At 47.9% G+C, this 53810-nt stretch overlaps 4 protein-coding genes across 7 annotated transcripts; 2 read left to right on the forward strand and 2 right to left on the reverse strand.

The window, feature by feature from the left end:
* Positions 1 to 2812: 2812 nt before the first annotated feature.
* On the reverse strand, positions 2813 to 12109 carry SLC25A38 (solute carrier family 25 member 38). The gene is given in 8 exon segments (XM_057431467.1): positions 2813 to 5351; positions 6667 to 6833; positions 7427 to 7595; positions 8018 to 8197; positions 9027 to 9111; positions 9722 to 9843; positions 11989 to 12060; positions 12062 to 12109. Coding segments are annotated over 8 exon segments (966 nt in total). The 3' UTR covers positions 2813 to 5228.
* Positions 12110 to 18077: 5968 nt separating this feature from the next.
* LOC130611069 (C-C chemokine receptor type 8-like) lies at positions 18078 to 45443 on the reverse strand. 3 transcript variants are annotated; one of them, XM_057431458.1, is made up of 4 exons: positions 45255 to 45443; positions 40545 to 40635; positions 20749 to 20808; positions 18078 to 19292 (listed from the first exon to the last, which is right to left on the reverse strand). In XM_057431458.1, exons 2-4 carry the CDS (start codon positions 40545 to 40547, stop codon positions 18222 to 18224), a joined length of 1134 nt encoding a protein of 377 aa, XP_057287441.1. In that variant the 5' UTR covers positions 40548 to 40635; positions 45255 to 45443; the 3' UTR covers positions 18078 to 18221. The 3 variants fall into 3 exon arrangements, with proteins under 3 accessions (XP_057287441.1, XP_057287440.1, XP_057287442.1); XM_057431457.1 differs by having other exon boundaries at positions 40545 to 40682; XM_057431459.1 differs by lacking the exons at positions 40545 to 40635; positions 45255 to 45443 and adding an exon at positions 22326 to 22455.
* On the forward strand, positions 24989 to 35339 carry LOC130611072 (CX3C chemokine receptor 1-like). The gene is made up of 3 exons (XM_057431463.1): positions 24989 to 25118; positions 26338 to 26409; positions 33868 to 35339. The coding sequence occupies exon 3, from the start codon at positions 33882 to 33884 to the stop codon at positions 34944 to 34946; it is 1065 nt and encodes a 354-aa protein (XP_057287446.1). The 5' UTR covers positions 24989 to 25118; positions 26338 to 26409; positions 33868 to 33881; the 3' UTR covers positions 34947 to 35339.
* Positions 43273 to 49312, forward strand: LOC130611070 (C-C chemokine receptor type 4-like). Of its 2 annotated transcripts, none has more exons than XM_057431460.1 (3): positions 43273 to 43404; positions 46168 to 46398; positions 48090 to 49312. In XM_057431460.1, the coding sequence occupies exon 3, from the start codon at positions 48107 to 48109 to the stop codon at positions 49181 to 49183; it is 1077 nt and encodes a 358-aa protein (XP_057287443.1). In that variant the 5' UTR covers positions 43273 to 43404; positions 46168 to 46398; positions 48090 to 48106; the 3' UTR covers positions 49184 to 49312. The 2 variants fall into 2 exon arrangements, with proteins under 2 accessions (XP_057287443.1, XP_057287444.1); XM_057431461.1 differs by lacking the exon at positions 43273 to 43404 and adding an exon at positions 45520 to 45570.
* The last annotated feature ends 4498 nt before the right edge of the window (positions 49313 to 53810 follow it).

The following is a 53810-nucleotide window of genomic DNA, read 5'->3' on the forward strand; positions in this document are numbered from 1 at the left end:
TAGCGAGAGCTGACACGACGGGGCTATGTCCAATATATCTCCTAACAGATATGATGTGACTATTAGCTTGTGGGGAGAAGAGGGGAGGTGGTGGTGTTACCGTACTGTGTGCAGTAGATTTAGTCTGGAGAGCTCCCCTGTGTCACCAAAAGCCATCTGCATTCAAAGTGTATCTGAACAAATTGATGGAAGTTCAGTAACAAATATCGCACTAAATATGTTATCAAAGCAGCTGCTTGAGCAGGGAGGTTGGACTAGGTGACCCCATGGTCCTTTCCAGCATCAACCATTCTGAGTGCTGCTGGTAAGCATTCCACACTCCTCTGGATATATCTAATACTTCACTTATTTCTTCTTGCTAGTTTTGGACCTTTCTGGCAGACCATGAGCTCCAGAGCCCATGAGAGGGCTTGGAAAAGTCATGCTAAAGCTTGACACTAAAATATTTCACATTGTTTTCTTAAGCAACCTGAAAGTTTGGGTTATTTTCACCTGTGTGCTGAGATACTTTAAAATAAACCTCTCTCACTAATGGACATGTTATTCAGATGGAAATGTATCTACCCGATCATGTATTTTAGACCACGTCCCTCCTGTCACTATTCACTTCTTATCCTACAAAGCCAGAATTGCCTAACACCTGATACAGAAGTTGTGGAGGTCTCATTTAACCTCTTGCTGGGCTTTTTTTTTGTTATTTTTACTTAAAAAAATCCTTAATGCACTACGCTAAAATCTCCCAAAGCATTTTATAGTGATCGAATTGGAAATGGAGACAGTGCAAAGTGGAAAATCGGCTCGGTACTTTGAGCCCAGAAGCAATGCCAGAAGGGATTCAGGAGCTCCACATTGAGTCTCTAGAAGTGTGTGAGATAAGGAATAATTTTTGTGCAGTTGTGGTGTCAGTGATTATGGCACATAATAGATTAAAAAAGCAAGTATTGCTTTGGCCTGGTTTTTCTATGTAAAGAGGATCCTTATTTCAGTGTTTTATTACAAGGACAGTGCCTTTAAACTGTTTTTTTCCCTCTCTTTCCCACCCTCTACTACCCAAGAGGATTAAGGAGCTTGTCCGCTATCTCTTCTCATAGCTAGGGCAGCTCTCAGCAGCACAAGCAGCAATGTTTTCTACACTGGAGGTGGTTCTCCAAGGCAGCAGGAGAGCTCTGGGGAGCCCTGCGTGCAGGACTGGGCGCTATCACCAGCATAACATGGTATCAAGTACCTGCACAAGCAATTCAGGTCCAGCTGGCCCAAGGCTGCACACCAGGACTGTCTGGTAGGACTGTTACACACAGATAACTCCATACTAGAATGTATCACTTAGGCAATATCTGAAAAGAGAAGGGGTTACAGATGCACATCTCAGTATCAATAACAGCAGTGCTTTCCTTTGCACAACCTGCTAATGAATCCCAGGACCACACTGTGGCAGCAAGAGGAGAGCCCAGCATCACCTTGCAGCAGAGGGTTATGCCCCAGGCACAATGTCCTGTCCCCTGCTGAGATCAGACTGCCTGAGTAGCAAAGACCTGGTTAGCAGGAGATTAAAAACAGTCCCCCCACAGAGTGCTCAAACCCCACTGTCCTAAAGGTGGGTATTTTACCAGCTAGTATGGGGCTTCTGTTTCCAACAGCCTTTACACACAGCAGGCAGGAGGAGGAAGCTGTGAAAAAGACAAGATTCCGCATTGTTATGTGTTCTTTCCATTTAAGCTGATTTAGGTTGCACTAGCACAGCCAGTGTATATTATAACTCACAGAAAAAGAGAATATGTGTTGCCATGTACATGCTCTGAACTCATCCAATAGTTCTGTTCTCTTGGGAGACTTCTTTTCCTTTTCTGTTCTCTTGGGAGACTCTATTCCATCCCACCCCTTGTGGGTTGATTGGTTTTGAGGGCTGGGGTTTTCAATGAAATGCTGCAGAGGTGACATGGTTCATTTTGGCAACCAGTTTTTAATAGAAATATATAATACACCTTCTCACATAAATATTTTATATAGACACATAAACACTCACAATACTCAAACCTATGCCATGTTCCAAAGCTCCAGTTCTGTTTAAACAGTTCAGGGGGAATACTCACACAGGAAGAATGGAAATGTGAAGTTTCTAAACCATAAATAACCAGATTATTTCTCTTGTGACCTTACAATTCAAATACTGACTGCCTCAATATGTTAACCAGCTGTGCTCTTACACCACAGCTGCACAGGGCAAGCAAAGCCAAAGCATGTTCACTAATACGTACCTGAGGTCATTCTGAGGAATATGATTGCATCCTGCCACATATAGAAGGCATCACACCACCTTCCCTGGCATCAAGCTAAAATGGCTTTGGAAGTGATTACCTGATCGGATCATTAGTGTTGAATTGCTGTCATGATGCAGGTATGTGATTAAACACCTGTATCTGGATCTTTTAGTTGATTTACTTTGCATTTAGGCTGTACAGTGGCCATTTGTTGTTGATTAGAAGCACACAACCTCAGGGGTAATCTATCTAAGCTTCAAGTCCACACATTTGTCTTTCTTGACTTCCTACAGCTATTAAGAAACACAATAAATCACTTCAGAAACAAAATGGTTTTGAAGAGGGCAAAAGGGTGAAGGATGCTAAGGATCAGAGCTGAGAAAGTCTTGTGCCTGCCTATGTGATACAGCTTTCAGGAGTCAGTGAAACAGCACTTCAGGCTTTCCCTTCCCCCATGTATGAGAGACCTGACAAAGGAAGTAATAAATAAAACTCACACCACAAAACTCACTCTCCCCAGCTCACATGCGCAGAAGTTTTTGGAATTGCAAAGGCTGGTGCAGTTTAGATTCTCTGTTTCTTAAACTCAAAGGAGCCCAGGCTAATTCACAAGTCAAAAAGCCTGCACTTTTCACTCTGCCGCAACAACAAAGAGCCTCCTCATTCTCCACAAAGAAAAGGAATGGAAGAACTTTCCCAAAACAAAAGCTAACGCTGCTTTAGACCTAAAAAAATAGCATCAGTGGACTTAAAAACACTGCCACATGGGAATAAATTCTCTAGTTCTTCCTTTGTAACTGGACCAGGCAGGAGTACGGGGCATAAAAGCCACTGAAGTGTCCCTGCATTTCAGGTTTCTGATGAGGACGTTACTTAATTCAAGATTTACCACCTGGCTCAGGATAACTACCAGCAGGGTGTGCAGTTACCACTGTCTCATGTACTCTCACAAGTTCAAGTCACTAAGGGTAGGAGGGGAAGCAAAAGAAAGGAACAGTTCTTCATACTTAGGATTTGGCCAATTATGTGCCCACGTGCCTGACAGTGAGAAGCAGCAGAGGGAATCTGACAGCTTGTCAGTCACAACAGGGAATGATCTCATGCAGTGCTCTATTAACAGGTAGATATGCACACACAGGACCCTTCACCACCATTCTTGGAGACTCCTGAACTGTGTAGCACCACGGTCCCCTCACAGACAGGCTGAGGCTGAAAACAGGCAGCACTTCCCAAGCCTCCAGCCTGCCACCTTACACTTTACTCACACTTAACTTTCACGTCAGTCATCAAACCTTCTTGAAGTAGGAGTCTGGTAAAGAACATCTTTTACAACCCAAATCCCCTCTACTCTTGTGCTCAGGAGGTTGCCAGGGCAGGCAGTGATTGTGCAAATTCCTCTCTGAACTACAAACAGGTAGGTAGTACTGGTTGTTTGTACAGCTACAGTGCCATGTCTTTATGTTCAGAGACATCTGCTCTGTTTCTAAAGTGATTTGTAATATCCCTAGATATTTAAGAAGAGCCAAAGCTATGTTCTCTGCAAGGCACACTACAGAAGAAGATGCACACTTCCATGCCCAGCTTGGCAATGCCAACAGAGCTGCAACAATTCCAACCCAGCCAGCCAGCAGAGGCACAAGTGAAGAGGGGAGCAGGCTGTACCCAAGTTTGGACAGCACACGCTCTGAGGTCTGCCTTAACACAGTAGGAATGAGGAAGAAGGCACAGTGGATGAAAAGAAATGTATTTATCTAAGCTTAAACTCGGGAATTCTGAACTGTGGGCATCCTGCTAAGAGAAAACAATAAGTCAGGAAACTGCGAAGGGTCTGTGTGGAGCCCAAAGAGAATTCAAGTTCCCTACCAAACACTCATGTTTCAAACTTCTTCAAACAGAAAAGACCAGCCTTTTCTTTCCAAACCCAAACATATTCCACATGCAATCAGCAGCAGATTTTAAGGGAAATCTAAAGTGTCAGTATCTATATCTACTTCCTTTATACATTTATGCACTATGAGCTATGACCCTAAAAGCTACACCTAAGGACCAGCTCACACTTAGGGTGTTGATCAGGGATTAACAAATGGATAGTAGGAAGCAAATAAATCTCTAGTACAACTGGATAAAAAATGTAATACTTGAGCATTCCTGATATTGTGAGACCAGCAGGAAAAACGTTTCTCAGGGAAGAAGTACAACTTTGGTAGCAATCAATTTTAAAGTGCCTTATGCTTCTTAATTCCTGTGCAAACACTGCTGTAGAGGCAGAAGCACATTTCAAGAATGTTAAGACGCTTAATTACATGATAACACATGACACAGCAAGGAGGTACCAGTTACCTTCTCTGCTACCATGCACAGCACAAAGTGATGACAGAAACAATGTTCCTGGCTTTCCTTCAGCACTGCATTTCTCTTCCACCCACTCCTGTGATATACACAGTAAGAGACATCCAGTTTCCCACCGTGGTCTGCAACGCTCCCCTGCGAGAACAAAGCATATGAGGAAGGAGGATCTACAGAACAAACCATAGCAGGAAGGAGGATCTACATCACACAGTGGGTCATTGTCGTCTTCCGGGCCAGACCAGCGAGGATCAGGCTGGCAGGTTCTTCAACCACTGTTTTCGCCTCAAATGCTTTTGGCTCAGCAATGTCTCACTGAATAAAGGTGGTGAACACAGCTATTTGTAAAAGGGGCTTCCTAGCATAGTTATCAGGCTGTAGAAACCCTGCCATTGCCCATGGCAGTCTGCAAGTGAAGTCCTTCTGGAATGGACTGATCTAGTGACACAAAGATCCAACCCTTCCTTTCCTCTAGTTGCCAAAAGGCCTAATCCCCTGTATCAGGACTTTCTTCCTCCTGGCTGAGCAAAGCTTATTCCTCTGTGGAACTGGGAAGTTCCTAGTGCCAGTTGACCACAGCAAGCAGCAGCAGGAGTGAAGCTGGTCACTTCTTGTGCAAGAAAGTCAAGATTTCAAGCCCATTTTTTCCATCATCTGTTCATACACCGTCCATGCCATTGCTGCCATGAGAGTGCGTCTGAGGGCACGGGGTACACCGCCTCGGAAAAAGCCTGCCAACCCAAAGTCCTGCAACGGGAGAGAAACACACAGCAATCCATCACAACCTGCCTCTAGTGTTTTCATTTTTCACTGTGTATTACACAGAACAGCACACGACAGGTTTCAGCTCAGACACAGAATCGTTTCTGAAAGACTCAGTAGCATTGAATGGTGAGGAAGAACCTGTAGCACTGTACAACTGCAGAGCCTACCCAAGAAAGCAGGAAGAGCAGTGAGTGAAGAAGGGAATGCCAGGATGGAGACAATGGATGGGGAAAACCACACTCAAGCCCAACGAAGAGAAGCTGAGAGTGCAACAGTTTCAAAACACTTCAGGAAAATGAATTCTTTGGTTTACCTGCTCTGATAAAAGCTGAGATCTGCGAGTACTGAAGTGAAAAAACATTCTGATGAGAGAAAAATGTAGCATGCACAAAAAAAAACATGCACAAATAGATTTCAGTTAAGGAGTAGAATTCAATACAGAAGCAGAGGAAACCTGTCAAAGCCTTGCCCTTCTGAGGGCACGAAGGGAAAGGTGGGCTTTGACTCTATCTCCATCCCATTCCTGAATATTGATCTCTTTTAGTGTCCAAAGGGCAAAGAATTGTTTTGTACCTGGCTTGTATCTGAAACCAGCCCTTCACAATGAAGAAACCCTTTGCCCCAGTGTGGTAACTACAGATGTGCCTACACCGATAAACCAAGCACAGCTGCTTCAAGCATACATACTAAGCTACGCTGAAATGAAGTTACAATGAAATAAGCCAAGAGCTTTCCATCACTACCAGTGTAAGAATCAGTATGTAGCAGACAGGACTGAAGTGAAATCATTCACCAGCCTGAAAACATGAAGCAGGTCTGTGTGGAGAGATGCTTACTGGAATACGCCCACCTTTGTGCTCCAGTACTCTGAGCCTGCTCTCCAATTGCAATTTTTTGTGAAAACAGACAGTGGGCTGAGGAATGATAAAATAATCAGGGAGCAAATTCACTGCGTTGTAATAAATTCAAGAGGAGCACATCATCACAATGGCCCCTCTAGTTACCAGGAAATGCAAGGAATGGGCTGAAGTTTCTGACTGCTTTCAGAGCATCAACTGGAGTACCTTCCACTTAAGACTGAACAGGTCTGCACATAAACAAAAGATTCAGCCTCAGACTCCCACAGCATGACCCACTTCAGGTTCTTAAGCTGACAGTGATTAGCCTGACTGCAAGAGCGTATCAGTCACATTTGTTCACCTCCTTTAAAAGGCAACAGCTTTCTTACAATAGCTGTGCCTCGTGAAAGGAGATCACCAGTGAGGCTGAGGGGCACATGAGAAGGGCTTCACCTCACCTTGTAGATGAAGGCAATGGCCTGGCTTGTCCTGCGGTACTTCTGTGGGGATAGCTGCATGTGTGTTTTGATGACATCAGCAGGCTGCGTTGCCAGCGAGGCCAAGATCCCCGCAAAGATCCCACAGCCAAAATTCAGCAAGGGCATGAGCACTGGATCCAGCTCGTCTGCAACAGAGCAAAGGGAATGCACTCAGACACGAAACAGGCCAGGAACACTCATGCTGCGTGACAAAGTGAAAAGCTACCAAATGATTAAAATCAGCGTCAGAGTCTAAGGGAAGTTAAAATCCATGCAGGGTAGAGAAGCCTTTCAAGGGGAAAAGGGGCTACGAGTGTAAAGTTAGCACTATTAAAAAGCCTCACTTGCTGGGGAGCTGAATTTCAGTTACTCAGAAAAGGAAAGATTGTGCAGGTGTTGCCCCAGCCAATTCTAACATCACAGAAGCTCTGGTTTAGTCGAAACTGATCAGTATACAAGATAACCAGCACTCAAGACATCCTCCCTTTCAACTGTTCCCTAACCCACCTGATGCACCAGTCTGCATAAAGACAATCAATCAATTTAGGGCCAATTTCCATTTTCGAGTTATAGGTCTAGAGTTCTCCAAAATGTGAATGTCCCACCTAAAACCCTACAAGAGACTAATTACAACCGCTGAGGTAGAGGGCAACAAGCAGAGCATGCAAGCAGGCAACTGCAGGGCAAGATGGTGAGAAGATAAACATTTTCCATTGCAGCCTCCAGTGCTCAGCCTTACCCTGAGGTGTGAGGTTTTTGGTCTGTGTGTAGAACATCAGGTAGATGCCAGAGAAGGGAGCATCCCGCAGTAGCGTGGCAGTGAGCCCGCTGAACATGCCACGAACCCCTTCCGTCTGATAGATGCTCTTCAGAGCTCCATATACACTCCCATAGCCAAATTTTCCACTCTGCAAGGGGAGACAGTCAGTCACTCACACAGGACAAGGAGCCCTATACACAGCCTGAGACCATAGCAGCCAAAAAACCCTGTAGTATGCACCCTGTAGTATGCCCAAGATAGCAGCATAGAGGACAGCCCAAGGCCAAAAGCAGGTTTCACCTACCTTTAAAACAACCCTTCAGGAAGGTAAAATATGAAAAACGCTACACAAACATTCTATACAACTGGAACTTAAAAATCTCAGGGTGAATCCTGTTTCATCTTAACAACTCTTGCCTAAATATCGGTGTATGGCATTTCCTGCACAATGGGATAGCGCAGATGAAATCAGGACTACATCCCTGGCTGTAGCCAAGAGGCAGGAACCTTCTCCAGATAGAGGAATTTCTGTCTCATCGCAAGGAAGGTGTGTGACAAAGTCATACTCACCTCATATCGGGTCTTCACTACAGTCACCGGCAACATGCAAACCCCAGAAACTGCACGTGCAGTGACACCCAGAAGGACAGACTCCAGGGCTGTGGGTGACCGGTCCACTAGAAACTTTTGCTTCATCATGTACAAGGTGCTGAAGTAAATCCCAACCCCAGGAATACATCTTGCAAAGGACTTCAGAGGAAACAGACGCAGGTAAAGAAAGAAAAAGCATACATAAGACAAAATGTACTACAGAACATTGTAAAGACTGTTAAACTTGACAGGAAGCTTGGCAGAAAATGAAAAATCACCGAAGCGAACATGCTGAGGAAAGAAGACAAAGTACAAATCATTTACCCATGGCAGGGGGTTGGAACTGGATGATCTTAAGGTCCTTTCCAACCCAAACCAGTCTGGGATTCTATGATGTATGGCACTGAAAGCCAATTGATTCAGTTTTCTAGGAACAAAATATTCCAAAACAAAATATTAAGTTGGTGCAGTTGCTACCCCACATTTGCAAAAGTATCAAAGTGTTCAGCTGCTGGGGACTCCAAAACCACAAGGACCACCATGACCAAATCCATGGAATTCACAACATTAATTGCTTAAAATAGGATGTAATCTAACACACACATGGTTTCACTCACAACTGTACAAGAGCTGGCTATTTAAATCCTGGCAGCCATAGTTAGTAATAAAAGAGGGTGATGGGTTCAAACTGAAACAGGGGAAGCTCAGGTTAGCTCTAAGGAAGAAGTTCTTTACTGTGAGGGTGCCGAGGCGCTGGCACAGGGTGCCCAGAGAAATGGTGAATGCCCCATCCCTGGCAGTGCTCACGGCAAGGCTGAACAGAGCCTTGGGTGACATGGTCTAGTGTGAGATGTCCCTGCCCATGGCAGGGGGTTGGAACTGGATGATCTTAAGGTCTTTTCCAACCCAAACTATTCTAGGATCCTATGAAGCAATAGGTTTATTTATCTACTTATTTTTAGAAGTCAGAATTAAAACAGCCACTTACTGGAGAGACTCCTTTCCAGAGCCCCAGAAGACTCTCAGTACGAACAACCCTGAAGAGCAGTGTTACCATCCCAGCACGGCTGGACCTGAAAGGAAGACAAGAACTGCAGAGGTGACCTGCTTCTGCACTGTGGCAGATGTACTCCACAGCCACTCCCTTTCACTCGTACCTCTGTGCACTACCCCAGCACCTCTGAGGTGCTCTTTCTCAATTCAGCCTACTTTTTGTATTCCTTCCAGGGCTGCTCCATCCCTTTCTGCTATTTGTAATACATGTCTCTGTCATTAGCACTTTCATTTGCTCACTCCCTTTGTTAGCAGCAGTAGATGTAGTCATACTTGACTACACCAAGCAAACGGGAGTAGCTGCACACCTGGAAATGTTATGTGACAACAGTAGAGGATTTTTCAGGCAGCCATTCCAGCAAACACTGGTCTCTCCAGTGAGAATAGACAAACGTTGAGGTTGCATGATATCAAGTGCAACCTCATGTTATAAAATGCTCACAAGAGCACCCATTTTCTCTCTTCTGGAGCAAATTATCAATCCTTTATGTTATAAAAATATAGCTCCTATTTCAGAAAGACTCTCAGTATCCAAGTTAAAGCCCTATGAACTTCAAACCCCAGACGAGGGTGGAAGCCTATGGTGGAGCACCCCACAGCCCCTGTGCACACACATCCCCGCTTTCTTACCCATTCACAGCAGGCTGCAGAGTTTGCAGGCGAGTTTTCAGCAGGTCCAGGGGTTGGAAGAGGAGTGTGGAGCAAGTCCCACTGATGGAGCCACACACAAAGGCCTTTAAGACTGGATGCATCTGGAAGAGGAAGAAAAGGAGTATTTAATTAAGAATGGCACCAGAAGAAACAGAGCAGCTGGTATTATGCATGTTAAAGGAAAAGAAGACGAGTAAATCCCAGATGCTAAGGACATGGCACAGGAAACTTTTTCAGAGCCTAAGTTTTATTTTTGGTGTTTGGTCTCTCTGCTTTCCCTGGGAGATTGTTCCACAATGTCCTTGCAATTCGGTGGTTGGAAAGAATTTTCTGAATGTCACAAAATCATAGAATCATCCAGGTTGGGAAAAGCCCTTTAAGCTCACCCAGTCCAACCATTCCCCAGCACTGCTAAGGCCACCACTAACCCATGGCACTGAGGCCTCATCTCCACGCTGTGTGAACACTTGCAGGGACGGTGACTGCAGCCCTGCCCTGGGCAGCCTGGTCCAATGCCTGAGCACCCTCTGGGGAAGGAATTGTTCCTCAGCTCCATCTAAACCTGCCCTGGTGCAGCTTGAGGCCGTTTCCTCTTGTCCCGTCCCTTGTTCCTTGGGAGCAGAGACCGACCCCACCTCACTACAACCTCCTCTCAGGCAGTTGTAGGCAGCGATCAGGTCCCCCCCAGTCCACACTGAACCCCCCAGGTCCCTCAGCCGTTCCCCATCACACTTGTGCTCCAGGCCCTGCACCAGCTCCATTGCCCTTCTCTGGCCCCCCCTCCAGCACCTCAATATCTCTCTTGTAGTGAGGGGCCCAGAGATGAACACAGGATTTGAGGTGCAGCCTCACCAGTGTGCAGTGCAGGGGCACAATCACTGCCCTGGCCCTGCTGGCTATTCACCTCTTTTATACACACTGTCAAGTTCAAAACTATTTTAAGTGCCCCTACATCTCTCAGAACACAACCCACTGTAAATATTTCTTCATCTGACCAACCTTTTCTTTGGGCTGAGGTGCCACAGGGGGGTTAGCCAGTGGGAAAGCAATGCTGGGGGCCTGCGGAGTGGGGATCAAGTGATCTTTGATTGGTATTTCAGGATCTCCACATAGATTTCTTTATATTTTCAGTCAAATCTCCATCTGCAACCTCAGGAACAGCAACAGCAGCAATCTCCCAGCCACCATTTGCTAACCATTTGCCATGTAAAAGGAAGTGGGTGCCTCCTTCCCACCACCATAGACTCCCTGTGTCTCAGCCCTAATCCCATCCAGCTCTGTTCGGCACTCTGCTGGCAGTGCCTCCAACCCTTCCCAGTGAACACCAAGGCCACACAGTGCCACGGACACTAGCGGGGCTCTCCCTTAAACCTGTCCCAGACACACCCACACACAGCGTGGCCTGCTTAGCTAAGGCACGGTTTTCCCATCCACACTCACTGCCACCTCCTGGCACTTCAAACCCCACAGAGAATCACAGAACGGTTTGTGTTGAAAAGGACCTTAAGGTCATCCAATTCCAACCCCTGCCACGGACACAAATGCCTCACACCAGACCAGGTTGCTCCAAGCCCCTGTGTCCAACCTGGCCTTGAACACTGCCAGGGATGGGGCAGCCACAGCTTCTCTGGGCACCCTGTGCCAGCGCCTCAGCACCCTCACAGGGAAGAACTTCCTCCTTGCATCCAACCTACACCTCCCCTGTTTAAGAATGGTTTGGGTTGGAAGGGACCTTCAAAGTTCATCCAGTTCCAACCCCCTGCAATGAGCAGGGACACCTCCAACCAGATCAGGTTGCCCAGAACCACATCCAGCCTGGCCTGGGATGTCTCCAGGGATGGTTCATCCACCGCCTCTCTGGGCAACCTGTGCCAGTGTTTTACCACCCTCATTGTACAGAATTCCTTCCTCACATCCAGCCTCAATCTCCCTCTTTTAGTTTAAAACCATCACCCCTCGTCCTGTCGCAACAGGCCCCGCTAAAAACTCTCCCCATCTTTCTTACAGGCCCGCTTAAAGACTGACATTAACGCTGCTTGGTTAATGACGAACGCCAGAACCGGGGCTTGCCGCACGGCGCTTTCCGAGGAGCACGCTGACGGCCGCCTTCAACCACGGACAGTCGGACGCGGATGAAACCCCTTTCCGGCCCCACATTGGGCCCACAAGGCCCGCTCCTCTCACACCCCCTCGCTGAGGGGAGCCCGGGGGCACCGGCCCGTTACCGACACCACCTCCACCCGTACCTCAGCCTCTCGCCGCGGCATCCCAGCGCCGCCCCGCAGCCATTGAGCGCGCCGGGACGCACTGACGCAAGCAGCGCCGCTGGCCAATCCGAGCAGCCAACCCGGGGGGCGGGAAGCGCATGCGCCTGAGCTTAACCCTTCGCGCCCCCTACCCCCGCCGCAGGCCGATGCCGCCTGAGGGGTCGCCGCCATGCAGCCGGGCCTGTGAGGGGGCACCGCGGCCATTCGCCTCACCGCGCACCGCTGGGCCGGGCTCTTGTCACATCTCTAGCTGTTGTCACGTTCTTTGGCTGTTCAGATACCCAGCGGGCTCTGTGAGGCGCAGGCAGCGGGAACGGGGTGGTGTATAACGGCGTGGCCTCCGTGTCTTCCCTCAGCCGCCTCGCTGTGGAGATCCCAGTTCATAAACCCGAGCGCGTCCCTGGCGCTGCCTTACCCCCGCGGTGTCCGCTTGGTCTTCCACCTCCTGGGCCTGCAGCAGAGGGGTGAGCTTCCAGAGCATCGAGTCACAGGGTCATGGAATAGATGGGGTTGGAAGGGACCTTCACGGCAGTGAGGCACTTGTAGACTGGCATCAGCCCTCAGCCCACGGGCCTGAGCTCCATTCCTTATCAGAGGAGCAGAAGGAGGCTGGGAGGAGCGCACAGCAGCTTCCAGGAGCTGCTTTTCTGGGAACCAGCTTGCTGTGCCCTGGCTGAGTGCGGGCCTGCATATCCCAACACACTCCAGCTGCTGTGGGCTCTTGTTAGAAACGAAGTCGTGAGCACAGCAACAGCCACATGCATGGACCACTTAAGAAAGAGAATATACTTCTCTGAGAAAATAACACACAGGCCAGCAAAAGCTCTCCATTAGGGACCCCCTCTTGCCTTCTGCAGGCTCCTCTCTCATTACGCAGTTCCCTCCTCCAGGCAGTGACTGTGTTATGTTTCATGAACTGACTGCTGATAACGCATGGAGAAGAGGATCAGCCCAACTCCATCCCTCCTGGTGCTTCTTTCCCTAGCTCTCACATTTGGCCACCACCAGTGATAACCTGTCTCACCATGGTCTGTACCATGGGCTGCATGAGGATCTCTGCTCTGCACCGCCTGCCTCCTTCTGCACTGACCGTGGTGTCTGCATGGGCTGTCTCTCTGTCCTCGTTATTCATTCCTCTCTCCTAGCTGCTGTTACACAGTGGATTTTACCCTTTCTGAACGTGTTAGCACAGAGGTGCTACAGATACCGCTGTGGCCACTGATGAGTCCATCTTGGAGTCATCTGGAACTGGCTACTTCCAACATGTGGGCAGCTTCTGGCATCTTCTCATAGAAGCCACCCCTGCAGCACCCTTGCTATCAAATCCTGCCGCACAAACCCAATACATAATCACTGATAGGGAAACTGGCAGGGAGATATCTAGTTTTGGAAAAGCTCCTTTGGCTGGTGTCCTTTGGCATGTTTCTGCTGTGCTGGGTGGGACTGGTTAGGTGCCTGAGCACTGAAGGATATGCTTTGTTCTCAGGACTAATTCTGACTTTAACCATGGCAGTTTACATTTGCCTTCAAAAAGGCACAGTAAAAACACATTTAAATGATTGTGTAAAGGAGTGGTCTTAAGGACTCTAATAAGGCTGACAGACCCACGTGATGTGTTTGAAATGTTTCTGTATGGAGGTGAGATTTTGTGTGGAGCTGAGCGTGGTGTGGCTGGATCTTCTCCCTGTATGTCTTTGGCTGGAGAGACAATGGACACTTCTGTTGTTTTCCAAAGCAAAGCAGGGACTGTCACAGTAGCAAACAGTGCACATCCCACAAATGAGCTCTTCCAGCATGAAACCCTGACAGTACCAGCAGCCTCCGGGTTCTTGGCTTGCTGTGGACCTGGAAGAGTTTTGCTCCCTTAAATTAAGCACTGATGCTGCTTCACTGACCTATGGAAAGCACATTGGACCCATACGGATAGTCCTGACCAGCCATAAGATGAGAGCAGTGTTGGGTCAGGATGAGGCCCCAGCAGGTGCACTCGTCAGCAGAGGCTGTGGTAACCCAAATCATGCTGCTGCTGTTCCGAGGAGGGGATTTCTGTGACCTGGCTCTGTGCATTTGGGCACTTCAGCCAAGTCAGCAGGAATGCAGACCGATGCAGCAGCACACAGATACGCAGCAGCACGCATGTGCATCAAAGCTGGTGTAGCACAGCAGGAGCTTTGCTTTGCTCAACATTACTTGCTGCCTTTGAGGTACAAGTATTAACCCAAAATGCATGCCAGCCCACGTCTTACAGTTAAAATTGACATATTCAGACTAAGGATCTAATTCTCTTTTAATTACCTAAACTGGTTTTTACATCTAGACAGAATACTTAAAGTTATGGGGGTTTTGGTTTGTATTATTTTCTGTTGTGAATCTTTATGGATCCTGTCCTGGGACAGTTAAGAATCTCCATGGTGCTTCGTAACTGGTATATAATGGTATATAATCAGTGTTTTCAAGAGGCTGAAAATAAAACAGGATTACGATACAATTACTGGGGCAGGAGGGGAGTTTTGTGCATGATAATGCAAGCCTGTTCCTGTGCAGGAGCTTCTTTCAGCCAAGAGTGGTGCAGGACACAAATACTCTTTGTTAACATTTCTTTTACTCCCTTGTTAAACCTTTGGCTGGTTCTGACCTGCAGGCACAGCTGGATGTTACCACAGCAGAAATGGAGTTGTGCTGCTGGCTGGGAGGACTCTTCTGGAAAGGATCAAATCAGAAGCTCCCATCCTCATCCCCAGACTGCATGCAGTGTCTTGAACAAGTGACTTGAAAGCCAGAGATGCTGCCAAGGATTTAATTAACATTGTCTCCATGTTGCCTTGGGAAGGAGGCTTCAGCATAGTGCCAAAAAAAGACGGATATGGACAAGTTTCATGCCATTTTGGATCCAGACACTGCCATTCTCTCTGCTAAAGTGGAATTTCTGCAGCGCAGAGCTGAAAGATGTGGAAGAATCCACCAGGTCCCACTTCATGCTATTTCCCAAAGGGTCTAGCAACACTTTAAGTGAGCGCTTCCTCATATATCCCACTTTTAGCTGGTGTAGTTCAATAGGTGGTCCTTAAACATACCCTTTTGCTCTCTGCAAGTGCTGCAAGGTTTTCACAGTGCAACAAGTGACATTTGTGCAAGACGAGCCCCACTGATGTCACTGATGCTCCAGCATGTCAAGTCCTGTCCAACTAAACATACAGAGCATTATAGGTGGTATCAAAGACTCCATCTTTCTAACAGAGACCCTCTGTAGAAGGGACCCTCTGTTGTGAATAACACCAATAAATCAAAAGAAAACAAGTGTGTATTCTAGATTGGAGCTTGAACGTGGCTAACAATTGCTCTGGTCTCTATTTTAAGGTGACATGGTGAAGCCAAAACAAGACTATTTAATATGCCAGCATCATCCTGAATCCTCTTTAACGTGCATCGTCTCAGCAAAAAGGAAAAGCAAGATCAGGATATAAAGCTAAGTAGCAGATATGAGCAGGACCAATATAACAACTGTGGTGGGTACTTTTTATGCAAGTGGGTGAACAGACATGGGGTCCATGGCAGGGGGGATGGAACTAGGTGATCTTAAGGTCCTTTCCAACCCAAACCAGTCTGGGATTCCATGATGGTCTAGCCTCAGCAGCTGGGTCCTTCTTGTGCTCCCAGTTCTTGGGATGACCCTAAAATTTGGCCCTACCCTCAAGCTTGAACAGATGCAGGAACATGCCTCCTGCTCTCCTGTGCTCTCCATGCCCTCCAGACACTGACAGGGCAGCAGACTGCTCCCAGGCTTGTCTCTTCAGGAAGGAGAGGAGCTCTGAGGTCTTAACGATGCTGGCTACCCACAGCAACACAGGGCAGGTCCTGTGCAGCCTCTGGATGTGGGTTTCACCTACTTTCTTTGCACAGGAAGGCAGCAGCATCTCAAAGCAGCTGGGCTGTGAGGAGAGCTGAGGTCGGGTCCAGCTCAGTGCTCCTGGTGCTGGTGCTGCTGCTGCGATGGAGGAAGGTACCTGCCTCTGGCAGGAAATCCTGTGGGCTGCAGAAAGCATCTCCTGCCTCCCCACTGGAAGGGTTTGCAACCAGTGCTGGGGCAGCAGAGGGGGGAAGGGTGCCCTTTAGACTCCAGTGAGAGCTAGGGAAGTGAAAGGCTTTGCAAACAAGGCTGCACATTTATGTTGCGCTCACACTACAGGTTCACAACCTTTGTGGGGAAGCCCTGGATAACAGCCTCACTCCAACAGCTACACACAGCAGTGAAACCTCTGAAAAGAGGGACATATATCCACTAATAGATACACTCAGCAGCACCAGTGAAAGGCCGTCCTCTTCCCAGTTTGGGCAAATAGGCTCCAGCACATATCCCAAAGTGCTCACAGAAGGGTTGGCTGCAGGGCTGCAGAAATTGTTTCTAGCTCTTGTGCTTCAGCTGAGCGAGGTCTGATCTAGAGGGCTCACAGTGTGAATCTGCAGGGGAGATAAGTGGTGCTGTCCACCACCCTTTGGATTTGTCCTGAATTTCTGTGAATCCCTTTCTGAACACCTGAGTGGTTGCAACATACAAACCCCCCTGTTTGTCCAAGGGGGATCTGTCGCGCACTGAAAGGCAGCAGCTGGATTGCTGGTCCTGCATGTGATCCTGCTGCTGGGACTAGAGCCTTTCTCTGTGGTCAGAATTGTTGTTTGTGTTTTGTTCTGCTCTCCTCAAGGAGGACAGCCCAATGTGTGGAAACATTGTAAGGGCAGGAAATGTTCCACTGACATGAAAATAAATGTCTAGAAGAAAAGATAAATCTATTCTCTGCTTTTTCCTAGGGGAGGAGAAAGAGGGAGGGAGAGAAGAGGCAGCTGGAGAGATTGGCAGTTTTGTAGCACTGCCCAGGACAGAAGAAAACACACAAGCTGAAAGAATTAATGATGAAATAGGTTTCTCAGGTGCAAGTATGGTGCAGTTACACTGCATGCAGTGTCTTTATTACAAAACTTCAAATATAGTGATACCTTGTAGGAAGAAATAGAGCAGGAGTAAAAGCTTCAGAACACCACTGCATTTATCTATCAATACTTATATATATATAAAAGATACACATATATATGCATGTCTATGTGTGTGTACATATTTGGGTATATAGACACAGATGTATATATGTTTGTCTATGTACATCTATATGTATAGGTAACCATTCACATATAAATCTCTCGATGATCTTAAGGTCCTTTCCACTCTTAACCATTCTATGATTCTATGAAACCAGTCACTCACAGTTACCAAATTGGAGCAGTAATTCCAGTCATACACCATCCCCTTGGCAAACAGATCAGGGCTCTGCTGAAAGCAAGAACCACCTTGGCCTGTGGCTTACCAGCAAGCAGGACCACAGGAAGCTTTGGCATATCACTGTTACTGCTCTCTCAGCTCACACTCAGTATTTTTCAACTCATCTTTTTGTTCATGGTAACTATTTCTCTACTCATCCTTAGGACACTCATTCATTTCCGTAAGGGTTTTTCTTTGACAAACCACAGTGTAATTTCTGAGCTACAACTTCCAAACCCTTCCAGCCCAGGAGCTGCAGGCCTTGGTAGTGAATGGAGAGCGAGGATCATACCTAGATACTCCTCCACATTGATTACAACAAAACACATGCATATGGCATTTCTCTTTGTTGCCTATCTAATTACTCACCTACTAAGCTCTTTCTGGGCTGGAAGCCTCATTCAGAGCTGTCAACAAAGCCAGGCCCTGGCATGATACCTGAAACATTGACGTTTTCTCCCCAAAGAGTGAGTTTGGGCTCCTGCTGTGAGCCTTAACCCTGCTTACAAAGCCAGTCCACTCTGATGGGATGAAGGAAGGAGCAGCCAAGTGTCCTGAGTTTGGAAACATAACCAGTTTCTTTCAGTACTGAATCTGAGGTAGGGGAGGACGTGCTTCTAAAGCACCTCTCCATGCTGCTCAGAGAGTGCAGAGGTCTGCTGGTAATTCCATCCTCCCTTTCACAATGCAGGCAGGGCAGGACATGCCGGGGAAAAGGGAGGAAGATGCTAAAGACACTAAAAACTAAGAACCCCAACTGTGTTAAAAAGCAAGCTGAAGCAGCTGCTTCCACTTTTCCTATCCTAAAAGGCTGCCCAAACAGTTCTTCCCTGTGGATGCCCTGCTGGGAGGATTTCTCAGTTTCAGGTCATCTGTTCAGGATGAAAGTTTTTCACCTGTAGCTCTACAAGACAACACCAACAGAAGATGACTGTGAGGATGCTGCATGAGCAGAGGAGTGCTTGTCCAGTCTGTGCCCACTGTGGTCTTTGCAGAACAACAGAAAACGGGCATATTTTCTGAAAGCTTCATGAAGGTGTTTCTTGAACTTCTCACCCACAAAGGCGTAGATGACTGGATTGAGGCAGCAGTGTACAAAGGAGAGTGCCTCAGCCAGCTCCATGGCGAGGTCTAACCTTTGGCTTGTCTGGCAGTCATCGATGATGTGCATGTTCTTTAGAGAGTCCAGGAAAAGCACAATGTTGACGGGGGTCCAGAAGAGGATGAACACGATGACAACAATAAAAGCCAGTTTAATTGCTCTGTACTTGTTCTGAGTATGGCACTTCTGCAGGTTTGTCAAGATGCTGTGGTAGCAGAAGATGAGAACACCAACGGGGATCAGCCACCCCAGGACATTGACTTCAAAGTTACTGAAAGTCCTCCAGCCATTGCTGCTGCCAGGATAGTGAGGCAGGCACTTAGTCTGGTTATCGTAAGTTGTCTCCTGGAAAAATATCAAGTCTGGTGCTGATGCTAAAACAGCAACTGCCCAAAGGACCAGGCTGGTGATAGCCCCACGAGCAGCTGTCCGAACCCGTAGAGCGTAGACAGACTGGACAATGGCCAGGTACCTGTCGACGCTCATGATGGTTATGAAGAAGGCGCTGCTGTAGAAGCCAATGAAGTAAGCGGAACTGATGATTTTACACATTGCATTACCAAAAGTCCACTGAGTTGTGATGGAGTACTGAACCAAGAAGGGCAGGGAGAAAACAAAGAGGAGGTCAGAGATGGCGAGGTTCAGCAGATACACATCAGTCATGGCCCTGACGTTCTTGAAAGCTGTTAGGATCCAAATGACCAAAGCATTTCCCACGAGGCCAGTCACAAACAGGAGGGAGTACAGCACCGGAAAAAAGGCAGATGCAAATGCTGGGATATTGTCAAGATCACAGTTGATGTCCAGTTCTGGGTAGTAGAAGTTGTGTTCATAAGCTGCAGAGGAGTTAGATGCTGGGGACATGTAACCCACCTGTCCAAGAACAATGAAGTTCATGAGGCTCAAATACCAAATTACCCTCTTAGTATGCATACTAGGCACAAGTCAGCTCACAACGGGCTGCTTAGAATCATAGACTGGTTTGGGTTGGAAGGGAGCTTAAAGCTCATCCAGTTCCAACCCCCTGCCATGGGCAGGGACACCTCACACTAGAGCAGCTTGCTCCAAGCCCCTGTGTCCAACCTGGCCTCGAACATTGCCAGGGATGGGGCAGCCACAGCTTCTCTGGGCACCCTGTGCCAGTGCCTCAGCACCCTCACAGGGAAGAGCTTCTGCCTAAGAGCTCATCTCAATCTCCCCTCATTCAGTTTAAAGCCATTCCCCCTTGTCCTGTCACTACCTGCTCTTGCAAAAAGTCCCTCTCCATGAGGACTGTGCCTCATCTATTCTATGATTCTATGATGCAAACAAGGAATAAACATGAGTGATCAGTCCTCCCCTGCCAGGTCCTCTGGCAGCTGTGGTGGTAAACCAGAGGTTACCAGTATTCCCTACGAGCTCCGTGTGGGGTGCCCAGCCCCATGCCTCAGTCCAGGTGGGGCACCAGCGCCAGAGACAGGGTGCATCTACAAACCAGAAAACAAATGGGCATGGCCAGGGGGCTGAGAGCCCCTAACATAGATTTCAGAGTCCTGTTCCATGTTTCCTTTAGAAAGGAAGAAAGGAGTAGGGCTCAAAGAGGAACTGATACTCATTTAAAGGCTGTGTTTCCAGTTAGCTGAGTGCCAGAAATAGCATTTCGTGGGACCAGTTCCTGCACAGTTCCAGCAGGCTTTCAGCTGTAAAGGCACCAGCACATACAGGTCACCAGTGGGTGCTGCACACGGCATGTTTCTCCATGCCAGGTGGGATCAGAAGTGGCAGGTCTGATCTGAAGGACAACTTCTCAAAGAGCAGACAGGGCTTTCTGCCCCTTCCTCCCTCCTCCCCACCAGAAGCTTTTCCCAGCACAAACTGCTGCTGCCAGCAGCTCCTGCCCACCAAGACCTTCCTCTGCCAACAGGTTTTCCTTTCAAAACCAGTGGCTTTGCTCTGCCAGCAGCTATCAGGATGCACCAGCATCAGCAACATGCCCCTTCCGTGCTCCCTGGCCCCTTGCAGCCCACCCAACAGCAACCACAGCATCCCTGGGCAGCACCTGTGACACCAAACAGGTAAAGATGGGTGACAGCACATCTCCCACCCAGGATGTCCTCCTAGCATTACCCCTGCCCTTAAAGCCACCCTTCCTCCACAAACACAGCCTCCTGAGCCAAAGACATTCTCACCCCATGGTTTTTTCTTTTTCTGAGAAGAACAGTCACACTGATTTCTTCTAACCCCCCATCATCCCTACCAGCACTGTGTGTCCCCATAGGCAAAACTGGACCCCTCACAAGTGCTACCAGCCTCAGCTTGCAGGACAGCAGCCCAGCAGGGAGAGACTCACCGACATGTCCTCAGAGCCCAGCAGGTATGCCAAGTTCCCCTCCATAATCCAGCACTGGGTCTGAAAAAGTGGCAAAGTGATGTCTTTGTATCACAGCTTTTAAGAAGCATACCTTCACCTGTATATGATGACAGCATTTACCTCAGCAAGTCACAGCCAAGGACTTCACTGGAGCAGTGCACAGTCATAAAGTGCCTTTTCCTTTGTGAGATAAGTGCTACATTGAAGATGTGTGAAACCCCAAACCAATGATTTCAGCCTGTCAGTGACAGTCAGAGGAACGGAAACTGCCAGGTATATTTTCTGAATAAGCAGTGTGTTTTCACTTTGAGCATCTCTATGAACGTCAGTGGAAGAGGTTTGCAGTTACCCCCCTGTGCCCATGACGTGCTCCCATCCCACCTCCTGCCCCTGCTCTGCAGTCCCTGTGGCAGGGAGAGAGGAAGCAGCGCTGCCTCTCCTCTGCTCCAGGGATTCTTGGTGAAGAAGCCTGTGGAGGATGGCCCAAGGCTGCCAACAGTCAGCAACTGTAAAGGGCACGATGTTCACATTAACATTTATCCTTGGGAGGCACCTTCACCCTTGCAACCACCCACTCACAGACAAAAGTACCCAAGAGAGCTGATCATAGACTCATGGAATAATTTAGGTTGGAAGAGACCTTTTAACATCAAGCCTAACCATAAACCTAAAAACTCCGTATCACCCTTCCTTCCCACGCTGAAGACACTCTCACAGATAACACTGAAGTAAAGCCCTGAATAACTTTACTGGATTTCCACTGGCTCTGCCAAGTGCCTGCTGGTGCCTTATGGCCTCCTTAGTCAGTCCTGTACCTCTCCAAACTGGAGCTGCCAGGCTGCCCAGCACAAGGAACAAGCAGCGCCAGCAGCCCTAAGCCTGCTGTGGAGCTGTGAGACGCCGCAGGGAGAGTGGGTCAGTAGCCACCCCGTGGGAGCTGGGGCTGAGGGTGACACTGGGACACTCACCCCACTCCCATCCTGCTCAGGGAGGCGTTTCAGCGAGCTGAGCACAAGAGGAGCAGCATTGGCTGCTGCAGCATCTGCACAGAGCCTGTGGCAGGACATCCTCTGGTGCACACACGGCAGCACAGAGCACGTTCGGAGCCACTGCTGCTCCTGGGACACACAGCACGGGAGGCTTCACAACCCTTCCTGGGGTCAGGCTGTATCCCCAGAGGGACAAATTGACACCAAAGGGCACCTCTGCTTGCAGCAAACCGAGTTCCAGCCCAGGCTGTGCCTATGGGGGCAGGATGAGGGGTCAGCAGGCGTCAGTGATGGCAGTGGCACAGGCTGCTGGCACCTCTTGTGCAGGGGAGAGACATGGTCACACACCAGTGTAGGAGACCCTTGCTGTGCCCTGCATGGCAGCGGAAAGCCCTGTCCGAGGGGTGCCTGGGAACAAGGCAAATTAGGCACTGGCTCTGGAAGGAAGGTGCATTAGGTTTTAGGAGACCTGGCTGAGCCTCTGTCTTCTCTCCAGAGCAGGAGGAAACATTTTCATCCCCAGACGTAACTCCTTATTCTCTCAAAGGACAATTTTTGCATCCCCACCTTTTAAATGAAGGATGAATGTGTCTCCCAGGGGTGGCTGGATCGGCTGGAAAGGCACCAGAGCTGAGCTGTCCCCTTGCATCTTTCAGTGACATGAAGGGATGAGGCTCCCTTTGCTAGGTTTTCCTGCAGAAGTCAGGCACAGACATGATCACATACACACACACTCTATACAAGAGAGACAGGGCTGTGGAGCCAGAGAAGGTATGTGCCAGGCAGTTGCAGAGACAATAACACACACACATGCTTTAGTCCACAAAGCCTCACTCAGGACAGGAAGAGAGACTGTGGAAACACCACTCGTGTCCCCACATGTGGAAAGAAATAAGGTCTCAGATTTGGAAGGAAACTCAAGAAGGAGGGGGAATAAGAAGAAAAAGGGTTTTCCCCACTCTTTACCCACTGTAACCCTGCACGGCACATCCTTTACTCCTGATTTCCTCCTTTGAAAACCTCCCATACCCCACAGTTGGGAAGGCACCAAAGTCTGTCTTAGCCCTTTCCAGGAAAAGTCTTGCTGGTTACAAGAGATGCATTGTCTCTTTTTAACTTGGAGAAACAAAAGATGCTTTTCCCCTTCATGTAAAGACCAGAATGAAAGTATTTGCAGCAGCTTTCTCAGACTTTCTTATCCTTGAGGTGTTTCCTGAGCACCAGAGGGTGAACAGAGGTCAAAGATGGAGAGCAGAGATATTTCTTGATGTTGCAATTGTTTTTCAGGCGGTGTTGTGTTCATTTCGTACCTATTCATGTTCCACTGCAAGTGCACACCATGATAATGAGCGACACCCTTACCTAGGGTTATCACTATCGCTAACAGAAAGCCTCTTTTGTCTCCCTGGGGAGATGTGTTGAGGATGCCTGTGAATCAGCCTGATTTGGTTTCTCTTTATTTGAGGTCCTCCAGTCAAAACCTGTGGGTATTCCTTTTGGCAAACCTCATTTCTTCTGTGCTAGCTTCCAGTTGAACTCTGGGCAGTGCTGGAGGGCAGGGGTTGACTGCTGCCTTTAGGGAAACACAGCTGTAAGAGGAAACGATGAGGTTTAAAGATCTGCTCCTCTGGCCCTTTCCTATTCCCTAACCTTTAAACTTCCTTTTCAGTATGTACCTTTGCTGTTCCTGGCTAATGCGTAACCAGGAATTGGTTCCCTGATTATTTCCACAGGTGCTGACGTCAGTTGTGCAGCTTGGTTGATGGCTGGAAGCTCAGTTTGACCTCTGGTGTATTGCTGTGTGGCTGTTGGGGATGTAACCTTTGCTAGACAAAGCATAATGCCACGAAAAGATATGTAATTATCAGAAATAGCAGAACTCAACTTACACAGGAATATTTGTCTGGCAAGTCACTACACCAGTCAGTGAGCTGAGACAACCTGGAAGATGCTCACCATCCCAAAACCTCCCATCCAGCCCAGCCTGTCTGGATGCGGCATTACTGACTTTGGAGAGAAAGCATTTTAACCTCCCTTGGCATCTGAGGCAGGGGCAGGACCTGGAGGTGTTTTCCAGGGCTGTATTCCTGTGTGTGCCAGAGGACTTTGGTATTGGTACCTTCCCCAGCTGGACACTGTCTCGGATCCCCATAATAATACATCCCACTGCACATGCCCCAGCCATGCCAATTGGGATGTGTGGCATCCCTGAATGTAATGCTCGTGTCAGGGGCCAAGAAGGCTCCTTGATTAATGAACATGCCAATGCTTAAACCTTCATACTCCTCCTGTCCACTGGAAGCCCTGGGCTGCAGAGAGATGTACTCAAAACCTTGTTTACAGGCAAAGAGGAAGTACGTGTGTAGGTAAAGCCAAGAACTGATTGTCAGTGTTACAGCAATCTCAAAGCTCCAATCATCGTCAGTCTAGATCTGCTGGATGCACAAAAAGGAAGACTACTAATGCAGTTTAAGTTATTCTGCACATGCAGTTTCTATCCCTTTTCATGATGGCACATTCACCCTTCCCTGCTGCTTTGGGTCCTAAGGCTAGTGCTTTTACCCAGGGGGTGGTGTGATGCTGGGAAGGGAGGTGTTGGAGTGAGCTGTCAGCATCTCCAGCCCTTCCCTGTGACCAGTGCAATGGCCCTGCTGATGGGTTTTCTCCCTCTCTCTAGGATCTGCTCAGGGTTGGTTTTGTATGTTTTCTGACATGCTTTGATACCTTCTTCTGCCTTCCCTGGTCTGCAGCCTCATGTAACACCCAATTTACTATGTGTGGTGCCCCTTACATACATTAGGTACTATTTTTATTCTGTGTGTTACTGCTAAATGCAGTTTTGCCAGCTCCAGGAAGCATTCTTTTAACTGACCACCAGTGAGTTTCTTATAGCTGCAAGGATATAACCTTGTACCATCCTGTACCTGTACTCCTCTGTGCTGCATCCTGTGTCCCCACTGCTCAGGGGAGCGTACCAGGCTCGCACTTGTATACACTGCACCGAGTCAAAAATACCTCATTCTGCATAGGACAAGGGGAATCAAGGGGGTGGCAGCTTTTACACCCCAAATATGAGGCTCCTCAGGCATTTCTGCTGTGCAAGTCCTGTCCCCTGTAAGCAGTTCTGCCCCTCAGAGTGGCCGCATCCTGCTTCACAGTTTCACAAGGCACCAGCAGGACCGGAGCAGAGCACATTAATACTTTCTCAGCAGAGCCACGAAGCTCAGCCCAGGAAGCTGCCCTGCCAAACTTCACATGTTTCATAGGGTAGGCATCAGCTCTAAAGAGGAAATATACATTTAAACCCAAACAGGCTCCGCTCGAAGAAAACATTGGTTTTCACTGCAGCTATGAATTAAGGTAAGAGACAATTCCACTTGACCTATAATCTGACGGAGCAGGAGGACAACAAATGGTGTCTGATGTACTTACTTAAGCGAACTCTTCACTGCTTAGTGCTTGGAATCTAAATAATACTTAATTTGGGTAAAGATGATGTGGATAATGCTTACAAACTGTGAAAGTAGAAAGGGAAAAGCTTTTATTAATCAAAGTGACCCAGAGCAGAGAGATTTTACTGTGACGCGTTATTTGTGGCAACATTCACCCTGGCTAGAAGTCTTCAAGGTTAATGCTGGCAGATGGCTAGTGTGCAGCATAGAAAAGACAGAGCAAGAAGATGCAGCCATTCTACTTCATTAGAGGGCTTTTGTTAGATGTCAGAACTCACCAGTGTTGCTTGATTTTAGTTCCAGTCAGTGAACCAACATCCCAAACATCACCGACACTGAAGGACAGCCCGAACCAGAAAGTCTGCTAGAGATGGCAGCAAGTGTCTGATGAGGACAGAGCAGCAAGAGAATGGCAGAAATGAAAAGAACCCTTGAAACCCCAACTTTCTGTATGAACAAATCACTTAATTTCTCTGTGACTCAGATTTCCATGGGAAGGTTTTGTTGTTACAAGGATGGCTGCTGGTTGGGGTGAGGCATTTGGGTAATCCAGTGACGGCAGCCCGTTAAGTGTTTGTGTGATATAAACACAGATCCAGAAACAGAAGTTCTGCTGGGGCAAACCCTGTGTTGATGCAGCCAGACAGAGGCAGTGAATTGGGTGAGAGGATAAAAGACAGGAACTGAAATGAATTCTGAGGGTTTGGGCCGCACAGAAGAAGTCCAAAAGGGAGAGGAAAAGGCTAAAGTTTGGCAAAGGAGAACACTTAAGACTTAACTCTGAGAGTAGATCACAGAGTAAATGTGATCTTCCCAGGAAGGGGCTGTCAACTCCAGAACCTAAATCTCATCTGGACATAGTCAAGAAGGAGTAATGCTCTTTAAAATAACAGAGAAGGTGATCTAAGAGATGCCCCATTTGTAGACAGCCTTCTCAGTTTTCTGAAGGATGCTGAAGCAATGTCAGCTTATTAATAACAAAAAAAGGGGGGGGGGGGGGGGGCAGGAAGTAAATAGGCCCCACAATAAATGTGGTGAGAGGATGGGGCGAGTGGTAACCATAAACAAGCACAAACGGTGCACATAGCTCCAAAAAAAGTCATCTGTTTTCACTGTCCCCTCAACAGAGAAAACAAAAGGAATTTGAATGCTGCTTAAGAAGGACAGGCCTGGGAAAAAGGACTCCTGAGGAGCAGCAGGTAAGAGAAAACACCACCATAATGCTCAGCAACAGGTATAAAATTACACAGTGTCACGAGTGACTGCGCGGGCAGGAAAGGCAAAAGGGAACTAACTACAGGACATACCTGTGAAGCAGATTTCCCAAGAAAACCCTGATCCTGGCAATCACCATCCAGTCAAATGACAACCCCAAACCCCAGTGTCCTGCAGGCAGCTCTGTGCCCCAGCAGCTGAGTTAAAGTGCTCCCCAGCTTCTGTGAGGACAAATACAACTGCTGCTCTCCAACAGGATTCTCGCAGCCTTCACCTGGTTCCCTGTCTCCTGGCTGGTCTCTGCCTGGAAACCAGCTCAGGTTGCAGAGGCTTTGCAGAGGACCCTTGGGTCTGGCCACAGAATCGTGACCCTGAGAGTCACGGATGAAAACTTCAGAAGCATTTCAGTGATTTCTGAACCTCAGTTTTAAGACCTGGAGAAAACACAGGAGTCTGAATCATACTGTCAGGCCATGGCTCCTAAATGCCCAAGTCATTTCTGAAATGGGTTTTTAAGGCTCTGACCTCCATAGGGCCAGATTACTAAAGGTACTTTGATTGCCAGAGGTTCAGGCTAATGCCCTGTGGGACTTTTCAGAAGCCCCCCAGTATTTAGCTCCCTTTCAGAAGAATGCCCCATCCCTGGCAGTGTTCAAGGCCAGGTTGGACGGGGCTTGGAGCAGCCTGGTCTAGTGTGAGGTGTCCCTGCCCATGACAGGGGATTAGAACTGGATGAGCTTTAAGGCCCTCTCCAACCCAAACCAATCTGGGATTCTGTGAGTCTATGATTGGTATCAATAATAGCTCCCCAGCAAGGTGCCTTGATGTGACTATTGGCATGGTCACTTGCTCAAAAGCCTTGGTTATGCCCTGAAAGTGGAGCCATGACAAAATCAGAGTATCACTTTTGATGTGATGGGTTAAGCTGAAACTTGTGCCCTGGTTACTTGCTGCCCTGCAGTTATCTCCAGGTTAGCATGGAGCATCTCTAAGAAAGCACTTTGCAATGCTATAAAGCCTTAGGGAAAGGTGAAAAAGATCCTCTCCCACCCTCCATGATCCAAGACTGATCTTTTCAAGTGTATTTTTTTACCCCAAACTCTTGGTTTAAGGTTGTAGATTTTATTCCACAGCTGGTGGAGTCTGCTTCCAATTCAGTTTGTGATGCTGGTGTCAAAACTGTAGACCTGGTCCAGGGAAGGGGCATTTTTTAGATCTCTTTCACCTAAATGCCTTTCTAAAGGGACCACAGACCTCTGCAAGATTCAGACTTGCATTTATCTTAATCAGCAGTGGTTTGATCGGCTTCCATTGCTGGGTGCTTTATTTAGGACACCTTGAATGCCCTAATTTTCAGAAAGCCTCAGCATCACGCTTCTGCACCTTGAATCCACCTTGAGCTGGAAACTATGATAATGAAGCAGCCCGCAGCACTATTCTCTCTCAAAGAGCTCACCCTCAAAGTCCAGGGCCAAGTCTCCATAAATGAAATCAACCAAAGCAGTAAGTGATTATTAAGAATAACTCTGGAAATGGCCTGGCTGATGTGAGAATAAATCACAGAATTAAAAAGAAATACCAAAGAAAGGCATTTTCTCACCTTAAAGTCAGCAGGGAAGGACTGGAGGACCAGGGAGCAAGGATGCATCTGGGATGACACCACACACCCACTTGGAAGCGATGGAGGAATGATAAAAGAACTGGTTAGAAGGTGGCAAAACATGCAGGGTTTAACAGAGGCCGTACAGACTGGCTGTTTGATAGCAACATCCCTGTCCCCAAACAGGGGACCAAAACAGAGTCGTTGCTGAGTGTGCCCCAATAGCCCATTTGCTCTGCCTCCCTGCCTATCAGGGGCTGTAGGATTGGGCTCCTCCACTGTGTCTGGCCTAAAGCCATATCCCAGACTGGTATTTTCTCTTGTGGAGGTTCTCAGGCATACAAAAACCTTCTTTTCCTACTCGAAGTCTGTTCCAGTGATTTGCCTTTCACTGTTAAAATGTGTATCTGATTTTCAGCTTGCAAGTCTCTGGTTTGAATTTCCATGCGTCAGTTTGTGGTATAGCTAATCCCACTGCATGAGCAAGGCTATGAAATCAAGTGTATGCCTACAGCCCCAGTCCCAGGCTCTGCAATGGTAAAGCCACTTCCCATTTAGCACGCCTTTAAACATCTGTAAGCACCCGAGGGTTGCATCAGCTTTTCTTACTGCAACATCTGGCTGAGGACTGGCTTTCAGACTGCCCATAGCAGCAGCCAGGTTTCCCAGCAGATGATCTCCCACTCTTGAGACACGGTCTGTGGTGTTTAACTCCCTAGCGTATCGCTTCAGCTGCATTAAAGCCAATGTGAATCATCCAGGAAGCCCCAGATTATTCAGGTCTGTCTGAATTACTGTCTAATTCTCTAACTCATTCCTCACTTCCCCTACCAACTGTGACTCCCAGTCAGATTTCAGACCAAGGGTGAAAATACAAGTCTGGGGCTTTCAATTCATTATTCCCACAGACCTTTTATAAGCAATATTCTGTGTTTGGTGAGACATCCTCCACAGTTGTCTGGCTTTTGAGCTCTGACAGTTAACCATCCTGAATCCCATTGTAACGTGTTGCTGGGCTTGTGCTGCATTGGTCTGGAGAGCTGTGTCCATCAACTATTCTATGTTTCTATGAAATAAGCAGTCAGTGCAAGTCAAAGCTTCAACTCTTCTGCACAATACCCTTTATCAACCCTGTAATTGCATCAGATGTCCAGACAAAAGCTTCTCTAAGCCACCCACACTGGCATCAGCTACGCTCCCCCTCTTTGCTGTTCAGATTTCATTTTGACCAGGTTCAAGGTTGCTGCTTCACCTTGCTCCCTGCTTCCAAAGGTCAGAATCATGTCATAGAATCCCAGAATGGTTTGGGTTGGAAACGACCTTAACATCATCCAGTTCCAACCTCCTGCCATGGGGCAGGAACACCTCACACTAGCCCATGTTGCCCAAGGCTCTGTCCAACCTGGCCTTGAACACTGCCAGGGATGGGGCATTCACCACTTTTCTGGGCAACCTGTGCCAGCACCAGCACCTCATCCTCGTGGCCTCTTCTGGACTTGCTCCAACAGCTCCATGTCCTTCTTATGTCAGCTGCTTCCAGCACCTGTAGAGGTGGAACAGGGAAATTATCTCCTCAATTCAGGACTGAATAAAAGACAGATATAAATTTAAAGTAACTGCAGCTGCTGTGCTGCTTTTGACCCCAGCTATCTAACAGGATCCCAAACAGCTCCAGAGACTGTCCCGTAACAACAGAACCGCCCAGCTCTGAAAGATGAGCTAAGTGTATTACAGGAACCAGTTGGGTGTAGGACTAGAAACTGGGCCCCATCACACATTGCTGTAAGTAAGCCCAAGTTTTGTTTTGGGTATCATACAAATGGTGGTTAGAGATGTCCGCAGCAGGCTGGTGGTTGCGTGGTAGCTGCTTGGTGCCAGGCTGCTGAAGCATTTCAGCCAGAGTGCTGTTAAGACTTGCATCTCTCCTGTTGGTTTCCATCTAGTTCTGGTTAATTCTCTTAAAGCTCTTTCTTTTGTGTGTTAGAAGAGCCAGCGGCAGCTAAACCATGTCATTTGGATGTACCCAAGGACACCCCTATGGTGTGGCTGAGACCCCCCCGGCTGGCCAGAAGCAGATGGGTGTAGTCACAAATGCACAAAAGCAACACGTTTATATTTGGGTAGGGTGGTGACAGCTCACATCTAAGGGTGAGAAAGGCAGATGTGCCCATTGGGTTTCATAGGGCTTCCCACAAAGCCTCCCATCTTCCCTGGGTCGGTGAATCATTGGTGTGCAGCTTTGCCTTCATGAGAGAAGTGCACAACTCAGCCTCCCCCAGAAGTGCTGACTAAGGTGTGAAAATCCTTCTGAGCCTTAAAAATGCTTCTGTCAGCACATTGTGCAAGGCTGAAGCGTGACCCTCTGCTTTTGGTTATTGTTTGTTACCTTCCCACTGGGGGACAGCACCGTGCAGAGGTGAAGTGCCCACGAACCCCCCTTCTTGGCCGTAACGTGGCACTTGGCTGAAGCGCCAGGGGTGTTAATTGGAAAGCTCAGATGCATAAAGGATTTGGCTCTTGTCACCCAGACTGATGCCAGTGCTGGTTTTGAAGGCTGAAATGCACCTTCTGTTGCTTAGAGGAGTTTGTGGCTCTCTCCTAATTTCACTTCCCTATGTATTACTTATAGTGCATGTGGTTGTTTGGAACAGCTGGGTTGAGAAACAGGGGGTTTGGGTCCTGCAGGCTGTTGTCTTTGAGACAGCTATAAACATGATGAAGGGCAGAAGTGTTTGTGGGGAGCAGGGTGTAAAACTGTTGGGGAAGTCTGGACAGAGAGAGCAAAGCGGTTGAGCAGTTCCATGAGAAGCAGAAGTGAATCTACTATTTCCTGTACTCAGCAAGGGAAAACATCTGGTGGAGGGACCTCACAGCCCTGCAGTCTTCTTCAGCATCCTCTGTGCTCTTCAGGTCACTTCATACCCCAGACTGTGACCGTTCTGTGCCAGCAGTTTTGGATGCCAATGTCATTTATGTGAGTGTAGCTCTTGCTTGCCCCTGGCCACGCCATGCAGCATCTCACCCTTCCTGCTGGCATAGGTACCACGAGCTTTGCAACCACCCATCCAGGGTAAAGGAAATGATTTGTTACTGTAGAAATAAATGATCCCCATCAGTGAGCTAGAGGAGATTACCTGACTGAAAAGGTACTTCAGGAAAGACCAGAGCCCAGGTGACGTTCCTCTTTGCTTCAGTAAGAGCAGGAGTTCCTCCTGCACCTCCATGTAAATGGTGTCCCGTGAAGAAGGTGGCCATTCCTGCACCCAGCTTTCTCTGCAGGCAGTGCCAGTGGGTGCAGCCTGCGCAGCAGTCTGCCAGACCTGAGGGCTACCCCATGGTGGGAGCTGCATTTCCTTACTCATGTGAAACCCTCCCTGTGCTCAGGAGAGCGCAGTGGTTTGTGTGGGCACGTATGGAAACCTCCAGAGGAACAAGCTGCCTTTCCAGGCATGAATTAAGGGAGCAAGCATCAGAAAGACCAGTGCAGCTACTGGTTCTCAGAGAGGAGACTAAATCATTGTGTGCTCTTCCTCTCCTGGTCAGGGATTTCACCCAGCACACACAGTCTAGGCAAGCACCACCGAGCAACCCTCTCTGGATGCTAATGGGATACAAGCAGGCATCAGTCAGTTGTTACCTCTGTGCACAGTGGGACTTCTGCTCATCACACACATGGAAACAGGAGCGTACAGAGCAGAGAAGAAGCTGGGGCACTTTGCAGAAACATTGTGGCCTCTGCCTGGCTTTGTTTCAGAGTCATGAAGTTAGGACGGGACTTCTGAAGGTCTCTTGTCCAAATGCATGCTCAGAACAGGGCCAGCTGAGTTATAAGTACCTCCAGGGATGGAGAGCCCACAGCCTCCATGAAGCCCTGTGGAGGTGTTTGTTAAAATGACTTTCCATATAGTGAGTAACAATTTCCCGTGGCCATTGCCTCTTACTCCTCTGAGGGAAGTTGCCTGCTTTGCATGTACACCTTGCCATTAGATTCCCTTTTGAGATGCCTCTTGTTGGGGCTGATCAAACCCACTTCTCAGCATCTTCTCATGCACCAGACCCAGTCATTTCGGTAGCCCTCAGCTACTGCACACTGGTACCTCAGTGAAGAACCAGCTGTGGAGCACATCAGCCCACAGAGGAAGATGGAGGCTCTGGTGCAGTCACAGCTCAGTGACAGAGCTGGGTAGGCTGCTGTAGTGACTTATGTTCCACACAAGAGACTTGGTGTACCCTGACAAGTCTTTCCATTTTAAAGGCACCTTCTGCCCACATTTCAGCTCAGGAAAGGAGAAAGAAAACATCTCATTATAAGAGGAAACGGCCTCAAGCTGCACCAGGGCAGGTTTAGATGGAGCTGAGGAACAATTCCTTCCCCAGAGGGTGCTCAGGCATTGGACCAGGCTGCCCAGGGCAGGGCTGCAGTCACCGTCCCTGCAAGTGTTCACACAGCGTGGAGACGAGGCCTCAGTGCCATGGGTTAGTGGTGGCCTTGGAGTGCTGGGAACGGTTGGACTGGGTGAGCTGAAAGGGCTTTTCCAACCTGGTTGGTTCTAGTATGGGAAGGTAGAACATGATGGCCATTGGGATTATATGCGATCTGTCCTGCTCATTTCTGTATCCCTCAGCAGGGTAAAGTAAAGAGATAAGGAACCTGACACATACCTCTGTAGGCACCTCTAATCTCACAGTATCTTGTCTGCAATTGCTGTCAGCTTCTGCCCCAGCACCTAGGCATTTCCTGTGCATCCCATCTAATTCTGCTGGTCAGATACCACATCTCCAGAAGCTGGAGAATTAAACTGGGCTGCAAGCAAGGCCAGGCTGTGCATTCAGCTCCCAGTTCTAGTGGGCAGGCACTGCAAGAGGTGCTGAGCCCATGGGTGTGCCTGCTTGCTGCAAACTGCCTTCCCGTCCATGCCCATGCTCTGAAACTGCCAGCGCTGAGACAGCCCTTCTTGTAGCCCACTTTTCCTGTTCATAACCACAAAGATTGTTTTCTAATGACTGTGGGCACTTCTCATTTCAATGCTTGGGAGACACTGAGGCTTCGAACTTTCAGAAGAAGAGGGTACTTTCAGATGGAGAGCCTGCATTTCCAACTAGCACAGAAAACCCATCTTTGAGAAATGACTGCAAAATAAGAGGCCAGAAATTCATGGCCCACACCACAAAGGGTGCTCTGGCAATGAAGCCTTAAGAGAAAATACCAATGGTCACAGTAGCCACCCATGGGAGAGTTTGTTGTTGTTACCACTACATCAAATGAAACTTCTTGGGCAAGGACTGTCTCACACCTCACGACATCTCTATTTCATGCTTAGTCACACAAGGCTTATTTTAAACAGAGGCTATAAAAACTATTGCTATCAGTGAAGAGTGGACGTGCTGGGATTCCAGCCACTTCACTCCAAGTGCTAGGAGTGGGAGCAGTTACACACCATCGGCGTCTACCACTGAGTACCGTGCCCATGCTCTCCTTATAGTCAAAAGGAGCTTCAGCAACATGGTCAGCGGAGTCTGGAAAGCAGCCTACCTTGTCTTAGAGCACATTTGGCCTCACGCTGCTCTTCACTGGCTCTATTGACCACATCTCCCACTGACAGGAGATGTAAACGTCTGATTAGAGGCAGCTTATGGTCACTGAACCAAGTCCCTTCCTTACAGCCAATGGGGGTTCCTGTAAGAAGACAGTGACACTGTGACCAAGGGGTAGTTATCAGTTGCAGGTTTTTTCCTCGCTGACCTTTCCTTCCAGATCCAGCTTTAACAGGCTGGTTTGGCCGTGTTGTCATCTCCCTGGATCTCCCTCTCTGACGTTATCCTCTTTTCCCTTTTCATGTAGCCAGAAGATTCAGCATGACGGAAGCATTCACAGGAACAACGGCCGAATACGCTTACGACGAACAAGCTTTTTCCTGCAATAAGACTGACATCCAAGAGTTTGGGAAAATATTCCTGCCAATATTCTACATTGCAGTGTTTGCTCTCGGCCTCACAGGGAACCTCATGGTGGTTTTTGCCATTGTGAAAGAAGGCAGCAAGAAAAGCATCACTGACATCTATCTACTGAACTTGACTATCTCGGACCTGCTCTTCGTGATCTCCCTCCCCTTCTGGGCCTCCAACACGGTGCGTGGATGGACCCTCGGGACTGTTCCATGCACGGCTGTTTCCTCACTGTATTACATTGGTTTCTTTGGGGGCATGTTCTTTATCACCGTTATCAGTATTGACAGGTACTTGGCCATTGTCCGGGCGACGTATTCTCTGCAATTCAGAACGGTGAAGCATGGCTTCCTTATAACCTGTGCAGTGTGGGCAATAGCTGTTCTAGTTTCAGTGCCACAGTTTGTGTTCTCCCAGCTGGTAGAAAACGACTGCATTTCTGTCTACCCCCAGGAGCTGGAGAACATCTGGCCAGTGTTCTGCAATGCGGAGCTGAACACCCTTGGGTTTTTCGTCCCGGTCTGTATCATTTGCTATTGCTACTGTGGGATCATCAGAACCCTGCTGTCCTGCAAGAACCAGAAAAAAGCACGGGCTGTAAAGCTGGTCTTGGTCGTGGTGGTGGTGTTTTTTCTGTTTTGGTCCCCCTACAACGTCCTGATTTTTCTAGAGACTTTAAGGCACTATGAGGTATTCACAAGTTGCAACCAAATTAAATCCCTGGACTACGCAATGCACCTGACTGAAACCATCGCGTTCAGCCACTGCTGTCTCAACCCTTTTATCTATGCCTTTGCTGGGAAAAAATTCAGGAAATACCTTCATCGTGTCTGCTTAAAGTACTGCCCATTCCTGTGCTTCTGTGGGCCCTGCAGCCGCTACCAGGTCACCCCTTCCGCCAGCTATGCAGAAAGCACTGTCAACAGCAACATAACCCTCAACACCAGTGACCAGGATGGCTCTGTCTTCGTCTGAAAGGCTCTGTGGAGAAGAAATGTGTGTGAATACATCATCTGCAGGGCCAGCCACCTCTGAGAGCTGCCATTACCCGTATGAAGAGGCTCAACGGCTGCACTGAATCACTGACGTGCCTCTTGTTAAGCATTAGAAGTTCTAAACCAGTGAAGATTTTAAGAACCAAAGCAGTACAACATGTCAAGGCTGAATGTGGAATTGAATTGAGAGAGAGGAAGGGGGAAAGTGGAGCAAAAGCAGCACTCTTGGCCTGGCGTGGGAGTTGGAGAAGAATTTAAGGAGAGGGAAGCTGTTGAGTAGTTTCATCATTGAAACTTGCACATGTGCCGGTGTATGAACACGGGGTACAAATGTACATAGACCTCAACTCATTTTGAGGGACTGGATATCTGTTTAATGAATGGTAGCTGACTGTTCAAGGGCAATGGTTTTGATATTTAAGGGGTATATTTTTGATGCTATATCTTCATATAGAAGTGATTTTGGGGTATTGGTTGCAATAAATGTTTTACCTGTGCTTTCATACCTAATAAAATCCTACTGTTAAAACACCCCCGACTTATTTCTGAACACACATTTACTGCCAGCAATGCACTCGGTGTTTGTAGCATGCACTAACCAGAGCAAAGACCATGCTTAAGGATTTAGGTCCAGACCTGGGGCTGATCCAGGAAAAGGTACGGGTTTGGGAATCATTGTGCTTAGTCCAAGTACATCACAATCAGGCTGCGAATTGCTTGGAGAGGGTGGTAAGCACATGCTTCATGCCCATACTCTGCTTGCCACCCATTGTAAACACCAGCTGTGTCTATCCCATCATACAAGAGCTTTCAGGACAAAATAACCACTTGCCCATGCTGTTTACCACAACCTTCCTCAACCTCTGGGGCCTCCCCTCCCATAGCTGATTTCCCCAGGGAAACCTGCAGCTGTACCCGGATGAAACCCATCCCAGAGGACACATTTACCTTGTGCACTCCTCATCCTGCAAACATCCATTCTACTCTTGCAATCAGACAAGTGAGAGACCTTCTGCAGGGCCCTCCTGCCATCATCTGCTGCAAGAGCAACGGAGGTTTGCGTTGGCGCTGTGGGGTGGAGGTAAGGGAATGGAACGCAGCCACCTGCGAAGCTGAGGTCATCTTACAAGGAAAAATCAAGAACTGATCTCCCAAAACAAGTCCATGCCAGTGGGACCCTCTCTGTAGACACTGATGGAAGTGGGAGTATGGCAAACCTGCAGAACCCCCCTCACTTTCCAACTAGCACAAAAGAGTTGTTCTCCGCTATCAGTGGGAGGAGTAAGCCCTTTTTCCTACCACTTGTTTCTAAGAAGGCTGGAGGAGAGCCTTTCCATGGAGACATTTTCCATGTGCAAAAGAATCACAGAATGGTTTGGGTTGGAAAGGATCATCCAGTTCCAACCCCCTCACACTAAACTGTGTTACTCAAGGCCCCATCTAACCTTGAACACTGCCAGGGATGGGGCAGCCACGGCTTCTCTGGGCACCCTGTGCCAGCGCCTCAGCACCCTCACAGGGAAGAACTTCTGCCTCAGATCTACAGTAACTACACATATATAAAATCGTCCACCCTGGGCTACTGCACACCCAGCTCGCTCTACAGGATCACAGCCCCTTTCATAAAACACCCTTTATTAGGTGTAAATACATTCTATGTGCTCAACTTTAAAACCAGAAGCTAGCAGTGCACTTCCAGATACCAGACTTACCATCTAAGATGAAATGCAGCGTAAGTGTCACTTGAAATCAGATTCCACTTCAAAGTCCAGCCTGCCCAAGCGGGATCAGACAATACCCTCTGTCCCCACCCCCAGGCAAGTGGCATTGGAAGTAAATGGGATTTTTACAGTGTTTTTTAAAGAAATGCTAAGATGTGCAGAAAGAAAGAAAGAGGAAGATGCTCCGAGACTAAACAAGAAGTCGTGTCTGCACGAAATCAGCCTGGAGAGGGTGGGTTGCCAAGCTGAGCAATGCAGTCTCACTTGGCTTGTTTGAATTCACTTTTCTATTCCAGACAACAGGGAGTTACTGAGTGGGAGGAGTAACAGACACATTTGGATATGATCCATGTCCAGCATGAAGCCTCTCTGACAGCTCTCCAGGGAGGACAGCACTTTCCTGCCTATCCCAGTGGTTTCCCAGCAATCCTGCCCATCCCCAGCCCAGGACATCCCAGCACACATAACTTCCAGATCCACCTGCGCAGTGCAGTGCTCCTGTGAGCCCAATGATTGTCAGCCTAAGATCATCACTGCTTATGCCATGTATTTGCAAGTTATTATCATGAATGTGTTATTTATGTGCTCAGTATTTGAGAGTTGGTATGGGATTAAAAGCTTCAGGGTGGCTTCTTGGCACTGGGTTCTGCAACAAACAGCTTGTCCGTGCAGATGCCTCCTCATAGCAGAAGTGGTAAATCAAAGAAAACCCACTGAAAACCAAACCATTTTCCTTCTGTTTGCATCAGCACTAAGAGTTTCCTTGTAATTGTCCCTTAGAAACCCTTCAGCCTCCAGGAAACATCCAGTGCTCTGAGGGCAACCAGTAACCAGCTTTACCAGGACTGGGCTGAGCTGCAGCTGAAGGCTTTGCTGCTCTTCACTGTAGTGCAGCATGCTTATCTTATACCTCGAGGTGTTCCTTGCACCATTTGAGCCTGACTGAAAGCCCACTGGTGTCTCTTTAAGTCCCTCCACTGGACTTCCAGTTAAGTACAGCCTTTACTTAAAGATGCTGCTTCCCTTTCAAAGCCTCTGCAGTGGGAAGCTGGTGCTTTCTAACTGCCCAGCCAGTTTACAGCATACACTTTCCTATGTACAGCACTAAGGCTGCATACATCCTTAGAGTGGATCAGCGCATCCCCGAGGATCATCCAGTCCCTATCCATCACATATGAGAAAGGAAACCAGTCTCTCAGTACAGGATAACCCCTTTTGATCTACCAGAAACTACAGATAGACTCTTGCTTACTTGGCAAGTCACAGTTTACACATGAAAATGCACACACAGAAGCACACTTGGTATAATCTATCCATTGAATAGCATCTGCTTGTGCAAAATGGTCAGGAAACCTCTGGATTTGGGGGATTTTGGGGGGGGATGGGGACTGGGCTTTGTGGTTTTGGGGGTGGTGAGTTATCTTTGCATCTTATTTTGCCATTGCAATCAACGCTTCCTGTTTGAGAATCACACTGACACGTAACATAAATCTTTTAGCAGCAGGGTTACCTTTTGAGGAACAGATAAAACCTGAGTCCTCATCTACTTATAAATAGAATGAACAAGGCACATATTTAGCCAGACTGCTTGCAGTGAGATAAAAAGGACACTTCATGTCCACTTAGGTGCCACTGTGAATCCCTCTCATTCAAATATCCCATATAATATGTCATTGTTTGCAACACTGGCATCAGGAGCCCCTACCTGCACATTTCCTTTGGATCAGAGTTCGCTGGGAGTGGATCTGAAGCCCTGGTCCAAGGTAGTCTGAAGTTTTAAGGCTCTATTTAATAGAGAAACTATGAACACATTGGTTGTGGATTAACTTCTGTCATTTCCATTTTGCCTCTGTTACCTTTGGGACGTCCTTCGCTGAGGTCTCATAGGTAATACAAAACCATTGTCCCAGCAGGATGCTCTGATGCCAATGAGGACACAAGTCCCATCCATGCAAGGTTCCATACCAAGTCCTGCTATTGCTAACAACCAAAGGAGAGTTGCCCAAAGCAAACCTCAGTTACCAGCTTTCTTCTTCCCAAACCTGAACTCTAGTGGTTGCACTGTCTCTCTCCCCATCATTGCTTTTGCAGCTCCTGGCTGGTAACATATTTCCTCTGTAGCTATCACCAACGCACGCTGTGGTGCTTTGCCACAGGCCATTTACAGACCCCATTTTAGCAGTGAATGAACTATTTTCTGTGTTAAGGACTTACCCAAGTCCTTAATGCACCAAGATTTACTGCTTGCACTCTGGTCTCTTGACTCTGTAAGAGACCCAGAGCTATAATGAAAACCCGTGACCTGCAGAGATGTCATCCTGAGATTCAAACCCCGTTACCAAAGCTAAACATGAGTTTAAAAGTGCTAAAGGACACTTGTCACACACGTATACAGCCCTTCTGGTGAAGCTGGTGGTGATCCTGCTGCCACTCTTCGTAAGAACTTCCTAATTTGCTTAGTAACTACTGCAAGAGCTTGGTTTTCAACATACACACACCCAGACCTCAAGACCTGGGTTCTGCAGTATCAGTGCTAATGCAGAAAAGAACACCTACCAACTGCTCCTGTATGATTTTGTTACATGGATATTCAAGACATGAATGTCAGTAGTTAATAGACTGTATTTAGTAGTTAATGTATTGTATTTGTCATTCTTTTCCTAAGGACACAGTGTATAATAGCTCCCATTGGAGATGGAGAAAGCAGTTTGCTTGTGAAGGAGCTTGCTTCTATCCAACTTCCAGCTGTGGTCCTTCAATCAGCTGGAAGCAGCACATTAACCTTGTGTCACCGAAGGCAGAGGTTAGTGGTGGACAGAGAATACAAGCAAGGACCCTGGCACTACTTTTTCGCTCTGTAGATGATGTTATCCACTTGCCATCAGCAGCTGTAACCAGAACAGTCCATTTGCCACCCCCCTCAGATTTTAGGTCTCTGATAAGTTAAATGCATTTGTCACTGTTCCATACTAGCCTGTAATCCAACAATCCAGCTACAAGTAGGTCAATAGGCTGGGATAATACAGGCCATAGAAAGAAGCTGTGCTTCACCCACAAGAAGTTTGCATTTAGGCCCTGAATACTACATTTGCTGTATTAAAATCAAGCCCAGCAGCACGGTGACATTAAGAAACAGCAGCACAGCTTGCAATGGATTTGCAGGGCACATCAGAGGATGCTGAGGAAGCAGAAGGGTCGATGGCTCCATGCATCTGCTGACAAGACAGTTCCCTCTAGTGCCAGATGTGCTGCTGCTTCCGTGTGCACTTCACTAGCACAGCTCCTTACATAGAAGAACTGCTTGAAACCTTGAGCTGCAGCTCCCATTATTTCTCTGGGCTTCAAGGAAGTAGGAGCAAACTAGAAGGAAATGGCACCACCTCTATCCCACCCCTTTGCCCCAGGCAACTGAGTAACGTGGGCTCCAATTTGGCCATAACAGGAGCACAAGGCAGCGAGGAGCATCTCCCACTGGAAGGGCCTTGAGTAATGGTGCTAATGGCCTAAGACTGCTCAGGGATGGGGAATTGGGTTAGCACACACAGGAAGTGCTTTTCCAGCTCTTCCTAGGGACATCTCGCTAGATTCCTGGTACAGAAGGACCTTCACCACCACGTTTTGGAAGGAAGGTATTTGAGGAGGCTTAAAGCTGGGTTTGTCTGGTTTATAAATGGTTTATAAACTAGAGTTGGCTCAGATTTGACCAGGTCTTAACCCCTGGGTGCTTCAGAGCCCCTCTCCAGCACGTCTTTGCTTTACTGTAGCCCCTCTCAGTATTACCTTAGGGCACAGAGGTCCTCATACTGCTGCCACATGGTTTTTCTGAGGGAGCCCTCATTTGAAGCACTAAGACTCACCATCACTTGGTCTCTTGTTCAGTTCCTTCTTCTTGGTCCTGTTGCTGGTTCCTGCTCTCCAGATCCTCCTCATAGCTCAGGTTCCAGGAGACTACAGTGCAAGGGATGGTCAGAATACAAGCTACCATAAAGACAACACTGAATGCATGGGCCAGAGGTTACAGAGCAAGCCAGATTCAGAAAAGGCAACTGGCATACGTCCTTTTATACAAGGCTACCAGCACCTGGAACCAAGTGTTTCCAGTTTCCCTTCTCACTATCCTTCTATCCACCCTTGTCCATAGAATCATAGAATCCCAGAATGGTTTGGGTTGGAAAGCACCTTAAGATCACCCAGTTCCAACCCCCTGCCATGGGCAGGGACACCTCACACTAAACCATGTCACCCAGGGCTTCATCCAACCTGGCCATGAGCACCGCTAGGGATGGAGCATTCACAACCTCCCTGGGCAACCCATTCCAGTGCCTCACCACCCTCACAGTAAAGAACTTCTTCCTTATATCCAAGCTAAACTTCCCCTGTTTCAGTTTTAACCCGTTACCCCTTGTCCTATCACTACAGTCCCTAATGCAGCACCCTCTGTCCTGAGCTCACCCCATCATTTCTTCTGTCCGTCTTTAGTGGCAATGCTGTCTCTGCATTCTCACCAGAGGGTGGCATCATTAAACCCTCTCAGACTTCAAGGTCAGTAATGGTAAAGAAGGCAACTGGACTCACTGAGTAACCAGCAGAGTGCAGAAAGCATACTTAAGGGAAGTAAGAAGATTAGTCCTTGCATTCTGGCGCTGGAAGAAACATCCATTTCTTCAGGCCTTTTTGATTTGCTTGTCCTTGAGCAAATGAGAGCCTGTGGGTATTAAATTAAGCAGCTTTCCCAGCGATTCCCGAAGCACATCAGGATCTCTTGTGAATCACAGAGAGAGCTGTTCCAAAGAGAAGCTTTTAGTGTTGTTATCACAGTTTCATTTCAGTGCCCCGCGTGCTTTCCCCTGCTACTGAATAGACCACATCAGTTGGCTGTAGAGCTTGTCTTGAGGAGGACGTGCAGTGAAACAGCTTTCACAGTGGGATGGCAGTGACTGCGTCTCAGCAAGCGTAGAAGGAAGATTAGTAATTGATAAGAGCAAGGACTGGTTCTTTCTCAGCCTTGATCCCCTTCAAACACTGTTTTCTCTAACTACCTTCCTTTATGTCCCAGCTGCCATGTGAGGAATGGGGCAGGAAAGGCTGTGGAGACACTTGTGTCCGGGATAAGGCCAGTCTTTCAATAAGCTTTTTAACACTACCAACCACTACAGGTTTGAGAGCTGGGGGCACTACCACAAATCAACCAGAAATCAAAGCTTTTACACCAGAATGCCACCATTCCTCTGTACCTAAACATCTCCGTGAGCATCAAACTGGCTTGAGGAGACCTCTGCTCTTCGATGCTGCCTTGTCTTCTTCCTCCCTTTGGAGAGACCAGCCTTTAACGGGGACATCCGTGATCCTTAGGGGGTGTTTGGGAAGCTTAAAGAAGAAAAGTTCTATCATCTCACAGTGGAAACAGCCCCACATTTGTCCTCCTCCTGTTAGAAACAGCTTGGGAGCATTCCGTAGGTGACTGAAACAGACAAAGCAAGCTCCTCACCGTGTCATTGCACTCTTAAGAAGAACCCAGCTCATGGCTCTCACATCAATGTTTTTTACTTCAAGTAAAACTCAGCCTTCAAAATGACCGTTCCGGTCGTGTTTGAGGTTTGAAGTTTCAGTTCTTTCTTGAGGAGGAGCTCTAAATACAGCACCTTTGCAAGCATGTGAAAGAAAGCAAATCAGGCTGAGGAAACGATGGCTGGGGCCATTCACAGAACGGCCGGTGGATGCAAGCAGCAGGACGCACAGGACTGGACCACCGAGAGGAAAGCAGATGTAGGGAACTGAACTTGGCAAGGAGATGTTTTGGCCTTACCTCTTTTGCTGTCAGTGCAAAGGCTGTCTTGGCCAAAGGGAATTTGGAGGTTCAAAAAGATTGAGGTAAATGATGAGTGGATCACCTGGGACAACAGCGTAGACAGTGGCTGTCTCTAAAACCAGCTTCAGCTCTGTCCCATGCCTGCGGGTTGAGTCACGCACAGGGAAAGTGGACTAAATCTAAATGACAAGGAAAGGAACTGCACAAGGAATAGACGGCACAAACACCTTCCTAATGAGCAAGGATGAGAACTACAGATGCGCAAACCGCCCTTTCAATTCACTTGAATTGCAGAAGAAGAATTGCACAAGGCCTGACCACGCCAGCAGATGGAGAGGATGGGATTGTTTGGCCAGGTGTGACTTTGGCTCATCCACGCAATCAGTCCAAATACTCGTTTTTGCAAAAGCTGCTCCCTTCAGTTACCATCAGCTGCATCTCTCCTGAGACAGGGTCTTCTGGATGAGCACTTCTCTAATAAACACTTCTGGGTCATCTGTCCATGCCAACGCTGATACCGGAGGCAACGGATGGTGCGCTGCCATATCAGTGGTGGGTATCTCACAGCCTGGCTTGTGGCTTAGATAAACATCTCCCTCTAACCCTTCCTTGCAGAAAACTCTTGGGCATCCTGTAAACTGGCAAGTCAATGATAAGACCTCCTGTAAAGGTGGGAGGGGCTGAACGCATCTTTCGGTCGCAAGGAAGGTTTTAATTCTTTGGCTTGTTCTGCTTTTTGCTTTTATTAAGTTCCCCTCTTTTGGTTTTGATGTGCCCCCACCTCCGCCTCCCATCCCATATAAAAGGTTACTCTCCTCCCTGTCATGCGAATCAGTTTTGGTTGACCTCTCTGCAGTGTCGTGATTTATTTGGTCAGTGGCACATACCTGATGTCACCTAGTAAAGAGGTAAGGCTGCTTTCTGCTCCCCTTCTCCTGCCAACCATTAGTTTTACAGCAGCATCCTCTGCATCGCAGTGAGAGCTCTTCACCCTTTCCTCTCAACTTCGTGGTCTCCTCTTGTTAGTCTCTGCCAGGTTGTTCTTCTCCAAGGAGGATGTGATAAAACCACGCTGCCATGTTAGAAGGGGACCTCAGAGCTCCCCTATTATGGTCTACAGTTATCCTTAGTGCTTTTCACTCGTCTTTCTCTCCAAGCTCTTGCAGGACCTTTGCTCACGCCACCTTCCAGCCATTTTCTGCAGCATTTCATTTGCTCAGAGATTTCTTTTTGTTATCCTCTCTCCAGTTTTCCTCACAGGCTCTCCCAGGGACTCCTTTCTTTGGGAGGCCATCACAAGGTGTTTCTGGGTTCATCTTTATCCTCTTAATTTTCATGAGCTGGCAGATACGGGGGTTTTTAAGCTTCATTTGCTGGTGTTCAAACATCCTAAGTTTTCATTGTCTGCAGCCACAACCATTCTTCTCTTTTTGTGGCTCTTTTCCTCTTTCTATGCATGCACTCTTGGTCAGTCTCCTTACAAAGACAGACCTGCTGCAGCATGAAATGCACTGGGATGGCAGCTTCTGCAGTACAAATGCTGCTTTGCAAGGCAGTGTGGTCCCACCATTCCTCTCCACCCAACCCAACAAGGATCCTTTGCTGCCCTGCTCCTCTGGTGGAAGCCAAGCTTCTCACCCAAGGCAGCGAGCAGATACAAAAACCTGCTTCAGAAGCATTTCCTACTTGAAAGTCCTCCAAGGAAGGACTGGGCAAAAGGCAATAAGCCAGATAGATAGGTTCTTCTTTCAGGCCAGTGCCATATGAATCGTATTAAAGTGGAATCCATAAGGCTGCAGACCTGGTCCCTGCTAACAGTGTGACTGAAAGATGAGAAGCACATCTGAAGTGTGGCATGTGTGCTAAGGACAGGTCGACTGATCTCAAAGGGTTGCTGATGATGGGAGATCACCCCTTAACCAAGAAGGGTTCTTCCAGGGTAGATCATATATGGATTCAATGCTATTCACTACTCCTATTCTGGAAATCAAGAAAAATCACCACTGATGAACTTGAAAGGAGATGCTGAGTTTGATGGAGTAGGAAATGATGAGTGGAGCAAAGATAAGCATGCAGATACACGGTGGTTTACTGGGGCAAAAACATGACAGCCAAAACTAAGAGAGAGCAATGCCTATAGAGCAAGAGGTGGGGTTTTCCTGAAAAGCAGGTGCTTAAAGAAAGATTTTATGTCACTGCTAACGTGGGTGAAGAGCTGAATTTTGCCCCTAGTGCAACGACATGTGAAGGAAGAGATTAGTGGGACCCTTACATGGACAGCAGAGCACCAAGAGGAGCAGCTTCTTGTTCCCTGAGCAGAGCTGATGAAACGGGTACCGCAGCGTTGCCTGCTCATCTGCTGTCTGCATCTTCAAAGGACTGCTAGTAAACTGCAGTGAAGATGCACACGTTGTGCAGGGCGACAAAGTGCACTGGAGGAACATCTCCCAGTGACAGAGTTGAAAACCTCCAGAGGTGCAGCTTGTGACAGGTAACTGAGAAGCCATCTCCCTACAATCCTTTTATCCCAGTGAAACACAGAAGCAGGAGATCCCACATCTCCTGCTGTCTGCACACCAAGCTTCTCAGGAAGAAATGCTTCAGCCAAGTGTAAGTTACTGGCCAGGATAACAATGCTAGTGGCATATAGGACAGCAGCAAATAGCATAACTGAACCAAAGGTATAACAGGATAACACTGGAGATCAAACCAGGAGATGTATGCTCTGTCCTGGACAGAGATCTTTGATTCTTCCTACCCTCCCAACCACCTCCTGTAGCTTTCTTGTTTCCTCTTCTCATCATGTCTCTTCAGTTTCTCCTGCTACCAAGAAAGCAGCCTCCCCTGTTGAGAAACAGCTTTTACTTCTGCTTAACTGATCTCTTCTGGGACATGGAGAAGAGCAGCGCTTGCCAGGTGCTAGCACTGATGTTCTGCTGGTGGGACTCAAACCATTTGACTACCAATGGCCTCTGCACTCCCTTCTCCTTTCCCAGGATCCCCCAAAAGACCAACAGAGCCCCCAGGAGAAATGCATGGAAGCTGCTGAGCTTCCTGCTGTGACAAGAGCCATGGTAAACTCCTGCTCTTACACCACGCACCCATGCACGTGTGCGCACCCTGCTTCTTATCTGGTATATTATTACTGCTACCATTGGCACCAGGTCAGTGGTAGCAGATAATGTGCTGCATAGAAAACCTGCCACAGGAGATACCAAGCAGCATGACTTAACACGCCTTCGTTTGGTTTCATAGCAAGATAAGTGGGGGTCAGGAAGCTCAAGCAACAAGAAGGAACCTTCCCCTCACTGACTCCATACAGCCATTGCATGACCGAGTGACTCCATATACATTCAATTACAGAGTGCAATCTGCAGACTGAATGATGTGGCTGGAACCACACCTCACTCACACACACACACACACACACACACACCTCGAGTGCCTTCCTCCTCTCTGCCCACCCCAGATGACCCCTTGAGTAGTTTTGCTATGGTTAAGATGCGTTTTACACCCCATAAGAAAGAACAAGGTTTCGGCTGAGTGTGAGCTGCTCAGTGACAGCTGTTTTACTGATCATTGGTTAAGGTGAAGCTGCTTTCACTCAGTGATCAGACCCAGTGGAAACTTTGCGCTTCCTTACACATAAGGTGCGTTTTGTTTGATTTCAGAGTTTAAGGGACCATCTCTGATGAGCACTGAGGGAAGAAAGCACTCGTGATACCATCTGTAAGGAAGTACGAAGCTTCCGTTAAGAGGCAGCTACCCAATGCTCCTGCAGCTGCTGGCTATTGCTGTGTAGGCAGCACCTCGACAGAGCTACCTGGGCAGAAGCAAGTGATCCTGCACCTTTAGAGCAAAGAAGCTTCTTCCCATCATCCCAGAAGAAAGGAGGAGAAAAGGTAAAGCTCACAAAGTGCAGTTGCGCATCCTGTATGCTCATCATATGTAGCTGCAGTGCTGCTTCATTAAGCTTCAAGGTAACTTTTAAAACCCTTTTAACTCCTGCATCAGCAGAGGTGTATGTGCATTCTGTTTGATATGTTTTCAGGTTTAAGTATTGCAGTATATTGCACTGAAGGTATATTGCATTCAGGTACGGCTAGGTGCAGTTGCCGCAGCGCTCTCATCCTCACACCACTGGCATCAAACAGTTCTGTCACTGTCACTTGTGATTCAGATTAAGCTCCTCGTTGTGTGTAATGGGACACGACTGTAGGCTGGAGAGGTGTTGTGCCTGGGATGACACACAGGAGGGGTCGGGTTAATGGAAGTCAGTGTTTGTTGTTATGCAGCAGCAAGGCACAGTGTAAAGTCAAAGAAATCAATGATGCTGTTCTGCTATTCCTAAACACAGACAAAGGTGAAGGACAGAACTCAGGCTTAGAAAAGCTCTGTTGTGTGAAGCTAAAACAGTAACACACATCAGTGATACATCAGCAGTATATCTGCATTGTGTCCAGGTTACCTCAAAGTAACATGACTGGAATAGGTTGCCCAGGGAGGTTGTGAATGCTCCATCCCTGCAGTGTTCAAGACCAGGTTGGAGGAGGCCTTGGGTGAGATGGTTTAGTGTGAGGTGTCCCTGCCCATGGCAGGGGGGTTGGAACTGGATGATCTTAAGGTCCTTTCCAACCCTAACTATGATTCTATGACTTAAACCCCTGTCTCTGCCTGTTAGAAAAGAACATGCATACAAAAATGACCAATTCCTGTTACTCATTTAGCCATTGAAGACAGCACTTACTGAAACCTGAGGTCAGCTTTCAGTGAGTGTGAATTCTTCAGAAAGGTCAGATCCATTTTCGTTACTGTCTTCTTACAATAATGTTTGCCTGATGAGAGAGGGGGTGAAACCCTGAACTGCTACGAATAGAGGCTTTGCTTTATTCCACACAGGATTTATCCCTCTCAGATTTGATATCTGTGGTCCGTACCTTTCACTCCTGTTTGCTTTCCTCTTCACTAAGCTCTGCTGCTTGACATCCAGGCTGCACAGTGCTGTAAGGACTAAACAAATGCATGTCAGGTGTGATGGGGAACGGCTGAGGGACCTGGGGGGTTCAGTGTGGAGAAGAGAAGGCTCAGGGGGGACCTGATCGCTGCCTACAACTGCCTGACAGGAGGTTGTAGTGAGGTGGGGTCAGTCTCTGCTCCCAAGGAACAAGGGACAGGACAAGAGGAAACGGCCTCAAGCTGCACCAGGGCAGGTTTAGATGGAGCTGAGGAACAATTCCTTCCCCAGAGGGTGCTCAGGCATTGGAACAGGCTGCCCAGGGCAGGGCTGCAGTCACCGTCCCTGCAAGTGTTCACACAGCGTGGAGACGAGGCCTCAGTGCCATGGGTTAGTGGTGGCCTTGGAGTGCTGGGAACGGTTGGACTGGGTGAGCTTGAAGGGCTTTTCCAACCTGGTTGGTTCTATGACAGTACATTTTGCAAGGGTGCACGTGCAGGATGCTTAACCTGTGTTAGAGAGCCTTTAGTGAGAAGCGTTTTATAAGTCAATCACTGCTAATGATTCAGACTTGTGAGGTAACCGCGCGATCTTCGTGCGCCAAAAGTTACTGACGTTTTTATGTTCTCTCCTTCTCAGGAACTGGGGGAAAAACCATGAATTTTTCAAGTACTGAGTCCTTTGAAGTCGACACCTCAACCTCATATGAGTATTACGACAATTACGACGATGCTCCAAAACCCTGCAATAAGGAGGCTGTCAGGAGGTTCGCAACCTCCTTCGTACCTGTTCTCTATACTCTGGTCTTCCTGGTCGGGCTCACGGGAAACATTCTGGTCGTCGTGGTCCTCTTCAAATACAAGAGGTTGAAGAGCATGACTGATGTGTACCTGCTGAACCTCGCCATCTCAGACCTGCTCTTTGTTTTATCCTTGCCCTTCTGGTCTTATTTCATGATAGACCAATGGGTTTTCGGAACTCTCTGGTGTAAAATTATCTCGTGGATCTACCTGGTGGGGTTTTACAGCGGGATATTTTTTATTATGCTCATGAGCATAGACAGATACCTGGCTATTGTTCGTGCAGTGTTTTCCTTGAAAGCAAGGACTGCCTTCCATGGCTTGGTTACTAGCTTTGTCGTATGGCTTGTAGCTCTTTCAGCCTCAGTTCCAGAACTTGTATTCGCAGAATCTTTTACTGAAAAGAATTATACTACCTGCATGGCAAGATATCCAGGCAATTTCACAACATGGAAGCTTGTTTCCACTTTGGAAATCAACATCTTAGGGCTCCTAATCCCTCTTACAGTTATGACGTTTTGCTACTCCATGATCATTAAAACATTAGTGCACTGTAGAAACGAGAAAAAGAACAAGGCCGTGAGGATGATCTTTGCTGTCATGATTGTGTTTTTCTTCTTTTGGACCCCTTACAACATCGTTATCTTTTTGAAGCTGCTGGAAAACATGGGAGTCTTTAGAGGCTGTCAAGCGAGCAGCAGTCTGGACTATGCCTTCCAGGTGACAGAAATCCTCGGCCTTTCTCACTGTTGCCTCAATCCAGTCATCTACTTCTTCATGGGGGAGAAGTTTAAGAAGTACGTGAAGATGCTCTTTAAGAACTGGTGGTTACCTGGAGAGATGTGCAAGTGGTGTAGAGTTCACATCACTTACCACTCCGAATCCACCAGTTCTTTCCACACGCAGTCTACAGGGGATCAAGAGGCTCTGTAGCGCGTTTCGCACCGCCCACGGGACTCACCAGCAAGCCGACTGACAAGGGGAGGAACTCCAGAGAGCCAAGGAGGTGCACATGCATTTAACAATAAGCTAGTGCTGGACAATGAGTCACGTCAGCTTTGATTTCTGCCCCTAGATTCGCTGAAGGCTATGACAGAAGGTGCCCTACGTGTGAAGTGTGGGAGATGGACACACAAGTTTTGTCTGCTGCAATCCCCAATTGCTGCTCAGCTGTAACGGCAGCCCCAGCTCTCTGCAAAGCACTGTGCTGTGCATCTGCTTTTCACCAGGGTCAGCATGGAGGTTGGCCCCTCGCACAGAGGGGGAAAGGAGAGTCTTGTCACCAGCATCTGGAAAACACATTTGTTTCTTCCAGGAGGATTATTAGTACTGTTGTGTTTTATTCTGCGTAGGACTTGTTCGCTCTGACTCTTAGCAAGCTCTTAACAGTACCTGCAACTGTCAAATGTTTCATCTCAGGGGAGGGGGATAAGCCCTCTGTCATTAAGGACCTCAGATATGCTCTTTATGTGCACAAAGACGCAAAGCAAATGCATTACATTGTGTTACAGACAGTTTCTCTTAGGTATCCAAGTTGCCACTTGTGCCTATGTGTAAGTGTGTATACAGGCATTTTGAATTACTTTATCACTGTAACTCAGGTTTCTGTATTTTAATTAACATTTTTTAAGTGCTTTGGATAGAAGTGTTTTAAAAAACCTTATTTTCCAGCCTGTGTGAATAAATTCAAAGCATCTTGGTTAAAAGTCTGTCTTTAAAAGTGAATGTTCTTTGTTTCAGAAGTACTTAACCCCAAGGCTCAGTTTTCACTCACTGAACATGTATCTGGCCATCAAGAGAGTAAAACCAGAGACTGTATAGAAATGGTCTGTCAGAAACCACACCAAGAATCCTGGGGCTTGATAACAGCAAAACGCAAAGAGTGCGATGCTTCAGTAGCCACTCACAGACTACACAGCATTAATCAAAGACCTGATCAGGAAGCAAACTCACACTGCAGTGCTGAGGTTGTGGCACAAAAATGACTTAAGAAGAGTTAAAACTCAGTACGGTGGTTGGCGGCAGGTAAAGTAAGAGTTGAAAAAGTACACATTGGCAGGTATTTCTTTGTGTCTTTGTGCTGGATCACGACCATTCAACATGAAGACTTAGGTTGCCAGTAACAAAGTGCCTGCTCAGCACATAGGCAAAGAGCAGACAAGAAGGAAAGGCTTGGAGAAGACATGTAAAAATACCATAGTGGTGTTGCTCTCATGACCCTAAACAAGAAGTGTTAAGTGGAAGCTCATCTGTGTGACACAAGACAGAGCGAAAAAGTCTCATGCACACACACATCCATCCATCAATTTTGGGGCTGAATTACCATCAGCTCTTTGCTGAGGCTGACAAGCAAGGATCTGCATTAATGCAGGTAACAAGAATAGCTGTGGAAGACATTACTTGTGGCAAGAGAAGTGTCTTCCTTCCCAAGAAAAACCACTATCGAGTCTTACTACTCAAAACCTTACAACCACTGAGTAAATCGGTTGTGGAAAAATGCTGCAAGAAGTGGGTTAAGCCGTTCATTACCTACTTTGAAAGAGAAGACAAATTACAAGTGCTTGAAAGCCACTGAACCCAACAACACGTCACTCCCAAAGCCAGCACGGCACCTTGTCCTCACAGATGCGATGCTGCACTGTGAGCTGCTGAGCTATTCACTGGTTAAGTGCACAGATGAACTTGGAAGCCAGACAGAGCACCACGGTTCTAGTCAGTAAGAATAAATCACTCCTTTAGAGGAGCCTTGCTTTCCAGTCTGGGGGAAGCAAGCAAAAAGCAAGCCATAGACAGGTTCTTGATGACCATGAGGTAAGAGAGGTCATCAAGTGTTTGATACAGGGTTGAGGAATGGCATCAAGACAACCCGCAGCTTGCAGGCTGGTCCAGCTCAGGGCATACACCCTGTGGTGGGGAGGGCACTGAATCTGCTCATGTGTGGAACAAATGTGCTGCACCCATTGCCATGCATAGAGCTGGTGTAAAACCTCTGTGATGCTCTGATTCTCTTCTCCACATGAAACTCAGGCGCTTCACATAGCTCGGCATTGTGCCCCACAGCCTGTGGGCATGGGCCTTTGGTCAGAGGGTGCCTGTTGCAGACAGAACTCTCACTGGGTGAGCATTGTCCTTGCTCCTCTGACCAAACAACCTCTCCCAGTCCACCCAGTGATACCCATCACTCCTCAATGTGTGTGCTGGAGAAGCAACCAAGCTGGAAGCTGTGCTCTGAGCAGGTTTGCTGATTCGGGTGCAAGGGGGGGGGACTCACCTTTAAAGTGATGGGCTCAGGAATTCAGGTCCTGGAGCTCATCAAACCTGGGTGGCTTCCTCCTCTGTCACTTGGAACAAACCCTTCTCCTCCGTGCACTGAGCTACAGTGGATGATGCCGCTCCTCTTTGTAGAGAGGGCTTTGGCATCTGCTGGTGAGAAAGGACAAGAGGATGGTGTTAGTACAGACAGGAATACAGCAGGGATTTTCATAATGCCACTTGGACAAAGGTGCCGTTTTAGCTGAACAGGAAGTTTCCAAGCAATGAGTGATGAAGTACAGACCTCCTGGACCATTAAAGACTAGAATATCAATCCACTGACGGGCATTCTAGTGAAGCAAAGCTGACTCATTCTTAAACCCACACTTTTACATCAGGGTTCCTCGGAAGGCCAGCCTGTGCCCTCCCTTCTGCTGAGCTCAACTGGCATAGCAAAACAGATGAAGGGAAGAATCAGCTTAATTATATGAAGCACGAATCATGATGAAAACATAAACCCAAGTTGGCTGGTTGTTTTCATACAGCACTTAGGTCACTGCAGCACTCCCTAAGCATGACACTTGATTTTTACTCTGGAAGTCAGCCTCATTCCTTTTGACTGTACTGTGTGCAGTTCTGGTGTCCTCAACATAAGAAGGACATGGAGCTGTTGGAGCAAGTCCAGAGGAGGCCATGAGGATGCTCAGGGGCTGGAGCACCTCCTGTATGGAGACAGGCTGAGAACATTGGGAGTGTTCAGCCTGGAGAAGAGAAGCTGCGTGGAGACCTCAGAGCAGCTTCCAGTGTCTGAAGGGGGCTACAAGGATGCTGGAGAGGGACTCTTCATCAGGGACTGTAGTCATAGGACAAGGGGTGATGGGTTCAGACTGAAACAGGGGAAGTTCAGGTTAGATCTAAGGCAGAAGTTCTTCCCTGTGAGGGTGCTGAGGCGCTGGCACAGGGTGCCCAGAGAAGCTGTGGCTGCCCCATCCCTGGCAGTGTTCAAGGCCAGGTTGGACACAGGGGCTTGGAACAACCTGGTCTGGTGTGAGGTGTCCCTGCCATGGCAGGGGGTTGGAACTGAAGTTCCTTTCCAACCCAAACCATTCTATGACTGTGCAAAAGAAGCACTATGATCACCAGCCTCCTCCCAGTCTGCTCCTCCGAGTCTATGAGCAAAACAGGAATTGCTGTTCTCCTTCCTATCCTAATGCTGTTTGCCTCTGCCCCAGCACCAGCTTTGCACACTGGTCTGAAGGCTAGTACAATCCAACAGGCACTGCAGTGCTCCTCCAACACTAGGATGCTTCCAGCAGGGATCTACACGCACACATTTTCCTCCAGGAGCTCTTCCTTGTTCCCAATTATATCCAATCTCTCTCTCTTAACACAGCCTGAGACCAACTTCATCAACTCCCATCTCTGACACAAATATGCCCATTTGACTCGATTTACAGAAATCAAGGGCCATTTAGTAATGCCATTCCAAATGATCATTAAAACACTATTGAAGGCAAATCCTATAAGAACCCCACTGGACTTTGCTACTCTGGGTATGAATGAAGCTTTTAAGTAGGAGGCTGGAAATGAATAGTCGATAGAACTGTTATGAGATTTCTACACTTGCATAACTGATAAAACCTTTCAAAGGTGATGCAGTGCTGATGGTATCTGCAGTCATCTTACTGTAACCCAGCACTGATGGATGCAGGTCCTGATCGCAGGCAGTGTATTTAAGCTCAGTAATGGCACGGTGCTGCAAAATGAAAGCTACAGAGGCACCAAGAACTGTGGAAGATTCCAAAGAGATGTTTGTTTCCTTGCTTTTGCTTTTAACGAGTACAGCAAGTAATCGAGAGCCTGATCTGCAGCACTGCTCTGCTTCCGCAGATAGGAAAACCTCAGAAAAGGTACTTTCGGTGCTGCTAGCAACCTGTAAGACAACAGACTGCGTGAAGGTTGGCGGTACCAGACCCACTCTTCCGCTCCAAAGAGACCGGGGGCATTTGATCAGCATTTCCCAAGCAGCCAAGCTCAGGATGAGACTTTTGCACCCGGGACTGCGATTGGAACAACTGGTAGAGGTGTCTGTGTGGAAAGCCTGTCTGTTGTGCACAGGGAATTGTCCTTCTTGAAGCATCGCCATTGAAGTGTCGTGGGTTGGGCAGCCAGATCCAAGAAAAGGTCCCTCCCTGACGTTGGGCCTGTCACCATCACACACAAAGAGAAAGAGCAATACCAGCTAATAGTAACACCGAGGTATCTTAATCAAAGTGGAGAAAGACCACAAGAGATCTCTGTACTTACT

This window comes from Pezoporus wallicus, unplaced genomic scaffold (assembly GCF_028554395.1).
Source record: "Pezoporus wallicus isolate ANWC-B61680 ecotype Strahan unplaced genomic scaffold, APGP_CSIRO_Pwel_v1 scaffold_11491, whole genome shotgun sequence".
In the NCBI taxonomy this organism is placed as follows: domain Eukaryota; kingdom Metazoa; phylum Chordata; class Aves; order Psittaciformes; family Psittacidae; genus Pezoporus; species Pezoporus wallicus.

Excerpts from the sequence above, each read along its gene's own strand:
- LOC130611069 (XM_057431458.1), bottom strand. Across the intron at positions 19,293-20,748 it reads TGGGCTCTGAGGACATGTCG|GTGGGTTACATGTCCCCAGC; the intron begins GTGAGTCTCTCC and ends GTTCTTGGACAG.
- LOC130611070 (XM_057431460.1), top strand. The coding sequence starts at position 48,107 with ATGAATTTTTCAAGTACTGAGTCCTTTGAAGTCGACACCTCAACCTCA.
- LOC130611072 (XM_057431463.1), top strand. The coding sequence starts at position 33,882 with ATGACGGAAGCATTCACAGGAACAACGGCCGAATACGCTTACGACGAA.